Source organism: Oncorhynchus gorbuscha, linkage group LG13 (genome assembly GCF_021184085.1).
Source record: "Oncorhynchus gorbuscha isolate QuinsamMale2020 ecotype Even-year linkage group LG13, OgorEven_v1.0, whole genome shotgun sequence".
Taxonomy (NCBI): domain Eukaryota; kingdom Metazoa; phylum Chordata; class Actinopteri; order Salmoniformes; family Salmonidae; genus Oncorhynchus; species Oncorhynchus gorbuscha.
Window position 1 is genome coordinate 37,677,893 of NC_060185.1, and position 70,938 is coordinate 37,748,830.

The 70,938-nt window shown below is 44.3% G+C and overlaps 4 protein-coding genes and 1 non-coding gene across 8 annotated transcripts; 3 read left to right on the forward strand and 2 right to left on the reverse strand.

The window, feature by feature from the left end:
* Positions 1-5,157: 5,157 nt before the first annotated feature.
* LOC123992834 (PHD finger protein 13-like) lies at positions 5,158-12,804 on the forward strand. Its single transcript, XM_046294385.1, has 4 exons — positions 5,158-5,801; positions 8,916-9,002; positions 10,056-10,965; positions 11,232-12,804. Exons 1-4 carry the CDS (start codon positions 5,790-5,792, stop codon positions 11,459-11,461), a joined length of 1,239 nt encoding a protein of 412 aa, XP_046150341.1. The 5' UTR covers positions 5,158-5,789; the 3' UTR covers positions 11,462-12,804.
* Positions 12,805-14,340: 1,536 nt separating this feature from the next.
* On the reverse strand, positions 14,341-24,494 carry LOC123992835. Of its 2 annotated transcripts, none has more exons than XM_046294386.1 (4): positions 24,245-24,494; positions 15,758-16,649; positions 15,380-15,647; positions 14,341-15,132 (listed from the first exon to the last, which is right to left on the reverse strand). In XM_046294386.1, the coding sequence occupies exons 2-4, from the start codon at positions 16,618-16,620 to the stop codon at positions 14,896-14,898; spliced, it is 1,368 nt and encodes a 455-aa protein (XP_046150342.1). In that variant the 5' UTR covers positions 16,621-16,649; positions 24,245-24,494; the 3' UTR covers positions 14,341-14,895. The 2 variants fall into 2 exon arrangements, with proteins under 2 accessions (XP_046150342.1, XP_046150343.1); XM_046294387.1 differs by having other exon boundaries at positions 15,758-16,075; positions 24,245-24,464.
* A 350-nt stretch (positions 24,495-24,844) lies between these two features.
* polr2d (RNA polymerase II subunit D) lies at positions 24,845-27,385 on the forward strand. Its single transcript, XM_046294388.1, has 4 exons — positions 24,845-25,155; positions 25,636-25,816; positions 25,953-26,048; positions 26,976-27,385. Exons 1-4 carry the CDS (start codon positions 25,080-25,082, stop codon positions 27,052-27,054), a joined length of 432 nt encoding a protein of 143 aa, XP_046150344.1. The 5' UTR covers positions 24,845-25,079; the 3' UTR covers positions 27,055-27,385.
* Positions 27,386-36,672: 9,287 nt separating this feature from the next.
* LOC123993950 (integrin-linked kinase-associated serine/threonine phosphatase) lies at positions 36,673-41,045 on the forward strand. Of its 3 annotated transcripts, XM_046296427.1 has the most exons (11): positions 36,673-36,796; positions 37,163-37,271; positions 37,761-37,889; positions 38,064-38,181; positions 38,428-38,534; positions 38,983-39,076; positions 39,365-39,452; positions 39,695-39,828; positions 40,008-40,127; positions 40,365-40,446; positions 40,543-41,045. In XM_046296427.1, the coding sequence occupies exons 2-11, from the start codon at positions 37,229-37,231 to the stop codon at positions 40,681-40,683; spliced, it is 1,056 nt and encodes a 351-aa protein (XP_046152383.1). In that variant the 5' UTR covers positions 36,673-36,796; positions 37,163-37,228; the 3' UTR covers positions 40,684-41,045. The 3 variants fall into 3 exon arrangements, with proteins under 3 accessions (XP_046152383.1, XP_046152384.1, XP_046152385.1); XM_046296428.1 differs by having other exon boundaries at positions 36,703-37,271; positions 38,986-39,076; XM_046296429.1 differs by having other exon boundaries at positions 36,703-37,271; positions 37,761-37,883.
* On the reverse strand, positions 36,866-36,937 carry trnag-ucc. Its single transcript has one exon. It is a non-coding gene; the product is annotated as a tRNA-Gly (tRNA).
* Positions 41,046-70,938: the final 29,893 nt, after the last annotated feature.

Here is a 70,938-nt window from a genome sequence, read left to right on the forward strand (position 1 = left end):
CATAGAGAGTCAAAGGATGCAGAAAGGGAGGAGAGGAGGGTTGAGGAGGCAGAATCAGGAGATAGGTTGGAGAAGGTTTGAGCAGAGGGAAGAGATGATACGATGGAAGAGGAGAGAGTAGCGGGGGAGAGAGAGCGAAGGTTGGGACGGCGCGATACCATCCGAGTAGGGGCAGTGTGGGAGGTGTTGGATGAGAGCGAGAGGGAAAAGGATACAAGGTAGTGGTCGGAGACTTGGAGGGGAGTTAATATAATAATAATATATGCCATTTAGCAGACGCTTTTATCCAAAGCGACTTACAGTCATGTGTGGTATGGGTGGTCCCGGAGACTTGCTCTACCAACTGAGCTACAGGGTAGTTGCAATGAGGTTAGTGGAAGAACAGCATCTAGTAAAGATGAGGTCGAGCGTATTGCCTGCCTTGTGAGTAGTGGGGGAAGGTGAGAGGGTGAGGTCAAAAGAGGAGAGGAGTGGAAAGAAGGAGGCAGAGAGGAATGAGTCAAAGGTAGACGTGGGGAGTTTAAAGTCGCCCAGAACTGTGAGAGGTGAGCCGTCCTCAGGAAAGGAGCTTATCAAGGAATCAAGCTCATTGATGAACTCTCCGAGGGAACCTGGAGGGCGATAAATGATAAGGATGTTAAGCTTGAAAGGGCTGGTAACTGTGACAGCATGGAATTCAAAGGAGGCGATAGACAGATGGGTAAGGGGAGAAAGAGAGAATGACCACTTGGGAGAGATGAGGATCCCGGTGCCACCGCCCGCTGACCAGAAGCTCTCGGGGTGTGCGAGAACACGTGGGCGGACGAAGAGAGAGCAGTAGGAGTAGCAGTGTTGTCTGTGGTGATCCATGTTTCCGTCAGTGCCAAGAAGTCGAGGGACTGGAGGGAGGCATAGGCTGAGATGAACTCTGCCTTGTTGGCCGCATATCGGCAGTTCCAGAAGCTACCGGAGACCTGGAACTCCACGTGGGTCGTGCGCGCTGGGACCACCAGATTAGGGTGGCCGCGGTTGCATAATATACAACCTTAGAATATAAAAGTGATAATAACAGAGCTGTGTGTGTCAGAGGCTCACAGCCAGCAGTTACTGGGCATGCTCAGATCGTTCAGAGAGAGAGGCCTGCTGTTTGACTTCACTGTAACAGTCCAGGAACAGACCTTCCCCTGTGTCCTGGCAGCCTGCAGCAACATCTTCAGGTTGGTGTGTGTGTGCGTTTGTGTGTGCGTGCATGTGTGTGTTTGCTCTAACGGTTCTCTGTCTGCAGGGTCATGTTTGAGTTGAAAATGCGTGAGTGTGGGGATGGGATGGTACCCTGGGTAACCAGCCGTACGATACTACCTGGACTTATTTCACTCTGGAGAGATAGTCGTCACCAATGAAAACATAGACATGCTGTTCCAGCTCATCTCTTTCCTACATGTACGGGTAGTGGGTTCGATTCCCGGGACCACCCATACGTAGAATGTATGCACACATGACTGTAAGTCGCTTTGGATAAAAGCATCTGCTAAATGGCATATATTATTATTATTATTACACTACATCAGGGGTAACCCATCAGGGGTAACCCAAATTACACCCTACCCTATGCCCTACTTTTGACCAAAGCCCTATGGGCCATGGTCAAAAGTATTGCACTATCAAGGGAATATGGTGCCATTTGGAATAAACCCTAGATCTAGATCTAGATCTAGATCAGATACATATTGTATGTAAAATCCATTCAGAAACTTCAGAGGTGATGTTGATATATTGACCAGTGTTCTGTTTCCCAGGTGTCTGTGCTCCTGATTGAAACCCTGGAGCTCTCGAACTGCCTGATGCTATTGGCCCTCCCAGAGGGATACGGTTCCACCTCCCTCCTCCAGCGAGCCAATGAGTTTGTAGTTCAGAACTTTCACGCCCACTCAATGACTCCAGACATCCTGGATATGCCGGTGAGGTTCCCATTGTAATTTATTGAGACTCATTGAATTAAAAGGGCCCTAGCACTAGCACACCTGAATCAACATATAAACTCATCATCAAGTTGCATCAGGTGTGTTAGTGCTAGAACAAATACACCCCTCTGGGTCCCCAGGACCAGCACTGGGAAATACTGAAGTAGATAGTTACTCCTTTTAGCTTTGAGAAAGTCACTACATGTGAGTCATGGAAAAATTGTGCATGGGTCCACTCCCCCTGAAGGATTTAAAAGCATTGGATTGCTTTTAAATACTAATGGTGGGAAATACTGATCTACTTCCTGTCCTCCCAGGTGGGTGTGCTGGAGGTATGTATGGGGTCGGACAGTCTGAGAGTGCCCAGTGAGGAGATGGCAGTGAGGTCATCACCTGGACCTCCGTCATTCCTTTGCCACAGCTATATACTACCCAACTACCCAGGTAAAGAACACACACACAAATACACACAGACACACGCACACAAATACAGAAACCACTACACACCTCATATTACCCAGAAACCAGTGCGTGCGGCTGTATCATCTACACATCATCAGTGGCGATATCGGACTCCTTCAACCCGTCGCTGGACTGTTTCCTGCGCTATGATGTCGTCTCTGACCAGTAGAGCCACCTGGTGGCAGAGTTTGGTCAGTTTTTCCATGGCACCTTGGTCAAGGCTGTGTCCGTCAACACTACTCCTATGTGACTTATCTATGTATAAGGTGACTGACTTGTTGGTTGATTGACTGATTGAATGAGTATTTGATTGATGGATGTCTCCATCTATAAGTCTTTGTATTTATTTATCCTTCATTTAATCAGGCAGTTCCTATTGGCATAGATACAGGACATAAGGACTTTGTCATTAAAACAAACTTAACAATTCTACGAAACACCAACTTGCCACACCTGACCAGTCTGATTCCTGTGTTCTGTCTAGGTGTACAATTTATGTCCCGGAGACGTGTGTGGCAGGTGGAGGGTGGGGTCATTTGAGTATACCGGGTTCAACGCAGGTGCCGTGGGCGTGGCCAACCGACTCTACATCCTGGGAGGAGACTACTCGCTTGATGAGATCACTGATGAAGTACCACAATGGTTGGGGAAGTGACACCAATGTGTCACTCCCTCTGTTTCACTGTCCGGTCATAAGCTTCAGCAGATACAGAGACCCCTGGGGAGGGACACGTAACACACACACACGAGTGCATACGCGATGTGGCCTCATATACACATACACACACACACTGGGACTAAAGGTTGCACTCCACATCAATGAAATAAATTGTTTAGTCATCTCAACTATTTATTAGTTGATCACATTTTATGTTTATATACACTGCTCAAAAAATAAATAAAGGGAACACTAAAATAACACATCCTATATCTGAATGAATTAAATATTCTTATTAAATACTTTTTTCTTTACATAGTTGAATGTGCTGACAACAAAATCACACAAAAACAATCAATGGAAACCACATTTATCAACCCATGGAGGTCTGGATTTGGAGTCACACTCAAAATTAAAGTGGAAAACCACACTACTGACTGATCCAACTTTGATGTAATGTCCTTAAAACAAGTCAAAATGAGGCTCAGTAGTGTCTGTGGCCTCCACGTGCCTGTATGAACTCCCTACAACACCTGGGCATGCTCCTGATGAGGTGGTGGATGGTCTCCTGAGGGGTCTCCTCCCAGACCTGGACTAAAGCATCCGCCAACACCTGGACAGTCTGTGGTGCAACGTGGCGTTGGTGGATGGAGCGAGACATGATGTCCCAGATGTGCTCAATTGGATTCAGGTCTGGGGAACGGGCGGGCCAGTCCATAGCATCAATGCCTTCCTCTTGCAGGAACTGCTGACACACTCCAGCCACATGAGGTCTAGCATTGTCTTGCAGTAGGAGGAACCCAGGGCCAACCGCACCAGCATATGGTCTCACAATGGTTCTGAGGATCTCATCTCGGTACCTAATGGCAGTCAGGCTACCTCTGGCGAGCACATGGAGGGCTGTGCGGCCCCCCAAAGAAATGCCGCCCAACACCATGACTGACCCACCACCAAACCGGTCATGCTGGAGGATGTTGCAGGCAGCAGAACGTTCTCCACGGAGTGTCCAGACTCTGTCACGTCTGTCACATGTGCTCAGTGTGAACCTGCTTTCATCTGTGAAGAGCACAGGGCGCCAGTGGCGAATTTGCCAATCTTGGTGTTCCTGGCAAATGCCAAACATCCTGCACGGTGTTGGGCTGTAAGCACAACCCCCACCTGTGGACATCGGGCCCTCATACCACCCTCATGGAGTCTGTTTCTTACCGTTTGAGCAGACACATGCACATTTGTGGCCTGCTGGAGGTCATTTTGCAGGGCTCTGGCAGTGTTCCTCCTTCCTCCTAGAAATGTGTAAATAAGCTTCACACAGAAATGCATTTTTAGTAGTAGTTAGTTATTCTTGGAGAGGGAGATATAAAAACAACATTTGGGACCACACAAAGGCGGAGGTAGCGGTCCTGCTGCTGGGTTGTTGCCCTCCTACGGCCTCCTCCACGTCTCCTGATGTACTGGCCTGTCTCCTGGTAGTGCCTCCATGCTCTGGACACAGACACAGCAAACCTTCTTTTTTGAGCAGTGTATTTATTTAAAACATGTTCTATTCTCAAGAATGCTATTTGAGTTCAAAGTAACAGTAGAGGTTTCTGAGTCTTCTGACCCACAGACTTGCCTTGGTTGTTTCTGGACATGTCTGATCACCTGACCAAGGCAGTTGACATGTCATCTATTGCGGGCAGGATCTATTAAATAACTGTAGAATGGTATCTATTAAATAACTTTATTTTCAGTGTAAGTGGGCTGGGCCTGCCTTCACTATTTAAAAGTGAGACAGTGAGAGCCTGCTGTCCCAGGTAACAAGTGTTATAACACCCTCTACTGGTAGACTATGGAATGTTTTTGTGCCAGAGTAGGCTTGTATAGCCAAACACCATGTTGTAATTTTGAAATATTTGTAAATACTTGCGCAGAAGGCTAACCATTTTACATGGCTCACATATTGACTTTCTCAAAGTTCAAAACATGCAACTTCAAATCAGGTCAAATTGAATGAGGGCACCTGTGCTCCATGAACAGTTGCCGACTTTTCGCGGGAGATATGATAATATATCCTCCTGTTCAGCGTCTTACTCGATGACCGACGGACTCAACTATCTGACTGGAAAGGGGTGTTCCACAAATGATACGCTATATGTAGCTATAAGTTTTGTTTTTAGTTGCGTTATGCAAATGTGTTATAATATTGTGCTACAATTTATAACGCATATTTCGTATACTCCAATAGTTATTTTAGATAGTATTCGTTCAACCATCTACGAAACGGGAGTTACCCTCCTCTTTTTGAGTTAAAGCGTTCCTGTCCTGCTCCGTGGACTGATGTCACTAATAGAATGTGATCGTTTCGCGGATCTCCCACTGTCAGGAGTCCGTGTACGTTTCGTTGCTTTTTATTTCATAGGACAGCTTGCGCGGCAGCGACAAAGACAATTGTTTGTAGAGCGACTACCAAATAACAGTACATTTTCGCTCTTAGTCTTCATTCTAGGACAGCTGTTCCATGGTTTATCATTAAACATTGTGAATAAAACATCGTTGCTGACAATGCTAGAATGTCTAGTAGCTGAATGTTGTCTGTTGTAACGAACGTGTTGCTGTAAGTAAAACATCGATTTGTTTTCCTAAAATACGCAATTTCGTCGATTGAAGATCATCAGGACAAGGCTACATCAGAGCAAAGAGGACAAGACCTCACCCTCAACATTGTGTTTGCATTTGATTTAGAGACAACAATGTTAACCCAGGTATGTATGGTTTATTAGCCTACATTGTTGGTAAATGTTTTCCAAAGTGGTAAGAACAAACACGTTTCCGTGTAGGTTGCAAGCTTGTTGTGGCGTGTCCAGGGCGCGCGACTTGGATACGACAACGTTCTTTCCGCGTAGCCTAATGAATCAAACACCTTTAAATGATGGTCAGTGAAAAAAGCATCGACGATGCTGGATGCTCTTTTATTTGCATTTCGTGTGAAACGTGACCTAGTTTATTTGGTGTCCAGAAAACGTTGACAACTTTTTTTTCCCTGCGCAGCATCGAGTGTGTTTAGCCTAGGCTAGACTACAGAAGCCATGTCAGGAGGAATTCTATTGTGTCGCTGAAATATTTGGCACTCCGCTCATTGATTTGCAATCGCAACTTTAAGTTAATAAAAAATGTATTCTTGAGTAGACTAGGATGCCATCTGATCAAGCTCTCTAATTTAGAGTAACTATTTGGAGAAGCGAAGGTTACAAGCTTACTTCAACAGTCAAACCCACTGTCATGTTTCTCTGGTGACCGCCCAGCAATCATGTTACGATGAAATTACATCTTCGTCGCCATCTTTAGATACAATTACTTAAGGACAGTAGATGATTATTTGATTGATTTTGGGAACAGTGTCTCGTTATGCGTCGATCACCTCCTATGCAGGCGACCCCGGTGTAGAGACAGACATGAAGTTGATTTTTTTCTTCCTGACTGTCAAATCCCGGATGGGATGATAATGACAATACGGCTAGCCAGCCTATACACGAACAGTTGTCTTGTTGAAATGACGACTAGTCTACAGTTGGCGCGCCGAGAAACTATAGAGACCGGCTTCGTTGTCAGTGTTTCTGTTCTAGGTGCACCTACAGTCTGTTTCAGCCCTCGTTTCCTCCCCTCCCCCATTATCCCCGGCTTTACACACTCGATACAATGTTGCTATTCAGTTATACATGATGTCCAATCGAGTCGCAAGTTGCGACAGTGTTGCAATAGCCTATGTTTATCAACACAGGTCTATGCAATATTCGCGAGACTTTCTTGGGCTAGGCTACCTTTTTTTCATGCGTTGTAGGCTATTTGGCTTCACGTTTTTGAAGGGCTGTCCATTTTGTCCTTCCGGTGCCAGGCCTTTTGAAAGTTTATTTTGACAATCTTAGCCTAAAGTTGTGGGTTGTTTCGAAGCACAACTCTAGGTGTCTTACATAATCATATTGTTATTATTATTCCACTCGCTCTAGCGCTTAAACTGCTAAGGGGCGGAAGGTAGCCTGGTGGTAAACCGAAAGGTTGCGAGATCGAATCTCCAAGTTGACGAGGTAAAAAAAAAAAAAAAAAGCTGTCGTTCTGCCCCTGAACAAAGGCAGTTAACCCTAGGCCGTCTTTGAAAATAAGATTTTGTTCTTAACTGACTTGCCTAGTAAAATAAAAATATTAACAGTCAGCGCTCAGGAAATCAATAACTACTAGAATGGTTTCGAGTCAGTTGTTTCAATTGTGTAAATATTCCATAATAAACAATACATTGCTAAATGAATGCATTTATTTTGTTAAAATGGGTCATAAGAAACCTCAGGACACCAAATGTAAATTGTAATTAGACAAATGTATTGATTGATCCAAAAGTGCATAGACTGTAAATACTAAAATAAGATTATAGTGTATTTTCTGACTAAGACAATAGTTGACTGCCCATCTAGCCTGTCCAAACTACACCTAAACTATATTGAAACTAATTTGAATTATAATAATAAATATTAAATTGCCAATAGTCTGATGGGTGACAATGTTGTCATCAGCCTCTTCATGATCAATTGATAAGTGCACCAGCGCATTGGAAAAGAAGGGACCGGGGCGTACGAAATAACACTTCCATTTCAGTCTACAGAGGTCCATGCAGGTCAGTCATTTTGATTGCTTCTACCCTGTTGGAAAGAGCAGATTTCAAGGTTTTTAATGAACCTATTTTTGCCAAACAACTCTACAAATTGTGCAGATTGAAACAGACAAAGTATGACTTTTTCCTAGACTGAGGCTCCATACCATTGCGTTCCTCATGTGAGTACTGGCGACAATCAGCTATAAATATCCTTTCTTGTTTCCATTACATTTTTACTGTAAAATATGTGTTGACTGTGGTAGGGCAAGGGAATATAAAAAGTTGATTTCATAGCCTCTGCTATGAAGCACAGCTAAATACAACTCAAAACATGCTATTCTGTTCTTTTGAAATAAATGCATCATGTTTTGTATGACATTCCTAAACATATTATTTTTTTAGTTTCATATAGATACTTTTTCACCTATAACCATTTTAAGATTTGCATGAATTAACATGGGTTTGAATGAGAACCACAGGACTGCAGAGGTAGCTATTCAAAATGGTCCTGCTCCTTTGCCACTTAAGCTATAAGACCAACTTTAAAATGTTCAGGCTATCCTAATTTAAAATTCTTTAAAATCTTTATCAACTATAGCTACATAAATGTCTAAATTAGCATAAAATAACTCACCAACAGCAACTCTTGATCATTTCAAGCTAGACATGGCAAACCAACTTTATAATGTTCAGGCCATCCTCATTTAATGTAACAAAATCTTGATTAGCTATAAACATTTGCATAAATTAGCGTAAACTATCCCACAAACAGTAGTTCTTTAACCGATCAAGCTAAGAGCCCACCATCTATCCAGGTAATTAACGTTTACATTTCAAAAGGCGTGGGCCCTGATGTTCTAAATCAGTTGGCAATCGTTGTATCATTACTATGATGCCTGCTTTCACACAGCGGGTTTGTCTGTTACTTAACTGTCTTGATGTTGTCGACCAAACCAAGTGTAGGCTAGCCTACAACTGGTTGGTTGGTCGGTGTGACCGCCTCCCGCGCTTTGGCTCACGCAGTTTACTATTGCACTTAGGTGCGTTTGTTTCAGCTCGCTGGGTGCACCGAGTAGACAGTTTGCTTTCAATGGAATGGTCCCAATGGAATGGTCTCAAATGTGCACACTCTGCCTACCTGGCGCTACGGGCCAGTTGCATGGATTGGAGGGACTCTGCACATGTTATGTGGTTATTAATGGTCTATAATAACAAGGTTGTTTTTTTTTCGCAGAGAAAGAGAAAACGCACTGTGGAAGACTTCAACCAGTTTTGCACCTTTGTGTTGGCATATGCTGGATACATCCCCTATCAAACAGAGGTCGGTTGATAAAACACAGTTTTCTCCTGTTTAAGTAAGACAGATGAGCAATTTGGTGTTAATAAGCTACTTGTAATTAATTGATGTCTTATTGTTTCTACATTGAAAACAATATATAAACGCAACATGTAAAGTGTTGGTGCCATGTTTCATAGCTGAAATAAAAGATCCCCAAAATGTTGTACGCAAATGTGTTTACATCCTTGTTAGTGAGCATGTCTCCTTTGCCAAGATAATCCAATCCACCTGACCGGTGTGGCATATCAAGAAGATGATTAAACAGCATGATCATTACACAGGTGCACTTTGTGCTGGAGACAATGAAAGGCCACTCTAAAATTAGCAGTTTTGTCATACAACACAATGCCACACATCAAGTTGAGGGAGCATGCTGACTGCAGGAATGTCCACCAGAGCTGTTACAGAATTCAATGTTCATTTCTCTACCATAAGCCGCCTCCAACGTTGTTTTGGGGAATTTGGCAGTAAGTCCAACCGGCGTCATCGCCTCCTGTTTCAGCATGATAATGCACAGCCCCATGTCGCAGGGATCTGTACACAATTACTGGAAGCTGAAAATGTTCCAGTTCTTCTGGGGCTAGCATTCTCACCCATTGATCACGTTTTGGATGATCTGGGTTGACGTGTATGACAGTGTGTTCCAGTTCCCACCAATATCCAGCAACTTCGCACAGACATTGAAAAACAGTGGGGCAACATTCCATGGGCCACAATCAACAGCCTGATCAACTGTGAAGGAGATGTGTTGCGCTGCATGAGGCAAATGGTGCTCACACCAAATACTGACTGGATTTCTGATCCACACCCTTACATTTTTTTAAGATATCTGTGACCAATGCCCAGTCATGTGAAATCCATAGATTAGGGCCTAATGAATTTATTTCAATTGACTGATTTCCTTATATGAACTGTAACTCAGTAAACTCGTTTAAATTGTTGCATGTTCCGTTTTTATATTTTTGTTCAGTATATTTCTGTTGAATGATGTCTCTAGTTCTGCTGTTGTTTTCATGGTGATGTATCCCCCTGTAGGAGTGGTGGTGTAGTGAGAGCAAGCCCAGGGACAGCAACCTCTGCAGCACCAGCCAGAGTACCAGTCCATGGGCCTACCAGTCCTCTCCTACCTCAGACTGTGGCTCCTCTGCTCGGGGCCAGAAGGAGGAAGGGAAGGAGGTGAAGAGGAGGTCAGACAAGAAGCCAGTCGGGCCTGGTCAGGGGGAGAAGAAGCCTAGAGGAGAAAGTGCCAAGTCTCCCAATACGGAACAGGCTGCCACTAGATCAACGGTCAGCAAAACGCCAGAGATCCATGAGCAGCACCTGCCCCAGTCTGGATGGACCAACCACAACAGCTGTCCTACTGACAACAAAACACATCCTCTGATGGTTTCCAAACGTGACCATGACTGTAAACTTCCCCAATCTTTCCTGACTCAACTCTTCCCTGAAGCCACCCTCAGCAGCTCTCTGTCTGACCACAGGAACAAGACCAACAACGGTCAGACAGACACACCAGACCCCAACGGGTCGGCTGGGAAGACGAGCGACGCTTTCCCTCAGAAGAAAGGAAGTGAAGAACTGGAACAGGAAGTGACGGAGCAGCCAGTTGACATGACAATGACAAGCTGTGAGACTGAAAGGAGCAGTCCTCACAGGCTGGGAGACAGAGAAAAAAAGAGAAGAAAGGAAGAGAAGGGGTCACGGGAGAGCTGGGAGGGGTCTGGGAGTGAAGGAGGCATAGACAGGGGTCAGAGGTCAGATATCCTAAGGATGGTGATGGACAGGAGGTTCAGAGGTCAGCTAGCTGAAGACCAAGAGACAGGCTACCACACAGAGGAGGGAAGCAGCCCTGACCAGGACCGGGACAATGGAGGGAGCAACTACCAGACAGACCAGGGAGGGAGCGATGGAGAGGACACATCTGCAGACAACCGCAAGATGGAGGGTGAGTAGAGGAACCCCACCTGAGACTAAAGAAGCATCCCAAATGGCACACTCTCCTCTTGTATACATTTTGACCAGGGCCCATTTTCCCTATATAGTGAACTACTTTTGACCAGGACCCTAGTAGGGCTCTGGTCAAAAGTAATAGGGAACAGGGTGCAGTTTTGGACACTCACTCATTACCTCATCACTATCTACAACCATCATTGATAGTTTAAAACAGAGACTGTGTTTAATATAACGTCTCCTATTTCTCTCTTTTCTCAGATGAGGACGACTCGTGGGACCTGATCACTTGTTTCTGCCTGAAGCCATTTGCGGGTCGGCCCATGATCGAGTGTAGTGAGTGTGGCACCTGGGTGCACCTGTCCTGCGCTAAGATCCGCCGCACCCATGTTCCTGAAGTCTTCATCTGCCAGCCCTGCCGAGATACCAAGACCAACATCAGACGCTCCAACCGGGCGCGGATTGCCCCCCGCAAACGCTTCAGCGACTAGACTAGATAGCACCAGCTGGTTCATTGGCTGCATCCCAATTGGCAGTAGGTAGCCTAGTGGTTAAGAGCATTGTGCCAGTAACCGAAAGGTTTGAATCCCAAAGGTGGAAAAATTTGCTGTTCTGCCCTTGAGCTATGTAGCAACCCCAAACAACAACTGCTCCCCGGGCGCTGTTGATGTCGATTAAGGCAGCCCCCTGCACCTCTCTGATTCAGGGGTTGGGTTAAATGCTGAAGACACATTTCGGTTGAATGTATTAAGTTGTGCAACTGACTTGGGTATCCTATATAGTGAACTACTTTTGATGTAGGGAATAGGGTGCCATTTGGGACGTTGACCACTAGTGAGCATCAAGTTCTATGCTGGCCCATTTTTGTCGCTCTGCAAAAACCGCCACCAGGGTTGTGTTCAGTAAGACACAGAAAAAGTAAATTAACTTCTGTTATTGGACAAGTCCAGGTAGTCCTCCCTGTTTCGGTCCTTTTTCTTCCATTTTGTGCCTAATGAACACGACCCAGTACACTGCCATCAGCAACCAACCCATGAGTCTATGGTTGTGTTCCCCTGCTCAGATGTTACATTCATCAACCAATGGTTGCGTGCCACCGGGCACCAGATTGTTATAACATGATGTGGCTAGCTGATACTTAATACCTATCCAGGCATTGTAAGATCCTATCACTCTCCCGAGAACAGTACAATGTCCATGCATTCACAGACAATCTACTCAGGAAGGAATGAGGGGCTACAGGAGAGCGAGAGAGTGATTTGGGGGGGGGGGGTGAAAGAGGAATGTGTTTGGTAACGGTCAGCTGTTACTGTTGTGGTGAGAACAACATCTTCTCACATGCTAATCTCATTAACCCTCCACCCCTCCATTCTGCCACCCACCTATACCTTCCTCCCTCCTTCTACCCATCTCTTCATTTGTGCATCACTGAACCTAAGGGCTTGCCTTGGCTCATCTACACTAATATGTTGAATTCACTACTTAGTACAATACTATGTAGGGAATATGGTGCCATTTGAGACCCATGGACATGTTTCTGGGGACTACTTTCTCAAAATATGCATTTTCAGTTATTTACACAGTTGTTGCCATTTGATGTATAAGATTGTCACGCCTTCAATTTTCTGACTCTGTATTATTATTATACATTGCCAGTGGATGCCTGCCTCTCTTCCAAACATGTTATATATGTACACTGAGTGTGCAAAGCATTAGGAACACCTTCCTAATACTGAGTTGCACCCTCTCACCCTTTTGCCCTCAGAACCTTCGAGTCAGGACATGGACTCTACAAGGTGTTGAAAGCATTCCACAGGGATGCTGGCCCACGTTGACTCCAATGTTTCCCACAGTTGTGTGAAGTTGGCTGGATGTCCTTTGGGTGGTGGGCCATTCTTGATACACACTGAAAAACCCAGCAGCTTGCAGTTCTTGACACAAACCGGTGCGCCTGGCACCTACGACCATACCCTGTTCAAAGGCACTTCGATATTTTCTTTCCCATTTACCCTCTGAATGGCACACATACACAATCCATGTTTGAATTGTCTCGAGGCTTTCAAAATCCTTCTTTAACCTGTCTCCTCCCCTTCATCTACACTGATTGAAGTGAATTTGACATACATAAGGAATCATAGCTTTCACCTGGTCAGTCTGTCATGGAAATAAGCAGGTGTTCATAATGTTTTGTACACTCAGTGTATATCAGATGGTAAACCTTTAATACGATGTAAATAGTTTGCTTTTTAGAGTTGTTTATTATATCTTATATGTGACACATGCAGTAATAAAGGTAAAGGAGTAGCTCATTAGTCTCATCAGTGTTCTGTACTGTTTACATATTATTAAGTGCATTGTACACATCAGTCACCAGACCAGATATGGTTTTGTCTGGTTTTAATGGAGCACGGCTCCCGAGTGGCGCAGCAGTCTAAGGCACTGCATATCACTGCAGTCCCTGGTTCGAATCCAGGCTGCATCACATCCAGCTGTGATTGGGAGTCCCATAGGGTGGCACAATTGGCCCAGTGTCGTCCGGGGTAGGCTGTTATTGTAAATTAAGAATTTGTTCTTAACTGACTTGCCTAGTTGAATAAAGGTTAAATAAATGTAAAAAGCATCACCATTATTAAGCAAGTATTCTTTGTGCCTATTTAAACAACTGATCTCCAGCACAACTTCCTGTCAGCTGCCACACTACTGTTGATCATATATACTGAACAAAAATATAAATGCAACATGTAAAGTGTTTTCATGAGATTCAATAAAATATCCCAGAAGCTTTCCATACGCACAAAAAGCTTATTTCTCTTGAATTTGTTCATATCCCTGTTGGTGAGCATTTCTCCTTTGCCAAGATAATCCATCCACCTGAAAGGTGTGGCATATCAAGAAACTGATTAAACAGCATTATCATTACACAGGTGCACTAGGTGCTGGGGACAATAAAAGACCACTCTCTAAAATGTGAGGTTTGTCACACAACACAATGTCATGGATGTCTCAAGTTTTGAGGAAGCGTGCAGTTGGCATGCTGACTGCAGGAATGTCCACCAGAGCTGTTGCCAGAGAAATTAATGTTAATTTATCTACCATAAGCTGCCTCAAGTCATTTTAGATAATTTGGCAGTATGCCAGCCCAGTGGGTAGACCTGGCTCCCAAGTGGGTGGGTCTATGCCCATCCATAGCAGTGCCCCTGCCCAGTCATGTTAAATCCATAGATTTGGCCCTAAACATTTATTTAAATTGACAGATTTCATTCTTTGAAATCAGTAAAATATTTTAAATTGTTGCATGTTGTGTTTATATTTTTGTTCAGTAATAGGTTGATCTCTGCTCACATGAAATCAGCTCCAGGTATCTGAGATGTCGTAAGGCAGGCATGGTTTATTTACATTCAAATATTTGACAGTAAAGTAATAGGTTAAAATCTCTAAACCTGCAGTCGCCATAGCCTTTTACCACAGACACAACCCAGACTAGTCCTTTACCACAGACACAACCCAGACCAGTCTTTTACCACGGACACAACCCAGACCAGTCCTTTACCACAGACACAACCCAGACCAGTCCTTTACCACGGACACAACCCAGACCAGTCCTTTACCACAGACACAACCCAGACCAGTCCTTTACCACAGACACAACCCAGACCAGTCCTTTACCACGGACACAACCCAGACCAGTCCTTTACCACGGACACAACCCAGACCAGTCCTTTACCACAGACACAACCCAGACCAGTCCTTTACCACAGACACAACCCAGACCAGTCCTTTACCACAGACACAACCCAGACCAGTCCTTTACCACAGACACAACTACAGTTTGTCTCGGGACTTCCATATCTGACATCCTGAAAAAGCTAGTCTCATCCTGAACAAGCTAGCCACATGGTACTACCACAGTGTCCAGGCATGCTAGCTACTCCTCCGGCCTCATATCTAGTACGTCTCTGATGTAGGGCAGGACAGCATCGGTGTAGAACATCTCCAGCTTGGCCAGGGTTTCGTCCCAGAACACAGGGTCAAAGGTCACAGGGACGATGGCTGTTTCCTTCAGGGTGAACACCACTAGGTCAGCCTGGGTTAACCCTGTCACTGCCAGCTGGCACTGGATCTGGGTGAAATAGCTGTGGTCTGGCTTCAGATGGTACCTCACCTGTAGAGAAAAGAAGAATAGGGAAGTGCTGCTAGAATACACTAGTAGGTAGATCTTTACAGATTGAAGGTGCTCTTTGGTTAAGGGGTTAACTGGTCATCAAAAACAAGGGGGACCAAGTCGAGGCACTCTTCATATAATTAAAATGCCTTTATGATGATAGTATGCTTGATTTTTTTTAAATAAAGCTTGGTATAGCCCAAGTCAGGGGGTACAATGATACAACAAACAACATGTCTTAACTAACCTGTCTCCTCTCCTCCCCCTGGTCCTGTACCTGGTCCTGTATTGTCAGGCAGAAGGCTGGGTCCTCTCTACAGGCCTGGGCTACAGTGTTCTGACGGTGCTTGTAGGGACACTTGACCTCTAGGCAGAGCAGCCATTGGCCGGTCCTTTGGTCCTCTACGATGCCATCAGGACTGCCTGCTAGCCAGGGGCGCTGGGCGTCGATGAACAAGCCACACTCCTGCACCCTCACCGCCCGGCCCAGGGCCTTGCTCTTCAGGCTCTGATATCTGAGATAAAATGAGATGAGATTGTACTTTATTACAGACACAGAATACAACATTCAATACAACATTTAAAAACAATCGCAGAACAATTAAAGTAAATGCATAGATGGTACCTCCGCACAGCCTCGGCTTCCCGCTCAATGCCCCAGGTCATGGCGCGGGTCTTGACGTTGGTGCCGCGGCCTGTGATGGCGGCCAGGTAGGAAGCTGGTGGGGTCGTGCTCTGGCCAGTAACGAAGCGGCTATGGGCGATTCGGTGAGCGACCGACGCTGTGATTCGGTTCTGACGCCAGGAGAACCAGCTGGGGTTCTCTCTCTGGCCCCGGGTCTGGAGCTCCACCGCCTCCACCTCTTCTTTCTGACATAACCCCAGGGGCAGTGCTTTGGGCCTGAGGGGAGAGACCATGGAGCTCCCCCCAATTTGGTTGGTCCTGGGGGGAGAGACCACAGGCTTACCCCTGACCTGGCTGCTCGTGTCAGGGCTATGACTATGCTGATGGGCCTCAGCTCTCTTCTCTGCGATGTCAGGATGATATCTGACAGTAGGGATGTTCCTTTTGGCGTAACGTGTGTGTGTGGTCTTTTCTCCTGCTCCCCTGGCCTGGCTAGCTGTGGCTCTGCTGATTTTACTAGATTTTATTTGATCCTGATTGGTCCTGGGGGGAGAGACCACAGGCTTACCCCTGACCTGACTGCTCTTGTCAGGGCTATGACTATGCTGATGGGCCTCAGGTCTCTTCTGTGCGATGTCAGGATGATATCTGACAGTAGGGATGTTCTTCATGGCATAACGTATGTCTGTGTTTGCTCCTGCTTCCCTGGCCTGGCTGGCCGTCGCTCTGCTGGTTCCTGAGTCCCCTGAGCCATTAGAGGGATTTAGGGTGGAACCTTTGTTGATATGCCTTTGTTTTGGTGGGCTCTTTAAGGCTGAGCTGTCAGTGTGAGAGCCATTTTTGTTTGTCTTTCTGGGACTCATGGTTCTGTGAGTTTCAAGAAGTTAGTATTCTGTAAATTCAATACAAAAAAAGAGGAGGTAAGATACTGTGGCATGTAAACCATTCCTATGTCCTATTCCTAAATCTGGACCTGCTGTGTGTGGCATGGTTTACTGTTTACATTTACATTTAAGTCATTTAGCAGACGCTCTTATCCAGAGCGACTTACAAATTGGTGCATTCACCTTATGACATCCAGTGGAACAGTCACTTATAATAGTGCATCTAAATCTTAAAGGGGGGGGGGGGAAGAGGGAATACTTATCCTATCCTAGGTATTCCTTAAAGAGGTGGGGTTTCAGGTGTCTCCGGAAGGTGGTGATTGACTCCGCTGTCCTGGCGTCGTGAGGGAGTTTGTTCCACCATTGGGGGGGCCAGAGCAGCGAACAGTTTTGACTGGGCTGAGCGGGAGCTGTACTTCCTCAGTGGTAGGGAGGCGAGCAGGCCAGAGGTGGATGAACGCAGTGCCCTTGTTTGGGTGTAGGGCCTGATCAGAGCCTGGAGGTACTGAGGTGCCGTTCCCCTCACAGCTCCGTAGGCAAGCACCATGGTCTTGTAGCGGATGCGAGCTTCAACTGGAAGCCAGTGGAGAGAACGGAGGAGCGGGGTGACGTGAGAGAACTTGGGAAGGTTGAACACCAGACGGGCTGCGGCGTTCTGGATGAGTTGAAGGGGTTTAATGGCACAGGCAGGGAGCCCAGCCAACAGCGAGTTGCAGTAATCCAGACGGGAGATGACAAATGCCTGGATTAGGACCTGCGCCGCTTCCTGTGTGAGGCAGGGTCGTACTCTGCGGATGTTGTAGAGCATGAACCTACAGGAACGGGCCACCGCCTTGATGTTGGTTGAGAACGACAGGGTGTTGTCCAGGATCACACCAAGGTTCTTAGCGCTCTGGGAGGAGGACACAATGGAGTTGTCAACCGTGATGGCGAGATCATGGAACGGGCAGTCCTTCCCCGGGAGGAAGAGCAGCTCCGTCTTGCCGAGGTTCAGCTTGAGGTGGTGATCCGTCATCCACACTGATATGTCTGCCAGACATGCAGAGATGCGATTCGCCACCTGGTCGTCAGAAGGGGGAAAGGAGAAGATTAGTTGTGTGTCGTCTGCATAGCAATGATAGGAGAGACCATGTGAGGTTATGACAGAGCCAAGTGACTTGGTGTATAGCGAGAATAGGAGAGGGCCTAGAACAGAGCCCTGGGGACACCAGTGGTGAGAGCGCGTGGTGAGGAGACAGATTCTCGCCACGCCACCTGGTAGGAGCGACCTGTCAGGTAGGACGCAATCCAAGCGTGAGCCGCGCCGGAGATGCCCAACTCGGAGAGGGTGGAGAGGAGGATCTGATGGTTCACAGTATCGAAGGCAGCCGATAGATCTAGAAGGATGAGAGCAGAGGAGAGAGAGTTAGCTTTAGCAGTGCGGAGCGCCTCCGTGATACAGAGGAGAGCAGTCTCAGTTGAATGACTGGTCTTGAAACCTGACTGATTTGGATCAAGAAGGTCATTCAGAGAGAGATAGCGGGAGAGCTGGCCAAGGACGGCACGTTCAAGAGTTTTGGAGAGAAAAGAAAGAAGGGATACTGGTCTGTAATTGTTGACATCGGAGGGATCGAGTGTAGGTTTTTTCAGAAGGGGTGCAACTCTCGCTCTCTTGAAGACGGAAGGGACGTAGCCAGCGGTCAGTGATGAGTTGATGAGCGAGGTGAGGTAAGGGAGGAGGTCTCCGGAAATGGTCTGGAGAAGAGGGGAGGGGATAGGGTCAAGCGGGCAGGTTGTTGGGCGGCCGGCCGTCACAAGACGCGAGATTTCATCTGGAGAGAGAGGGGAGAAAGAGGTCAGAGCACAGGGTAGGGCAGTGTGAGCAGAACCAGCGGTGTCGTTTGACTTAGCAAACGAGGATCGGATGTCGTCGACCTTCTTTTCAAAATGGTTGACGAAGTCGTCTGCAGAGAGGGAGGGGGGGGGGAGGATTCAGGAGGGAGGAGAAGGTGGCAAAGAGCTTCCTAGGGTTAGAGGCAGATGCTTGGAATTTAGCGTGGTAGAAAGTGGCTTTAGCAGCAGAGACAGAGGAGGAAAATGTAGAGAGGAGGGAGTGAAAGGATGCCAGGTCCGCAGGGAGGCGAGTTTTCCTCCATTTCCGCTCGGCTGCCCGGAGCCCTGTTCTGTGAGCTCGCAATGAGTCATCGAGCCACGGAGCGGGAGGGGAGGACCGAGCCGGCCTGGAGGATAGGGGACATAGAGAGTCAAAGGATGCAGAGAGGGAGGAGAGGAGGGTTGAGGAGGCAGAATCAGGAGATAGGTTGGAGAAGGTTTGAGCGGAGGGAAGAGATGATAGGATGGAAGAGGAGAGAGTAGCGGGGGAGAGAGAGCGAAGGTTGGGACGGCGCGATACCATCCGAGTAGGGGCAGTGTGGGAGGTGTTGGATGAGAGCGAGAGGGAAAAGGATACAAGGTAGTGGTCGGAGACTTGGAGGGGAGTTGCAATGAGGTTAGTGGAAGAACAGCATCTAGTAAAGATGAGACTGTTCGTAGTAAATTGCCATGTTTGTTGCAATTTTCAGTGGTGTATGAAGTCTGAGTTCAGCATGTGGGAAAGATCAGGGTCCAGAGATCATACCCATGTTTCCTAGTAGGTGGATCGCATTTAAGAGTTCCCGACATGATGTGAACGCGGCATTAGGCTGGCTGCCACACACACAACCGTGTGAGCTGTTGGTCAGCTCAACTCTCTCTTTCTCCAGACTAGCTCAGCTCAGCCATCCACTCAAGATCTTACATCAAATGCCCACTGCATTACCTCCCAAGAGAAATCTCTTCGGTTATTGTCCTGTATATTCCCCCCCCAAGCCCGACATTGTGATGGCTCTCAAGGAACCACACTGGACTTTGTGCAAACTAGAAACAGCATATACGAGAACACATTTATTGTAGCTGGGGACGTTAATAAAGAAAATCGGAGGAAAATCTTCTGTGCTACACGCAGGGAGAACATGCTTGACCATTGTTACTATCCCTTCCGGGGCGGCTACAAGGCCCTCCCCCGCCCTCCCTTTGGCAAATCAGATCACACCTCCATGCTGCTCCTCCCCGCATAAAGGCAGAGACTTAAGCAGGAAGCTTCAAGACTTTTTGATCACTCAAACAGGGAAATGTTCTGTTCCTACTGTGACGATTAGAACTTATCCAAACCAAAAATCATGGGAAAATGGCAGCATTCGTGCAAAACCGAAATCACAAACCTCCGTATTTAACCACGGAAAGGTGACTGGGGACATGGACATGTACAAACAAACAGGCTATGACCTCCGTAAGGCAATCAATGAGGCAAAACGACAGTACATGGAAAAAGTGGAGTCGCAATTCAAAGGCTCGGACAAGAGACGCATGTGTTAGGGAAAGCCAGCCAAGTCGGGGACAGTGACGCTTCACTCTCGGACAAGTTAAACATTTTCATCGCCCACTTCAACGAAAACAACACTGAGCCGCCGATGTGAGCCCCCACCGCTCACAAGGACTGTGTGCTGCATCATCATAGCATGGGCAGACCAGCTGGCTGGAATGTTTACAAACATATTAAATCTCTCCTTATCCCAGTATGTTGTCCCAGCTTGCTTCAAGATGTCCACCATTGTGCCTGTACCCAAGAAAGCCAAGGTAACTGAACTAAATTACTATCGCTCCTTAGAACTCACTTCTGTCATCATGAAGTGCTTTAAGAGAATGGTTAAGGATCACCTCCACCTTATCCGACACCCTAGACCCACTACAATTTGCATACCGCCCCAACAGATCTACAGATTATGCAATCACCATTGCACAGCACACGGCCCTATCCCACCTGGACAAGAGGAATATCTATGTAAGAATGCTGTTCATCGACTACAGCTCAGCCTTCAAGCTCATCACTAAGCTCATGACCCTGGGTCTGAAACCCTCCCTGTCCAACTGTGTCCTAGAGTTCCTGACAGTTCGACCCCAGGTGGTGAAGGTAGGCAACAACACCTCTGCCATGCTGATCCTCAACCGGGGGCCCCACAGGGGTGGATGCTCCTCCTCCTGTACTCCCTGTTCACCCATGACTGCGTGGCCACGCACGTCTCCAAATCAATCATCAAGTTTGCTGATGACACAACAGGGAGGAGGTGAGGGTCCTGGCGGAGTGATGCCAGGAAACTAACCTCTGCCTCAACGTCAACAAAACTAAGGAGCTGATGGTGGACTCCAGCAGACAGAAGAGAGAGCACGCCCCCATCCACATCGACAGGGCCACAGTGGAGAAGATCAAAAGCTTCAATCCCTCGGTGTGCACATCACTGAGGACATGAAACGGTCCCTTCACACCGATAGTGTGGTGAAGATGGCGCAACAATGCGTCTTCAACCTCAGGAGGCTGAAGATTTTTCCTTGGCCCCTAAGACCCTCACAAACTTCTACAGATGAACCATTGAGAGGATTCTGTTGGAAATATCACAGCGAGGGTACTTAAAATGCACTGCACGGTACCGCATGTCTCTCCAGACGGTGGTGCGGTCAGCCCAATGCATCCTCGGGAGCACACCGTCAGCCCTCCAGGACATCTACAGCACCCGGTGTCACAGGAAGGCTGAGAAGATTATCAAGTACCTCAGCCACCCGAGCCACGGATGATCGGGTTCAAGTCCGGGCTCTGGCTCTGCCACCCAAGGACATTCAGAGACTTGTCTCACCATGCTTCACCGTAGGGATGGTGCCAGGATTCCTCCAAACGTGGCGCTTGGCATTCAGGCCAAAGAGTTCGATCTTGGTTTCATCAGACCAGAGACTCTTGTTTCTCATGGTCTGAGAGTCTTTAGGTGCCTTTTGGCAAACTCCAAGCAGGCTATCATTTGCCCTTTACTGAGGAGTGGCTTACGTCTGACACCTCCATCATAAAGGCCTGATTGGGGGAGTGCTGCAGAGATGGTTGTCCTTCTGGAAGGTTTTCCCATCTCCACAGAGGAACTCTTTAGCTCTGTCAGAGTGACCATCGGGTTCTTGGTCACTTCCGTGAACAAGGCGCTTCTCCCCTGATTGCTCAGTTTAGCCGGGGGCAGCCTCTTCCATTTAAGAATGATGGAAGCCACTGTGTTCTTAGGGACCTTCAATGCTTTGGTATCCTTCCACAGATCTGTGCCTCGACACAATCCTGTCTCTGAGCTCTATGGACAATTCCTTCGACCTCATAGTTCGGTTTTTGCTCTGACATGCATTGTCAACTGTGGGACCTTATATAGACAGGTGTGTGCCTTTCCAAATCATGTCCAATCGATTGAATTTACCACAGGTGAACGCCAATGAAGTTGTATAATGATGATCGATGCACCTGAGCTCAATTTCGAGTCTCATAGCAAAGGGTCTGAATACATATGTAAATAAGGTATTTCTGTTTTTTTATTTTTAATACATTTGCTAAAATTTCTTTACCTGTTTTTGTTTTGCTTTTGCTTTGGGTATTGTGTGTAGATTGCTGAGGAAATTGATTTATTTAATCCATTTTAGAAAACGGCTATAACAAAATGTGGAAAAAGTCAAGGGGCCTGAATACTTTCCGAATGACACTGTAAGTATATACAGTTGAAGTTGGAAGTTGGTTTTTCAACCACTCCACAAGTTTCTTGTTAACAAACTAAAGTTTTGGCAAGTCGGGTAGGACATCTACTTTGTGGATGACAAGTAGTTTTTCAAACAATTGTTTACAGACAGTTTATTTCACTTATAATTCACTGTATCACAATTCCAGTGGGTCAGACGTTTACATACACCAAGTTGACAGTGCCTTTAAACAGCTTGGAAAATTCCAGAAAATGATGTCATGGCTTTAAAAGCTTATGATAGGCTATTGACATAATTTGAGTCAATTAGAAGTGTACCTATGGATGTATTTCAAGGCCTACCTTAAAACTCACTGCCTCTTTGCTTGACAACGTGGGAAAATCAAAATAACTCAGCCAAAACCTCAGAAAAAAATTGTAGACCTCCACAAGTCTGATTCATCCTTGGTTGAAATTTCCAAACACCTGAAGGTACCACGTTCAGCTGTACAAACAATGGTATGCAAGTATAAACACCATGGGACCACGCAGCCATCATACCGCTCAGGAAGGAGACGTGTTCTGTCTCCTAGAGATGAACACACTTTGGTGTAAAAAGTACAAATCAATCCCAGAACAACAGCAAAGGACCTTGTGAAGATGCTGGAGGAAACAGGTACAAAATAATCCATATTTACAGTAAAACGAGTCCTATATCGACATAACCTGAAAGGCCGCTCAGCAAGGAAGAAGCCACTGCTCCAAACCGCCATAAAAAAAGCCAGACTATGGTTTGCAACTGCACATGGAGACAAAGATTGTACTTTTTGGAGAAATGTCCTCTGGTCTGATGAAATAAAAATAGATCTGTTTGGCCATAATGACCATCGTTATGTTTGGAGGAAAAAAGCGGAGGCTTGCAAGCCGAAGAACACCATCCCAACCGTGAAGCACGGGGGTGGCAGCATCATGTTGTGGGGGTGCTTTGCTGCAGGAGGGACTGGTGCACTTCACAAAACAGATGGCATCATGAGGATGGAAAATTACGTGGATATATTGAAGCAACATCTCAAGACATCAGTCAGGAAGTTAAAGCTTGGTCGCAAATGGGTCTTCCAAATGGACAATGACCCCAAACATACTTCCAAAGTTGTGGCAAAATGGCTTAACTAAGGACAACAAAGTCAAGGTATTGAAGTGGCCATCACAAAGCCCTGACCTCAACCCTATAGAACATTTGTGGGCAGAACTGAAAAAGCGTGTGTGAGTAAGGAGGCCTTACAAACCTGACTGGGCCAAAATTCACCTAACGTATTTACCCAAGTTAACCAATTTAAAGGCAATGCTATCAAATACTAATTGAGTGTATGTAAACTTCTGACCCACTGGTAATGTGATGAAAGAATAAAAGCTGAAATAAATCACTCTCTACTATTATTCTGACATTTCACATTCTTAAAATAGTGGTGATCCCAACTGACCTAAAAAAAAGGTAATATTTTACTGCGTGAAAAACGGAGTTTCAATGTATTTGGCTAAGGTGTATGTAAACTTCCGACTTCAACTGTAATGTATTCTATGGCTCATCCTATACAACTACTGCTGTACACACATTTTCTATTCACATACTGTCCATCCACACCCTTCACATACTTGTATATTTATATTCCTGACTCTGGTCCAGAAGCTAATTTTCTGCAATCCTACACTATTAGAAAAAACAATGGTTCCAAGAGGGTTATTCCTGCTGTCCCCAACCCTTTTTGGTTTCAGGTAGAACTCTTTTGGGTTCCATGTAGAACCCTCTGTGGAAAGGGTTCTACATACAACCCAAAAGGGTTGTAACTGGAACCAAACATTTTCTCATATGGGGACAAGCCGAAGAATCCTTTTAGGGTTTTGGCCGTTTCAAACTAATAGTTTTAGAAAGAATACAGCAGACCTATGTCAATAGGCTATACGGCCGTATAAACTGAGGACATCATTGTCCTACTCTACTTTTCAATTAAATTTCAGGCAATAATGGTATTGCGCAAAATATTTGTTTCGCTTACCCGATGAAGTTCTGTCTAGTCTCGAGCTGTGTATGAAAGTGAAACTGGTTCTATGTGACTCACTGTCTCATGACAAGCAAGTCAGATTCATCCTGCTGGCTTCCTGCTGCTGTGTGTGTCTGTGTTTTTGTGTATCGGACATGTCCTGAACATGTCTAGTGTCAGTTGCCGCCTTAAAGACAACTGGGAACTCGGAAAAAACGAGCTCCGACTACGTGACTCACTATCTCATGGCAAGCACGTCAGATTCATCCTGCTGGGTTGCTGCTGCTGTGAGATAAAATAGCCTATACATTCTACAGACCGTACAGAGTATTCGCTGCAATACTTTGTGTGGCACCCAGAATATGTTTTAATATATAAACCAATATGTAATATATGTACGTTGATTCGCATTGGGGTCATTTATTTGACATTTGAACATGTTTTAAAACCCAAATGTCACTTAAATATGAACAAATATTGATCATTGTTATTGTTTAGACAATTATTTGTTATATATCATGAACAAATACAGTTTTTTGACATCTTTCGACTGTTACGTTGGGGGACTTTTATTTTGAAAATCTCTGAAATTCCGTGACCCAGAAGTACTATTTTTGTGTTTCTGACGAGTCGCTGATTGGTACGCAGCTTCCTTCCTTGATGAATTTGGAGATTCGTCGTGCTAGTGTTTTTGTTATGCCGAAACAATTCTGCAAACGATTATAAGGCGCCGATATACGCCATTTTTGGTTCAGAGCAAGCAACTGGATATCAGTTGTTTCTTTTTTGATTCATTTTTCTAACTGTACCAGCAGCTAGGAAGGCTCATTCATTCAGTGTGACAAGAAGCATGGCGTCCAGTGGCGGTTCAACAACAACTGTCGGAGATATTGAGGAGGACGCGTCTCAGCTACTTTTCCCCAAAGGTTCGTATCAAAATGTATTTATGTTAACTAGATTGAATATAACGATTCACTTAAGGTACCTATCTAACTATATTCCACATTATAAACTTGATGGTTTGAGCCCTGAATTCAGGAATATCAGATCGAATACCACTGGTATATTTACTGCTCTAATTACCTTGGTAACCAGTTTTTACAATAGCAGTAAGGCTCCTCGAGAGGTTGGTGATTAACGGCCAATATACCACGGCTAAAGGCTGTTCTTAAGTCCGACGCAACGCGGAGTGCCTGTACACAGCCCTTAGCCTTGGTATATTGGCCATAAATCACCAGCCCAGAGGATCCTTATTGCTATTATAAACTGGTTATCAACGTAATTAGATCAGTAAAAATACCCATAAGGGCATTTTTACTGCCCTTAGCCGTGGTATATTGGCCATATTCCACACCCCCTCAGGCATTATTGCTTAATTAAAACCCACCCTCCCCTGCGTTCTTCAGAGTTCGAGAACGCGGAGACACTTCTAAACTCTGAGGTACACATGCTTCTGGAGCATCGCAAGCAGCAGAACGAGAGTGCAGAGGACGAACAAGAGCTATCTGAGGTCTTCATGAAAACTCTGAATTATACTGCACGTTTCAGCCGTTTCAAAAACAGAGAAACTATCGCCAGTGTTCGCAGGTCAGTGTAATTGTTGTCACTATCACAACTAAAAACAAATATCAATACCTTATAAAAGTCCATGTACATTTATTTGGTGGTGAATGTTTTCATTAACTTTTCATGTTGACTGAAATTATTGTCCTGTATCCCACAGCTTGCTCTTGCAGAAGAAGCTGCATAAGTTTGAGTTAGCCAGTTTGGCCAACCTTTGTCCCGAAGCAGCGGAGGAGGCCAAAGCCCTCATCCCTAGGTAAGACCTGCTGTTACTGTCTCCTCACTTATCGCCATACTCAGCCCTCTTAAACCAGTGGTTCCCAAACTGCCTGGGGGGGTCAGTCCGGCTTTCAACTTACTCTAGAAAGTGCACAAGGTGCCATTTTGAAGTTGGGTAGTGCATCGTCAGTTCCTCTTGTCGGTCATTGCATACCTTAGAGAGCCATTTATAACTTGTCAAGAATGTCCAGATCAACTATCCCATGTCAGTTAACTTTTTAAAGCTAGTTTTATTTGCCTAAATATCATGTAATGTTTGTCACTCAAATCACATGAACACACATTAGACAGGGCAAAATGTAAAGAATTTGAAAAAGATTAACTTTAAAACAGCAACATTCTCTGCGCCCCATGACAAAATGTGTACAATTGCTGGAATTAAGCTTTAAACCTTCAACATGTTCTCTCTGCCAACAAGCGGGTTGTGAACCGTTTGTGTCATGAACAGAGCTTGTGCCCATAGAAATAGATGTGGTGCTTACGCAGGGGGGTGCGGGATGTTCCACAATGCTGGAAGGAGGGCCTGAGTGAGAAACTTTAGAAACCCCTGCTCTAACCTGGACTCTTTAGCCTCGTCTCTGATTGGGTAGCAGTCGGCTCTTGACCAGGAAATCGGGCTAAAACGTTTGGTATAACCAAACTGTGTGGCAGGTAGCCTCGTGGTTAGAACATTTGGCCAGGAATTGAAAGGTGGCTTGATAAAATCCAAGAGCTGACAAGGTAAAAATCTGTCGTTCTACCCCTGAACAAGGCAGTTAACCCAGTGCTCCCCGGTAGGCCGTCATTGTAAATAAGAATTTGTTCTTAACTGACTTGCCTAGTTAAATAAATGTTACATTTAATTATACATTTAGTGACAGGAGTTGTGCTGTTTCGTTCTGAAACCTGCTTGTTCTCTCTGCAGTGTGGAGGGGCGGTTTGAGGATGAGGAGCTGCAGCAAATCCTTGATGACATTCAGACCAAGAGAAGTTTCCAGTACTGAGGACAATTCCTCCTCATCTGGCCTATTCTAACCCTAAACCCATTATGTCAGAATATACTGGTCGCCGCTACTCACCCAGAAGGACATTGAGTCCCAAATGACACCCTATTCACTATATAGTGCACTGCTTTTGACCGTTCTCCCCAGGATGGGTACCTCCAGCTCAGACTTTTTATTTTATTTTTATGTGTGTGTGTGTGGGGGGTTGATAGATGTGCATCAGGCACCACAGATGTACATTCATTATATCCATTTTGAAGGCCATACCAAGCTAGGATGAATATATAAATTCCTAGATGTAAATACTTTTCAAATAAACATCTGAAATACTTTTCATAGCAATTTGTTTTATTTTCATTTAGCTCCTATACAAAGTGGTTGTTCACTTCATCTTGTCAAATGCAATCGTTGGGTCGGATGTGAGGTCTGTATTTCAGGACCTACACCTCATTGGTAAGACATGATCAGGGTAGGAGTACTGCTCCAGCCTGCAGTGTACTAGACCAGTGTACTACCTGACTGGTTATGGATACACTCTGGGACAACGGTGAAGTGTCAGGCCAAAAGGGCGTGAGGCTGGTCCACAATCGGTACCTGGAGACCCCCCCCCCTGTACAGAAGCCAGGGTGCTCTGCTGTGGTGCTGACTATCAGAGTTATGTTCCTCCTGGAGAGACTGGTGGGCTTGAAGACTGCATCCACACCACTCAGACACAAAGACGGGGTGATCTAGGAGACTGACATGGGGAATGGACATTGACAGCTTCCTGGCTGGCTCACTGCAACAGAGAAAACAGATTAAATTGTAAAAAGATGCAGACACAAGTCTTTAGTTCAGTACAGCACAAACGTGAATATCTTTACGTAATTGCGATTTGACTTAGACTTACCAGAAATGAAGAGCCATTGTACAGTTGAAGTTGGACGTTTACATACACTTAAATTGGCGTCATTAAAACTTGTTTTTCAACCACTCCACAAATTTCTTGTGAACAAATAGTTTTGGCAAGTCGTTTAGGAGATCTACTTGATCTACTTTGTGCATGACAAGTAATTTTTCAAACAATTGTTTACAGACATTATTTCACTTATAATTCACTGTATCACAATTGCAGTGGGTCAGAAGTTTACATACACTAAGTTGACTCTGCCTTTAATCAGCTTGGAAAATTCCAGGAAATTATGTCATGGCTTAAGAAGCTTCTGATAGGCTCATTGACATCTGAGTGCACCTGTGGATATATTTCAAGGCCTACCTTTAAACTCAGTGCCTTTTTGCTTGACATCATGGGAAAATCAAAATAAATCAGCCAAGACCTCAAAAATAAAGACCACAAGTCTGGTTCCTCCTTGGGAGCAATTTTCAAATGCCTGAAGGAACCACGTTCATCTGTACAAACGATAGTATGCAAGTATAAACACCATGGGACCACGCAGCCATCATACCGCTCAGGAAGGAGACGCGTTCCTTCTAGAGATGAACGTACTTTGGTGCAAAAAGTGCAAATCAATCCCAGAACAACAGCAAACGACCTTGTGAAGATGCTGGAGGAAACCGGTACAAAAGTATCTATATCCACAGTAAAAGGAGAGCTATATCAACATAACCTGAAAGACCACTCAGCAAGGAAGAAGCCACTGCTCCAAAACCGCCATAAAAAAGCCAGACTACGGTTTGCAACTGCACATGGGGACAAAGATTGTACTTTTTGGAGAAATGTCCTCTGGTCTGATGAAACAAAAATAGAACTGTTTGGCCATAATGACCATTGTTATGTTTGGAGGGAAAAGGGGGAGGCTTGCAAGCCGAAAGAACACCATCCCAACCGTGGAGCACGGGGGTGACTGCGTCATGTTGTGAGGGTGCTTTGCTGCAGGAGGAACTGGTGCACTTCACAAAACAGATGGCATCATGAGGATGGAAAATTATGTGAATATATTGAAGCAACATCTCATGACATCAGTCAGGAAGTTTAGGCTTGGTTGGAAATGGGTCTTCCAAATGGACAATGACCTCAAGCATACTTCCAAAGTGGCAAAATGGCTTAAGGACAATAAAGTCAAGGTATTGGAGTGGCCATCACAAAGACCTGATCTCAATCCTATAGAAAATGTGTGGGCAGAACTGAAAAAGCGTGTGTGAGCAAGGAGGCCTGCAAACCTGACTCGGTTACACCAGCTCTGTCAGGAGGAATGGGCCAAAATTCACCCAACCTATTGTGGGAAGCTTGTGGAAGTTAAACAATTAAACAATTTAAAAGCAATGCTATCAAATACTAATTGAGTGTATGTAAACTTCTGACCCACTGGGAATGTGATGAAAGAAATAAAAGCTGAAGACATAGATCATTCTCTCTACTATTATTCTGACATTTCACATTCTTAAAATCAAGTGGTGTTCCTAACTGACCTAAGACAGGGAATTTTTACCAGGATTAAATGTCAGGAATTGTGAAACTGAGTTTAAATGTATTTGGCTAAGGTGTATATAAACTTCTGACTTCAACTGTATATTAATATGGGCTATTTTCAGCTCTTTCCTGGGTAGCTTATCAAAGATAGACATCATATGGAAAAGAGCAAACAAAGTAAGATAAAACATATACATTCTGGAGTCCATTAATCAGTTGGTGTGTGTGCTGCGGTGTTGAAGCTACGAACCCATAGGCTTGGCTCTCTCATCACTTCCAGGCTTTTGGGAAGGAGGGTGGACAATGAGCCTGTCATAACAGATGTAAGCAATGTCCCCACACACTCGGGCAGCTTTCATGGCTGGGATAAGTTATTTCCTCTTCTGGCGCACAGCTTCAGGATAGTCCTTGTTGAGGAAGACGTACATTCCTCTCAAGTTCTTGGCTCTTTCCAGAACAGCTACCTAGTCCTTGAACCTCAGGAACTTGACCACTATCTGCCTGGGCCTGTCATCTGGGCTTGTGGTGGGTTTTCCAGTCCTGTGGTCTTTGTCATGGTAACAACGTAGGTTACACTGTTACTTCTCGCAGTTCAAGACATGACATGTGACACGGAATCCTGGAAACAACAACAAACAGCGGAGATCTGGACAGCCACAAGCCTGGGACAATCCGCGGTCCTAGCCACAATGGCTAACTGTGTCGTGGGCTGCTTTCAAGCCCTCAAGAAAACTCAGCTAGCTTGTGTGATAGGAAAGTTACCTATTTACCTGCTTAGTTTGGTATTAATAGTTAGCAATTAATACTTAACAAATAGAACATTTCTGTTCTGTTTCATTCGGTATTGCTGTAAAGAGATGGTTTCCACTCTAGCTTCCTGCAGTTAGTCTGCTAGAGATAGCTTGAGCTGTCAACGACTTGGTGATAAAAACCTAAAAGCTGGCATTCTGTAGACAAGATGTGGTGTGTGACCCGAGATAGAGATAGCCTGGAAGAGTTTAAAACAATGCCTCATTGTCTCACCTACCTGGCATCTGGGAAACTAAACCGGGTTGGGAGTGAATCACCATCCTGTGAAGACAACCAAGGTGGCTTATGGGAGTTGAAACCAGTCTGACTTAGCATTTTTAAGTCCTATATAAGGTCTCTGTTTTATCATTATCAGTAAGGCTCTCGGCCCAAATGTCAAGACTGTTGGGTCGATGGTTTCATTATTGCAATAATTACTCGATATTGAATAAAGATGATTGTTTGAGGAAATGACAACGTCTCTCTCACTTGAATAGAATATTTCACCAGACTTGATAGGCATCTAGCTAGCTAGCAGCTACACCAAACAACTCCTCATACCCAGCCTTGGTCGGCAGGATCACTGGACAGATAGTAGCGGTTCCATCAACTGATGCCAACCGCATCGCCGGATCCAAACTCAAAAACAAACTTTCCAAAACAGCAAACTTTGTCACAAACTTTTCAAAACAACAAACTCTCCCTTGTTGCATGTTCAACCGGAAGTGATATATAGAGGGGGGAATAAGAAATGTAGCTAGGCCCATAAACTACATGGATGAACTGTAGTTGTACGTTCTTGAACAGACTTTGAGGTACATTTGCTCCCTTTTGGTGGGTGTGACGAGGTGTGGCTTGAAGAAATTAATTCTGTATTTTAAAGGTCATTGGAAAGCTAATGGCATTCCCCAACTCGCAACCTATGGGCACATTTGAGTGGTAAGGCCAAAGCAACCGACAGTGGACAAAGGTGGAGGAGTGAAGTCGAGGGAAGTGCATCTGTGACAGTCGGACACTAATGTGGATTTCCAACAGCAAGGCTCATATCAACATGGCAATGTTCCCAAGAGATAAATATGTAGGCATATCTAACCCCCATATCACACACTCACAAACTGAAATCATAATAGAATAATATGTGTGTATGTAGGCTACAGTGTACAATCAATTACTGAGAGTCTCAAATATCACATTTATCAGTATACTGTATATCCACTGTACACATGAATCACAACAAATTGGTTCATGTTTTGGTCATGTTCGTGTGGATCAAACTAAAACATCCTGATTGTTGACAATAGCCTCCCACAATGCAGCAGGATGATGTTGGTGAAAAGCAACTACAGAAACTTGCAGTTGACCTCAGTCAAAACTTCATGAACTTTGATCACATGATTTTTGTAAAGTTCAAGCAGTTGACATGTAGGCAAGCTGGAAAAATGTTATCCCCAGAATGCAACACACTTTGAAAGGCGGTGACCATTGACTTGACAAAAGTGATCTGCCCACAACCAAATCCCTCCAACTGGTTGTTCAGTATAGCAACGTTTATGTTCAATTGAACATTCTAGACCCTCTCTTTCTAAAATTATCCGCCACAATTGTTGCAAGCCCTATTACTAGCCTGTTCAACCTCTCCTTTCATATTGTTTCAGATCCCTAATGATTGGAAACCTGCTGCGGTCATTCCCCTCTTCAAAGGGGAGACACTCTAGACCTAAACTGTTAAAAACCTATATCTATCCTACCCTGTCTTTCTAAAGTATTCGAAAGCCAAGTTAACAAACAGATCACCGGCCATTTCGAATCCCATCGTACATTCTCCGCTATGCAATCTGGTTTCCGAGCTGGTCATGGGTGCACCTCAGCCACGTTCAAGGTCCTAAACAATATCATAACCGCCATCAATAAAAGACAATACTGTGCAGCCGTATTCATCGACCTGGCCAAGGCTTTCGACTCTGTCAATCATCGCATTCTTATCGGCAGACTCAACAGCCTTGGTTATTCAAATGACTGCCTCGCCTGGTTCACCAACTACATCTCAGATAGAGTCCTGTGTGTCAAATCGGAGGGACTGTTGTCCGGACCTCTGGCAGTCTCTATGGGTGTGCCGCAGGGTTCAATTCTCGGGCCGACTCTTTTCTCTGTATACATCAATGATCTTGCTCTTGTTGCTGGTGATTCTCTGGTACACCTCTATGTAGACAACACCATTCTGTATACTTCTGGCCCTTCTTTGGACACTTTGTAACAAACCTCCAGACGAGCTTCAATGCCATACAACACTTCTTCCGTGGCCTCCAACTGCTCTTAAATGCTAGTAAAACTAAAGGCATACTTTTAAACCGATCGCTGCCTGCAGCCGCCCGCCCAACTAGCATTACTGCTCTGGACAGTTCTGACTTAGAATATGTGGACAACTACCAATACCTAGGTGTCTGGTTAGACTGTAAACTCTCCTTCCAGACTCACAATAAGCATCTCCAATCCAAAATGAAATCTAGTATCGGCTTGCTATTTCGCAGCAAAGCATCCTTCACTCATGCTTCCAAACATACCCTCGTAAAACTGACTATCCTACCGATCCTTGACTTCGGCGATGTCATTTACAAAACAGCCTCCAACACTCTACTCAACAAATTGGATGTAGTCTTATCACAGTGTCATCCATTTGTCACCAAAGCCCCATATACTACCCACCACTGCAACCTGTATGCTCTCGTTGGCTGGCCCTCGCTTCATATTTGTCGCCAAACCTACTGGCTCCAGGTCATCTATAATTTTTTGCTAGGTAAAGCCCCGCCTTATCTCAGCTCACTGGTCACCATAGCAGCACCCACCCGTAGCACGCACTCCAGCAGGTATATTTCACTGGTCACCCCCAAAGCCAACTCCTCGTTTGGCCACCTTTCCTTCCAGTTCTCTGCTGCCAATGAGTGGAACGAATTGCAAAGATCACTGAAGCTGGAGTCTTATATCTCCCTCACTAACTTTAAGCATCAGCTGTCAGTGTAGCTTACCGTACATTGCACCTGTACACAGCACATCTGTAAATATCCCACCCCATTCCCTCACATAGCCCACCTATAATTTATCCCAAACAACTACCTCTTTCCCAACTGTATTTAATTTATTTATTTATTTTGCTCCTTTGCATGCCATTATTTTTTATTTCTACTTTGCACATTCTTCCATTGCAAAACTACCATTCCAGTGTTTTACTTGCTATATTGTATTTACTTGCCACCATGGCCTTTTTTGCCTTTACCTCCCTTCTCACCTCATTTGCTCACATTGTATATAAACTTGTTTATACTGTATTATTGACTGTATGTTTGTTTTACTCCATGTGTAACTCTGTGTCGTTGTATCTGTCAAACTGCTTTGCTTTATCTTGGCCAGGTCGCAATTGTAAATGAGAACTTGTTCTCAACTTGCCTACCTGGTTAAATAAAGGTGTTCTCAACTGGCCTACCTGGTTAAATAAAGGTGTTCTCAACTGGCCTACCTGGTTAAATAAAGATGTTCTCAACTGGCCTACCTGGTTAAATAAAGATGTTCTCAACTGGCCTACCTGGTTAAATAAAGGTGAGGGGAAAAAATACGGTGTCATTTCATGGGGCTCTGAATAGTACGGAGTGTTGTGGCCAAACAGCTTAAAATGGGGTGCCTGGACACTATATGGTACAATTTGGAAAATGTACCCAAAAATGTACCAAGTTTCCATACCAGGAATAATTCCTATTTATCCAGAGAGTCCCTGGAAATATGTCAGGGTTCTCCCAAAATAAGATTGTCGCTAGGCCACATTGAGGCTGCACCATCATGTCAAGATTTCACGGAAAGTGACAATGATATTAAGTAATAATAGAGTAGTCCTAACTTTGATCGCTTATGACATTGTTGTGAATTGCAAAACAGGCCATTCATAAATTCAGAGCGATATCATGTTCCTTAATTAATTCAGCACATTTCAGCAGTAGCGTAGGCCTAGGCTATCTCGTCACAGCGTGGCACCTAAAGACTCTCTATTGTAAAGTGACCGTTCCACTGGATGTCATAAGGTGAATGCACCAATTTGTAAGTCGCTCTGGATAAGAGCGTCTGCTAAATGACTTAAATGTAAATGTAAACAAGATTTTCTGGTCTGATGTAGCCAAGAATGAGCTCTTTGGCCTGAAAGCCAAGAGTCATGTCTGGAAGAAACATGGCACCATCCTTATGGTGAAGCATTGTGGTGGCAGCATCATGCTGTGGAGAAGTTTTTCAGCTGCAGGGACTGGGAGACTAGTCAGGATTGAGGCAAAGATGAACAAAGCAAAGTACAGAGAGCTCTTTAATGAAAACCTGCTCCAGAGTACTCAGGACCTCAGACTGGGGTGAAGGTTTCCCTTCCAACAGGACCCTAAGCACGCAGCCAAGACAATGCAGGAATGGCTTTGGGACAAGTCTCTCAATGCCCTTGAGTGGCCCAGCCAGAGCCTGAACTTGAACCCGATCGAACATCTCTGGAGAGAAATGAAAATAGCTGTGCAGTGATGCTCCCCATCCAACCTGACAGAGCTTGAGAGGAATGGCAGAGAAGAATGGGAGAAACTCCCCAAATACAGGTGTGCCAAACCTTTCTAAAAACCTGTTTTTGCTTTATCATTATGGGGTATTTTGTGTAGATTGATGAGGGGGAAAAAACAATTTAATAATTTTTAGAATAAGGCTGTAACCTAACAAAAATGTAGAAAAAGTCAAGGGGCCTGAATACTTTCTTAAGGCACTGTATGAACTGATACGAAAAACAACACTTGATTCAACACTTCCAGTTTTTCTATTTAAATTATTATACAACATTCTTGCCACCAACAGAATGCTATATATATGTTCAACATAATCTCACACTCAATTCCTGCAAATATGTAGAAAAAAAAGTATTTCAGCACATTTCATGTGTTTTTGTGTGGCATAATTTGTGTGAAAAAACAAACTAAATCCATAGGAAAACATAAAAAGATTTGTGGACTTCATTCATAGGAAAATACGTTTTTTGGGGAGCAAACTTCAGAACAATCTTTTGAAAGTTATTGGAGCAATACATTTTGGGCAATGGTGTTCTACACTGCCTTTTTTGTGTCCCACAATTATTTATATAACAAAACAAACATTTTAACAAACCAATATTGTTAATCAACCAGGTTGTCACCAACTATTGTAATTATACTATTATACTATTATAATAATATAACAGTAGCCTTACGTTAAAAAAAGAAGTATTAATGCCATTGCTGTTTTCTATGCTTGTTCTGTAGCTCAGTTGGTAGAGCATGGCGTTTGTAACGCCAGGATAGTGGGTTCGATCCCCGGGACCACCCATACATAGAATGTATGCACACATGACTGTAAGTCGCTTTGGATAAAAGCGTCTGCTAAATGGCATATATTATTATTATTATTTTCACTTTTTTTGTGGTATTGATAAACATATTTGATTGGGGAATGGGGATGCATTTTCATGATGGGAAATTAATTCATCAATAAATGTGAGGAAACAGAAGACCTGAAAAAAAATTGTTGGCTTATACTTCCAAAGTCGTCTCGTGATGATTATTATGGTTGTGTTAATCATGTTATATACTTAGGCTATTGTAACAAGGCATATGCCAGGATTTTAGGCCTACTGCCTCTGCCCAGAGGTCTACTAGGCTTTCATGGCAACATCAGTTAGAGCTCACTTTGCCAAGTATACGCCCTGGTTAGAGTCCCTGTTACAGCTTTCACTTTCTTCCGCTACGTTGGTGGCAGCTTTGGGATCACGTACAGATCACGTCTAGTTATGTGATCAAGTGGTGGGAAGCATTCTGTTTAAACCCAACATTGTGTTGTGTTTAATTACGTTGATATATCGAGTGAACTATGGATAAGCAACAATGGGTGTGACAGATAGAAGTAGTCACTACAGGTGTGATCATGCCTTACATTAAAGTTGCCTGAAGCTGAATGGAAAGTTCTATGCTCTGACCAGTTATTCAGCAGAAAATCCTCTGTGACTGTCTAATTTACATAAGTTAACTTACGAGTGTGGACTCCAGATAAACATATTGTACACAAAAAGTACCTGTTTAAAGTCTTGTTACAACCATGGTGTTATTTTGTTACTGAAGCTTATACATCATATAACTTAACAATGATCTACATCGTATGGGTAGACAAATAATGTGTGTTTTGCAGCAAAACACAACTAGTCTTTTTTTAGGATGCAAGTAATATGAATCATTGTTGATCCACCCTGTTCTGATCTATTGAGATGGATGTAGGTTTTTATTTATTTTGAAGGCATAATACGAAAACCGGATGTCTTAACCTTGCTGCGGTGATGCTATTAAAGCAAAGCTTGACATAGCTTCCGAGTTCGACTAGAGACCAAAATCGTCGGGCGTCGCCAGGTGGTTGAAGGCTATATCACAACCCTTTTTGAACATCTTCATTCAATGTTGCATTGTTGGCACTTTCGTGTCGGTCATTGTTTGGGGAAAAAATATGTAGAAAATGGTTTGTATATAGCTTATAGCCAAATGTTTTCACATAGCATGCGAGATCAGACAGTATTAAAAAACAACTTGCGTTGGCCGGGAATCGAACCCGGGTCAACTGCTTGGAAGGCAGCTATGCTCACCACTATACCACCAACGCTGACATAGAGCATGTATGAAACATATTCATATTTGAAGTAATAGCTGGTGTTTTCCGTAACTCGAAAAGTTTCATTTATATATTTTTTATTAGACCATATACATATCGGACTAGCTAATTAGCTAAATGTTCATAGAAAATAGGCAAACTTTTTGAGAATACGTCACGATGAAATAATACAGCTGTGCTAATGTTCATTTGCCACATTTGCTACATTTTCATCAGCTACTATTTGCGAGCGCCCCTGAATGAAGCCAGAAGCAGCAAACCAGCGAAAGCACCTTCTTCAATATGGATTTATTTGACGATCTTCCAGAACCAACCCAAACCGCAGGTAGATAACTTGATATGTCACTTTAAACATGTTTCACGAATTACACATTTAACATGTTTCAAGGTGTTGTAATCAAATAACGTTAGCTTGCTAATGCTAACCCAGCCTCTGCTATAACGTGTTTGCTAACATTACATTAGCCAATTATGTGACGTTAGCGAGCCTTGTTTGAGTTAGCAAGTCAACTGCTATGTAGCACACAGAGAGCAACCAAATCTAGCTATCGAGCTAACGTTACTTGAACAAATATCATCTAACAGTTTATTTTTTATAAGAATAGCTAGTCATTAATTTGATAGGCCCAGTGCAGTAGGTTTCCCGACTAGCTATCAAACGTTACTTGTTAGCTAAACTGGAACTGCTAAGCTGGAACTGCTAAACTAGAACTGCTAAGCTGGAACTGCTAAGCTGGGTAGTTGACAGTTAGCAGTGGATGACTGAATAGCTATCTTTTCCCTTCATTGTCTGTCCCGGTTCGTCCTGCATCAGGTGAAGCCTCGGTACAGAAGACATGTCCATCACCCCTGGAGGACAGGGGGTCCAAGAGGAAAAGAGACGCACCTGATGATGATGAGGTGGTGGAAGAACAAAAACTAGAAGAAAAGAAAGTTTGTAAAGGTTTTCGACATTTCCACATGAATGTGCAGTATGTCACTTATTTTATGTTTGTCTGTCTTGTCTGTCTGTGTCTGTCTGTGTCTGGCTGTACAGTTACTACTAGCTATGAGAGATCACTATGTGTCCCCAGATGATCAATCTCTGAGTGAAAGTGATCACTCTCTGTGTCCCCAGGTGTGCCTATACTGAAGGGGTATGTAGCCGCTCGGAGGGGAGAGAGAGAGGAGATGCAGGACGCTCACATTCTCCTATCTGACATGAAAACCTGCCTGTCCACCCTTCCAACTACAGTGTAAGTCCCCTCTGATGCATGGCAGTGTCAGGATGAGTCCCAAAGTGCACCCTATTGCCAGTCATATGTAGTTTCCTACTTTTGAACAGACCCTCCAAAAGTAGTACACTATATAGGTAAGAATGTCTTTTGGGAGACATCCTAAGCCCCCTTCTCTCTAACATAGGGGAGTGTCAGTCTGTTAGGACCTGGAAGGTGTGATGGTGTGCTCCAGTGAAGTGACGTACACTACTGTCTGTGTTGAAGGTCTCGTCTGGCCTACTTCGCTGTGTTCGACGGCCATGGAGGAGCTAGAGCCTCTCGCTTCGCTGCAGAACATCTTCACCACACTCTGGCCCTGAAGTTCCCTAAAGGTGAATGGAAAGACTCAGATCTCCTCTTCACTGTAAAATACTGGGCTGGATTTATTTGTTGTGTTATCTCTTCACATATTCAATATACATCAGTTAATTCTTGAGATTTGGCTCCTGAGTGGCGCAGCACTGCATCTCAGTGGTAGAGGCGTCACTACAGACCCTGGTTCGATTCCAGGCTGTATCACAACCAGCCGTGTTTAGGAGTCCCATAGGGCGGTGCGCAATTGGCTCTGCATTATCTGGGTTTGGCCGGGATAGGCTGTCATGGTAAATAAGAGTGTGTTCTTAACAGACTTGCCTGGTTAAATAATTTTAAAAAATGACTCAGATCACATGCCTATTCATCCTCAATAAACATGGCTTTCATGTCTAGTGGTATTATCTCTTCACAATATTCTAGAAGATTCATCAATATCTAATGCATATTGTGTGTCTCCTCCCACAGTAGAAACTGAGAACCTGGACAAACTCGTGAAGAAGTGCCTACTAGACACCTTCCGACAAACAGACGAAGACTTCCTGAAAAAAGCCTCCAGCCAGTAAGTGCTTAGTCTTGTAAACCTGACCTTAGGCAACAGCAGTGACTAGGTTCTGGTAGATATGACGCACTCTCTTGGTAACTACGATAAGGGAAGACGGACAACTCCCAACAATTCCTTATATAGCTTTGTTTCCCAAATCGGCCCTGATCAAAAGTAGTACACTATGTAGGGGATAGGGTGCCATTTGGGAGTATTTTAGAAGCCTTATAAATTGATGAGCTAATCTGTCCTACATGAATGAAAGTATGAAGTGATGTGTACAGTGTGTTTGGTCTGGTCCCACAGGAAGCCTGCCTGGAAGGATGGCTCTACAGCCACCTGTATGTTAGTGGTGGATGACATGGTGTATGTAGCCAACCTGGGAGACAGCAGGGTAAGGTGCTCCTCTGCACACACATTCCGTATATAGTGCACCACTTTTGACCAGTGCCCTATTGACCCTTGGCTAAAGTAATGCACTAGGGAATAGGGTGCAATTTTATACATAACCTTAGTTTTAACCTGTTTATTTAGCCATCATCAATGATGATATTGCCATAGGAAGCGTCTTTTTTTATTCTGTTGCGTTGTAGTACATTTCCTCACCTGTAACATTGTGTCTCTGTCTTTCTGTAGGCGGTTCTCTGTCGGATGGAACAGGAAATGCAGGGCGGAGAAAGGAAGTGTGTCACTCTGGCGCTCAGTAAGGAACACAACCCCACCATCTACGAGGAGCGCATGAGGATCCAGCGAGCGGGGGGCACCGTGAGGTACTGGGCTTTCACTGGGCTTTCATATATTTTCTCTGTAAATCTGTGCCTGGAAAAAACCATCAACAACAAAAATAATCTTTGATAAGTACTAGTGATGTCCTTGACCTGCTCTGTGAGGAGGAATAACTATTTAATCAACTCTTTATCCATGGTTGCTGCTGTGTATGTTGCTGCAGGGATGGGAGAGTCCTTGGGGTGCTGGAAGTGTCCAGGTCTATAGGAGATGGACAGTACAAACGCATTGGAGTCATATCCACACCTGACCTCAGACGCTGTCAGCTTACACCCAATGACAGGTAAGACACTGACTCTTTCAACCAATGATCAGTAAGACATGTACGGTTTTAACCAATGACAGGTAACACTATGCCAGGTACTCCCAGCCGAGCCCCGTTCCAATACCTTGTAAATGCATTTTCTTTTACTCCCTTCCTTGAAGTAGTCACTGAACTGACATGATGTGGGCTTGGAAAAGCTAATTGAATTTGTTGGCGGACTGATGGATGAACTCTCTTTCTTTTTCTCTCTCTCAGGTTCATTATCCTGGGCTGTGATGGTCTGTTTAAAGTGTTTTCTGCAGAGGATGCTGTTAAATATGTTCTCAACGTCTTGCAGGTATACATCATGCTCACAATGTGTGTTTATGGATAAAAGAGGTCTCATGATGTGTGTTTGCTGCGGTGTGTGAGACTGTTTTGCGGTTATTTTCAGAATGGGAGTGTTGAGAGGAAGGAGGGACAGACTGAGGAAGAAGGCCACTATGAAGCAGCATGTCAGAGACTGGCCAACGAGGCAGTGAGAAGAGGATGTGCCGACAATGTTACCGTCATACTGGTGTCTGTTAGCTTCTGAACAACAGACACCTGATCTGGCCCATCATTGATGTGTCTCATTGCGTGCCTCAGTGCCTCTGAGTGCTATGTCCACTGTGGCTCCAGACCTAAAAACACATGAACAGATCCCACCGCTGCCACCAACAGACGAACATCAGAAACATGTTGGTCAACCGTTCATTATAAAGGAGGTGTTCTAATCTCTAACTCAATGTGAACTGTATACCCTACGCATGCACACAATGCAAGAACGCACATTTCTAATGGCTTGTGTTGTGTACTTGCGTAGGGTGTAAATTAGGCCTACTGCCCTGTACTGCCCTGTACTTCTTATCCTGATGACTACTGATCATTTAAATGGTCTTTATGGTTTCTGATCAATACCTTGTCTTATCTCATTTGTGCACATGTTGTTTTATTGCCCTCAATGTTACATTTTATTTGGTGTACTTTTAAGAAACTATTTCAGAACATAATTTCAGAGATTATCCCCCCCAATTTTTTTTTTTTTTAATACAACCCTGTATGATCCAATCTGAAGCTGGTCTAGATTTAACGGACTTATGTCTTCCTCCAAGCCGACTCCCCCCTGGATAATACCGATGTACAGTACCAGTCAAGTTTGGACACACATACTCATTCAAGGGTTTATCTTTATTTTTGCTATGTTCTACATTGTAGAATAATAGGGAAGACATCAACACTATGAAATAACACATATGGAATCATGTAGTAACCAACAAAGTGTTAAATATGTCTGAGATTCTTCAAAGTACCTGCCTTTTTTCAACTTAACCTTTATTTAACTAGGCAAGTCAGTTAAGAACAAATTCTTATTTACAATGACAGGCATACCTGTTAATTGAAATGCATTCCAGGTGACAACCTCATGAAGCTGGTTGAGAATGCCAAGAGTGTTCAAAGGTGTCATAAAGGCAAAGGGTGGCTAATTTGAAGAATCTCAAATATAAAATAGATTTGGATTTGCTTAACACCTTTGGTTACTACATGACTATATGTGTTATTGTATAGTTTTGATGTATTCACTATTCTACAGAAAATTTTGAAAATATAAAAAGTAAAGAAAAACTATTGAATTTTTATGTAATTTATTTCACCTTTATTTAACCAGGTAAGCCAGTTGAGAACAAGTTCTCATTTACAACTGCGACCTGGCCAAGATAAAGCAAGGCAGTGTGACAACAACAACAGAGAGTTACACATAAACAAACGTACAGTCAATAACACAATAGAAAAATCTGTGTGCAAATGTAGAAGAGTAGGGAGATGGCCAATAAATAGGCCATTAGAGGTGAAATAATTACAATTTAGCATTAACACTAGTGATATGCAGACGATATGCAAGTAGAGATACTGGGGTGCAAAAGCGAAAGAGGGTAAGTAATAATATGGGGATGAGGTGGTTGGGTGCGCTATTTACAGATGGGCTGTGTACAGGTACAGTGATCGGTAAACTGCTCTGACAGCTGATGCTTGAAGTTAGAGAGGGAGATATAAGACTCCAGCTTCAGGGGTTTTTGCAATTCGTGTTGGAGGCTATTTTGTAAATGACATCGCCGAAGTCAAGGATCGGTAGGGTAGTTAGTTTTACGAGGGTATGTTTGGCAGCATGAGTGAAGGATGCTTTGTTGAAAACCGATTCTAGATTTCATTTAGGATTGGAGATGCTTAATGTGAGTCTGGAAGGAGAGTTTACGGTCTAACCAGACACCTAGGTATTTGTAGTTTTCCACATATTCGAGGTCAGAACTGTCCAGAGTAGTGATGCTAGTCGGACGGGAGGGTGCAGGCAGCAATCAGTTGAAGAACATGCACTTAGTTTTACTAGCATTTAAAAGCAGTTGGAGGCAATGGAAGGAGTGTTGTATGGCGTTGAAGCTCGTTTGGAGGTTTGTAAACACAGTGTCCAAAGAATGAGTACGTGTGTCCAAACCTCTTACTGGTGCTGTATGTCTGTCCCTTCCCTTTCTGTTTCCTACAAGTTCATATCATAAACATTAGGTTTAGGATTTGCTTTATTGTATTCTATCAGAAAGCTGAGAAGGAATCGTGTTGACTCATTGCATTTCTGTCTGCAGAAAATGACGGGCAATGCCTACTCATAACTGGTTAAAATCACATGATGCACACCAGATGATGTCCCTATTCGTCCCAGACAAAGTTCCCCTTTGGGGTTAATACATTAAATTAGATCAATTTGTAGGTCACCTGGGATACACTTGGGAACCCCATCTCTAACAATAGCCTTTATTTCTCTCCCACATTAACGAATGGGTTTGGCCATTAGATGGTGCTATCAAACCGTTTCTCAACCTTACTCATGATGACGGCCTGTAATGGGCGAGACAGACATGCTATCAGACAGAGTTACACATCTACAGCTTCTCTTGGTAGGTATGCCTCAGGAGATTTACACAACAAAAAAAATATAAACGCAACATGTAAAGTGTTGGTCCCATGTTTCACGAGCTGAAATAAAGGATCCCAGAAATTTTCCATACGCACAAAAAGCTTATTTATAATAATAATAATAATATTTCTCTCAAATTCTGTGCACAAATTGGTTTACATTCCTTTTTAGTGAGCATTTCTCATTTACCAAGATAATCCATCCACTTGAGAGGTATGGCACAAAAAGAAGCTGATTAAACAGCACGATCATTACACAGCCTTGTGCTGGGGACAATAAAAGGCCACTCTAAAATGTGCAGTTTTGTCACAACGCAATGCCATAGATATGTCAGATTTTGAGGGAGCGTGCAGTTGGCATGCAGACTGCAGGAATGTCCACTGGAGCTGTTGCCAGTGAATTTAATGTTAATTTCTCTACCATAAGCTGCCTCCAATGTCGTTTTAGAAAAATTGGCAGTATGTTCAACAAGTCTCACAACAGCAGACCACGTGTATGGGTTGTGTGGGTGAGCGTTTTGCTGTCAACGTTGTGAACAGAGTGCCCTATGGTGGCGGTGGGGTTATGGTATGGGCAGGCATAAGCTTTGGAAAACTTAATAAAATTGCATTTTACCAATGGCAATTGGAATGCACAGAGATGCCGTGAAGAGATCCTGAGGCCCATTGTCATGCCACTCATCCGCTGCCATCACCTCATGTTTCAGCATAATGCACGACCCCGTATCGCAAGGATCTGTAAACAACTCCTGGAAGCTGAAAATGTCACAGTTCTTCCATGGCCTGCATACTCACCAGACATGTCACCCATTGAGCATGTTTGAGATGCTCCGGATCGACGTGTACGACAGCGTATTCCAGTTTCCGCCAATATCCAGTAAATTTGCACAACCATTGAATAGGAGAGGGACAACATTCCACAGGCCACAATCAACAGCCTGACCAACTCTATGCAAAGGAGATGTGTCTCGCTGATACTGACTGGTTTTCTTATCCATCCGTCCGCTGTTTTTTTAAGGTATCTGTGAATAACAGATGCATATCTGTATTCCCACTCATGTGAAATCTATAGATTAGGGCATAATTAATTTGTTTCAATTGAATGATTTCCTTATATGAACTGTAGCTCAGTAAAATCTTAGAAATTGTTGCATGTTGCGTCTATATTTTTGTTCAGTATATATGTAGGCTTACTACTTTTTCTCCACATTGAGTTCATAATATTTATTTGGTATGGAACGAATGACCGGTCATTCTAATAATGATATATTTAATTTGTATATCACTTTTCATTATAGCAAGAATCTCAGAGTTGCTCTTAAAACAACAAAACAAAATATTTCAGTTAGCCTATTGACAATTCTTCCATGGTCATCCACAGAGGCAAGTGCAAGACCAACAGGTCACATCCTGTGTCCGATCCACTCTCCATGAGCACCTTCCTCACCTGTCCATCCACGTCTCTTCCGACTGAGGCCGAAATGAAGAGTTGAGTCCCAGATGAAGTTTGAGTCCCAGATGAAGGTTTGAGGCCCAGATGAAGGTTTGAGTCCCAGATGAAGGTTTGAGGCCCAGATGAAGAGTTGAGGACCAGATGAAGGTTTGAGTCCCAGATGAAGGTTTGAGTCCCAGATGGTTTGAGGCCCAGATGAAGGTTTGAGTCCCAGATGAAGGTTTGAGTCCCAGATGAAGGTTTGAGGCCCAGATGAAGGGTTGAGGACCAGATGAAGTGTTGAGCAGGGGGAAACAATGTTCAGATCCAGGGGGGAAACAAGTCAGCAGTCAGGTCACTTCTTGCCACCCCCAGTCGTATTATAGGCCTATAGCCTGTTATATATAATAATAATATATGCCATTTAGCAGACACTTTTATCCAAAGCGACTTACAGTCATGTGTGCATACATTCTACGTATGGGTGGTCCCGGGGATTGAACCCACTACCCTGGCGTTACAAGCGCCATGCTCTACCAACTGAGCTACAGTTAGCCCATTGGCAATTATTCCATGTTTTAGAGTATTTGCGAATATGTGTAGGTTTGCAGACAGGTTATCCATGGTGCGTACCCTGACAGAATGTTCTGTGCTATCTGGGATCTTTGGGACGTCCCTACCCTAACTGTTCTGTGCACAGACCCTGACAGAACAGTTGTTTTTTCTGTTATCTGTGTTCCTCCTGAATCAGTGTTGTGTTTATGGAAGACGCTGAATGTTCTAATAGCTTGCCTCAGGCTGTTGAATTAAATAACCATATCATTCTTCAGATAACTCTGCTCTTATATCATCACCAGCCAGCCAGACTGACTGAGAGCTGCATCTGTTAGAGCAGGATTCCCCTTTCTCTATCTCAACCCCCCCCCCCCCCCATGCCTGGTTATATGAAAAGTTTCGACTCCTGCTGTGTTGACTAACTAACACTGAGCTCTCTGACTGATCCAAGAATATAGAATCCTTCAGAATGTGCAGCATCACACAACCAATAGGAGTCACACACCATTGGGACCAACCTGACAAAGACAATCTGACTGATATAGCAGACAGAGAGATATATAATCTCACCACCACAAAGTACTGTATGTACAGAGATGCTTGTTCTAGGTCCCAAGAAACAAAGAGATCTTCTGTTGAATCTGACAATTAATCTTAATGGTTGTACAGTCGTCTCAAATAAAACTGTGGAGGACCCTGGCGTTACTCTGGATCCTGATCTCTCTTTTGAAGAACATATCAAGACTGTTTCAAGGACAGCTTTTTTCCATCTACGTAACAATGCAAAAATCAGAAACTTTCTGTCCCAAAAAAATGCAGAAAAATGAATCCATGCTTTTGTCACTTCTAGGTTAGACTACTGCAATGCTCTACTTTCCGGATACCCAGATAAAGCACTAAATAAACTTCAGTTAGTGCTAGATACGGCTGCTAGAATCCTGACTAGAACCAAATAATTTGATCATTATTACTCCAGTGCTTGCCTCCCTACACTGGCTTCCTGTCAAGGCAAGGGCTGATTTCAAGGTTTACCTGCTTACCTACAAAGCATTACATGGGCTTGGTCCTACCTATCTCTCTGATTTGGTCCTGCCGTACATACCTACACGTACGCTACGGTCACAAGACGCAGGCTTCCTAATTATCCCTATAATTTTTAAGCAAACAGCTGGAGGCAGGGCTTTCTCCTATAGAGATCCATTTTTATGGAATGGTCTGTCTACCCATGTGAGAGACGCAAACTCGGTCTCAACCTTTAAGTCTTTACTGAAGACTCATCTCTTCAGTGGGTCATATGATTGAGTGTAGTCTGGCCCAGGAGTGTGAAGGTGAACGGAAAGGCTCTGGAGCAACGAACCGCCCTTGCTGTCTCTGCCTGGCCGGTTCCCCTCTTTCCACTGGGATTCTCTGCCTCTAACCCTATTACAGGGGCTGAGTCACTGGCTTACTAGGGCTCTTTCATACCGTCCCTAGGAGGGGTGCGTCACTTGAGTGGGTTGAGTCACTGATGTGATCTTACTGTCTGGGTTGGCGCCCCCCCTTGGGTTGTGCCGTGGCGGAGATCTTTGTGGGCTATACTCGGCCTTGTCTCAGGATGGTAAGTTGGTGGTTGAAGATATCCCTCTCGTGGTGTGGGGGCTGTGCTTTGGCAAAGTGGGTGGGGTTATATCCTTCCTGTTTGGCCCTGTCCGGGGGTGTCCTCGGATGGGGCCACAGTGTTTCCTGACCCCTCATGTCTCAGCCTCCAGTATTTAAGCTGCAGTAGTTTATGTGTCGGGGGGCTAGGGTCAGTTTGTTATATCTGGAGTACTTCTCCTGTCCTATCCGGTGTCCTGTGTGAATTTAAGTATGCTTTCTCTAATTCTCTCTTTCTTTCTTTCTCTCTTTCTTTCTCTCTCTCGGAGAATCTGAGCCCTAGGACCATGCCTCAGGACTACCTGTCATGATGACTCCTTGCTGTCCCCAGTCCACCTGGCCGTGTTGCTGCTCCAGTTTCAACTGTTCTGCCTGTGATTATTATTATTTGACCATGCTGGTCATTTATGAACATTTGAACATCTTGGCCATGTTCTGTTATAATCTCTACCCGGCACAGCCAGAAGAGGACTGGCCACCCCACATAGCCTGATTCCTCTCTAGGTTTCTTCCTAGGTTTTGGCCTTTCTAGTGAGTTTTTCCTAGCCACCGTGCTTCTACACCTGCATTGCTTGCTGTTTGGGGTTTTAGGCTGGGTTTCTGTACAGCACTTTGAGATATCAGCTAATGTACGAAGGGCTATATAAATACATTTGATTTGATTTGAGTTAAGAACAAATTCTTATTGTCAATGACGGCCTAGGAGTGAACGATGAGAACGATGGGAGGATGAGTGGAGGGCAGGGGGGAGGTAGAGAGGGAGGGAGGGGAGGAGATGAGGGAGGGAGAGGAAGAGTTTAGGGAGTGGAGGGCTTGAGGAAGGGAGTGGATGGAGGGAGAGAGAGAGAGGGAGGGAGAGAGGGAGAGGAGAGCTGGAGGGAGGGACAGGAGGGCTGGAGGGGGAGAACTGGAGAGAGGGAGAGGAGAGCTGCAGGGAAGGAGAGAAGAGCTGGAGGGAGAGGCGGACTGGATAGAGGGAGAGGAGAGCTGGAGAGAGGGAAAGGAGAGCTGGAGGGAGGGAGAGGAGAGCTGGAGGGAGGGAAAGGAGGGCTGGAGGGAGGGAGAGTAGGGCTGGAGGGAGGGAGAGGAGGGATGGAGGGAGGGAGAGGAGGGCTGGAGGGAGGGAAAGTAGGGCTGGAGTGAGGGAGCGAGGACTGGAGAGGGGTAGAGGAGAGCTGGAGGGAGGGAGAGGAGGGCTGGAGGGATGGAGAGTAGGGCTGGAGTGAGGGAGCGGAGGGCTAGGGGCCCCTGTAAGTGCATGTAAATGAGATGAAGCTGTCAGTCATTCAGTTCTTTCTTTCTTCGGACCCCTCTTTTCATTTCCTTCCCTCTTCCCCCTCTCCGTCTCTATCACTCTCTTTCCAGATTCTTCTGTATATTTTAAATCAGTTGGAAGAACCACATTTGGACTGTGCTGCAGTTGGAATAGTTAATGTGATGTAATTAGCTCACCACTGGAGCTTCCTCAACCCCCTGTCCCCGTCCTCTCCTACACCCCTCCCTTTAAGCTGGTGTGTATGTGTATATATGTGTGTGTGTGTGCATGCGCGCGTGCACGTGCGTGTGCTTATACGTGTGTCTGATTGAAGGGGGATGGTCGCTTTTGTCACCAGCTGACAGGACAGTGACAGCGTTTCATACAGATTTCACACTGCAGTCGTACCAACAGGACAGGACATTCACTGCCCACTGTCCTCCTCAAACACACTGCACACTGACGGAGGAGATTGGGATGGGTAAGTAACCATGATGAGTTATTATACTTGGCTAATTTTACAGCTCTTATTTGCTGAAAAGTTCAATAAATATTTTAATAAATGTTTTAATCTGATGATTTCAACCAAATTAGTTGTTCAGTCTACTGTTGTCACAGTGAGTACTTTAGGTAATTCTGTCTCTCCACCTATCTGTCTACATGTCTGTCTTTGGGTTGTTGGAAGACGACTGCTAGGTCAAGGTCACTGGCTGTCTGGTTTACTGTGGGCCACAAGGCTGTACTTAAAGCCTGGTATTAAGGGGTTAAATACAGTAGGTGTATGTGTGCAGGTATGTCTGTGTGTGTGCATGTCAGACAGATTATTATGCCTACGCCTGCTGTGGGAGACCGGTGCTCTGGGAAGAGGAGGAGAAAAGAGGGGAGTGGAGGAGAGAGGAGGAGAGAGGAGTAAGGAGGAGAGAGAGCTGCATTGGTCTCAGGTGCAGCAGAGTGATAGTCTCATTATACAGAGAGCTGATTAGACAGAATCGATGGCAGAGTTCAGTTCAGGGCTTCATTGAGCAATTCAATTACTGCAGGCCTGTAGGACACAGGGCTTTTAACCTGATCAAGATAACCTCACTATTGATTAATCACATCAGCTTATTGACACAAGCCTATGGCTGTGTCCCAAATGGCACCCTATAGGATGCATGGCTGTGGGCAAGGGGCGGCAGGGTAGCCTAGTTCAAATCCCCGAGCTGACAAGGTACAAATCTGTCGTTCTGCCCCTGAACAGGCAGTTAACCCACTGTTCCTAGGCTGTCATTGAAAATAAGAATTTGTTCTTAACTGACTTGCCTGGTTAAATAAAGGTAAAAAAAAGGTTAAAAAAAATATATTAATGGACTATATGGTGTCACAGTGAAACAGGAAGGTCTATTGGCACCAACATGTACAGTAGGATGAGTGTGTGTGTGTGTGTGTGTGTGTGTGTGTGTGTGTGTGTGTGTGTGTGTGTGTGTGTGTGTGTGTGTGTGTGTGTGTGTGTGTGTGTGTGTGTGTGTGTGTGTGTGTGTGTGTGTGTGTGTGTGTGTGTGTGTGTGTGTATTAACAGAGACAATGGGAGAGACAGGCGTTGAGACAACTGCTCAGCAGCTTGGCATGGTTTCCTTAATCCCATAAATGACACACACATACATACACACACACTGAACAACAACGTCTCTCCCACTGTGAGGCTACAGAGCTGTCTGGCAAGCCCACACTACAGCATGTCAGCATCCCAAATGGCACCCTTTTTCCTATACAGGACACAACCAGGGGATTCCGGTCAAAAGTAGTGCACTACGTAGGAAATAGGGTGCCATTTGGGATGCACCCTATGACTCACTGTATTGTTCTACAAAACCCTCTGGTCTAGTGATGTGCGGATAAGCTATTTATTCACCTGCACCCACTCGCAATTGCCATTATAAACTGGGCGGTTCAAGTCCTGAATGCTGATTGGCTGAAAGTCGTGCCATATCAGACCGTATACCACGGATATGACAAAACATGTATTTTTACTCTTCTAATGAAGTAGGTAAACAGTTTATAGTAGCAATAAGGCACCACAGGAGTTTGTTGTATATGGCCAATATACCACAGCTAAGGGCTGTATCCAGGCACTCCGTGTTGCGTCGTACATAATAACAGCTCTTAGCTGTGGTATATTGGCCATATACCACACCTCCTCGGGCCTTATTGCTTAAATAACCCATTCGCAGCTGCGAAATATCTTCACATTTTCAAACAGTCCATTTTTATTTTCCAACGGGGCTATACATTTGGGTGAGTTGTTTTTGTTGCCTGAGTAGCATCGTTTCACTGCCAAAAGTACAGTTAAACCATCTAGTGTTCAGCGAAATAACAACACAATGTCAAATACAGGTAGCCTAGTCAAATAATGAACATCCAATCACATTACGTCACGGTCGTCCTCCTCTTCATCTGAAGAGGAGAGGCGAGAAGGATCGGAGGACTTCAACTGTACACCTTAGCCAAATACATTTAAACTCAGTTTTTTACAATTCCTGACTTTTACACCTAGTAAAAAACAATAAGTCAGAAAGGTACTTTTAGTGTTCTAGTCAGACTGGTGACATGGAACATTGGCGTTTGTGTGCAAATTAAGCGCTCCTGAGTATTTTCATGTCTGAAGAGGCTGAATACTAATATCGTATTGTTTCAAGAAACGCACCTACGTGTTAACGACCATACTAGAATGCGAAAAGGGTTGGACAGGTTTTTCATTCTAATTTTAATGGCAAAGCCATGGGAACAGCAATAGTGATTCACAAACGAGTACAGTTTTCACCCTCACAGATCATTTCAGATCCTGGAGGATGTTATACAGCAAACCCCTGTGGTACTTGCGAATGTTTACGCCCCTAACTGGGATGACACTAGATTTATGACATCTCTTTTAGACTCTCTAATCTTGACACCCACCACCTCATCTTCAGCGGGGACCTTAACTGTGTTACTGAACCAAGACTTGACCGGTCTAATTCCAGAACACTTACTCCTTCCGGGATGGTAAAAGCTCTTTCTACATTCATGACCCAAATGGGTTGTGTTGATCCATGGCGCTTCCTCCAGCCGGTCACAAAATACTTCTCCTGCTTTTCTCATGTTCACCAAGCCTACTCGCTACTCATAGACTACTTTTATTGTTAGATAGAGCCCTTCTCCCCTCTGTTAAAACTACATAATATTCTGCGATACTGATTTCGGACCATTCCCCCCCATATTCTGGACTTATCACTTACTCCGAATGCAAACAAACAATCGAATTTTAACACTATTGTCTAACAAAGAATTCTGTGACTTTATTTTGATCAACATTGATGTATTCAATCAAACAAATAAAAATGAGGACACCTCCCCTTCTCTTCTTTGGGAGACTTTCAAAGTTGTATTACAGGGAAAGATACTTTTTTTTACAATGCTCATTATGTCAAACAAAGAAAGCTGAAACGTCAGGAACTGGTGGACTCAATCCTGGCAATACACCGGTAATATTCAACTTCACCATCCCCTGAATTATACACAGGCTGAAACTTCAAATTTAATTTAATTTAATCTGCTTTCTACTGATAAAGCACAGTCTCTGTTGCAAAAAACAAAGGGGACGTACTACAAATATGGTGACAAGGCCAGCCGCCTTTTGGCACACCAACTTAAACGCCAGTCAGCTTCTCATATTATCTCTCAGGTAGAACCCAAGCCTCCATCTCACTTATACTTATCCGTCGGAATGTGGTGGATATCGGCCCATTTCACTTTTGACCGCTGATGTAAAATTATTAGCTAAGGTTCTAGCTTGCCGATTGGAACCCTGCCTTCAGGATGTCATATCTGATGATCGTACAGGTTTCATCAAAGGGCGACAACTGTTTTCCAATGTGCGATGGCTTTTGAACATTATACTCTCTCCTTCTATCTCTCCAGACCCCAAAATTGCTGTTTCTCTTGATGCGGAGAAGGCTTTCAACCGGGTGGAGTGGGATTATTTATTTAAGATTTTGGGAAGATTTGGTTTTGTGTCCAATTTCATCTCATGGATAAGTCTGCTCTATTCTGCTCCTATGGATAGCGAACACACCAATTCTCCATATTCAAAACACTTCCCCCTCTCCAGAGGGACCCGTCAAGGGTGCCCTATGTCCCCGCTTCTTTTTGCCATGGAAAGCGATAGAACCGCTTTCCATGGCCTTAAAATGATTACCATCATTTACTGAAATCAACCAAGATGGCGAAGAGCACAAAGTGTCACTGTATGCAGATGATCTGCTATTATATATCACTAACCCAGTGAACGCTGTCTATAACATAATGCATATTTTAAACACGTTTGACTCATTTTCAGGTTACAAATGGAACATTCATAAAAGTTAATGTTTTCCGATCAACCCTGCTGCCAAGCATATTCCCCTTGGAGTCCTGCCTTTCCGTCGCCCTCTGGTTTTCCCTATTTTGGTGTGAATATAACACACTCTCTGGCTACCCTCCATAAAAATAACTTTGCAAGTCACCCGAGTTAAAGCAAGCTTACAACGATGGGATAGTCTGCCTCTCTCATTAGCTGGCAGAATCCAATCTGTTTCTATACCTTTTTCAATGTCTTCCGATCTTTCTGCCGAAATATTTTTTTTACCAAGTTCGATAGGCTCATCAGTCATTTTATCTGGGCAGGCAAATGACCAAGGATACATAGAGCAATACTTCAAAGAAGGAGACAATATGGAGGATTGGTTCTTCCAAATCCACTGCTTTACTATTGGGCAGCCAATATTCAAAAGATTATGGTCTGGTGTAATGCTCCACGTACCAACTGGCGCTCATTACAGGTTCACTCCTGCCAATCATCCTCCCTTCTGCTCTTGCTTGTGCCCCACTGTCCTTGTGTCCTTCAAAGTATACGGGAAACCCCATTGTGCTCTCTACTTTAAAGATCTGCAGACAATTTCGTCAACATTTTAGACTCTCATAACTGACTTGCCTAGTTAAATAAAGGTTCAACAAAAAAATGATGTGTTTATGTGCATTTTTTATTATTATACCTTTATTTAACTAGACAAGTCAGTTAAGAACAAATGATTATTTACAATGACGGCCTAGGAACAGTGGGTTAACTGCCTTGTTCAGTGGCAGAACGACAGATTTTTACCTTGTCAACTCGGGGATTCGATTTTGCAACATTTCGGTTACAAGTCCAACACTCTTACCACTGCCGCCCCGCATATTTATATATTATTTTCAATCGTAAATGTATTTTATTTTTGTGTGTATGCTGCTTTTGCTGTTAAAGGGAGGGAGGTGGTTCAATAAGTATAGGGGGTAAAGGATGTATCTGTTCAATTTGTATTTTGTATTTCTTTATATGTCCAATAAATACAAAAATAGACATACAAATATATATTCAATGTGCGGGACAAAATTGAGGCCATGATTAAGAAGTTAATCAAGTTAAAGACATAGTTATTCTCTGTCTACATTAACAAGGACAACACACAGGTCTTTCCACCATTGTTTGATTTTTTGTGTGCAAATCACCTCAAGCTTACGGACAATGGCAAATGTGAAATAGTGAGTTGGGTGTGAAATTACGCAGGTACTTTCCCGAAACGGATGACACAAACAACTGGATTCGTTATCCCTTTCATGCCATGCCTCCAGTCCACTTAACGATATCTGAACAAGTGAGTCTCATCGGAATTGCAGCAAGCGGTTCTGTGAAAATTGAATTTAATCAGAAGCCACTGCCAGATTTCTGGATTGGGCTTCGCTCAGAGTATCCTGCCTTTGCAAATCGCGCTGTTAAGACATTGATGCCCTTTGCAACCACGTACCTATGTGAGAGTGGATTCTCGGCCCTCACGAGCATGAAAACTAAATACAGGCACAGACTGTGTGTGGAAAATGATTTAAAACAGATTCTCTCCAATACAACCTAACATTGCAGAGTTATGTGCATCCTTTCAAGCACACCCTTCTCATGAACCTGTTGGGAGTTATTCACAATGTACAATGAACAAATAAGGTTTTATATGTAAGACGGTTAAATAAAGAGCAAAATGATTGGTTGTTATTATATTATTATTTGTGCCCTGTTCCTATAAGAACTCTTTGTCACTTCCCACGAGCCGGGTTGTGACAAAAACTCAAACTCATTCTAATGTTTAATACATTTATTGTATAGTGTGAGTGTGGCAGGCTTACAATGATGGCAAAAAACACCCGGAACCGACGTCACCAACAACAACAACAACAAAACATCCCTGATGCTTTGAATATTGGTGTCAGCATTCTGTGAGGACAGACACTTGAGACGAAAAGCAAGTACAGGGAGTGAACATTTCATGAAACATGGACAGGAACAGAATACGGACAGCGTCTGAACAGGGGAAAACAAAAACGACAATAATGCTGACACGGGGGATGAAACAGAGGAAACAGACAGATATAGGGAAGGCAATCAAAACGTGAAGGAGTCCAGGTGAGTCCAATGAGTGCAGATGTGCGTAATGAAGGTGACAGGTGTGCGCAATGAAGGGCAGCCTGGCGCCCTCGAGCACCAGAGAGGTGAGGTGGGAGCAGGTGTGACAATAGCAAAGAGTAATGTCAACAGCTCCTGCAGACAGACTGTGTGTGTGTGTGTGTGTGTGTCAGTATGTGCCTGTGCGTGTGCCTGTGCCTGTCCACAGACAGACTATTCAGCCAGTGTTTGAGTTCGATAAGTCTACACACAGACATCATATAACTGCAAAATGAATGTTATCAGGATTTACAGTATGTTTAACACCACAAGCCTGAGATAACTACACTGTGTAGATAGTAACAGTTGTCTGGGTGAATAGGGAGTGCATCCGAAATAGCACCCTATTGCCTATAGTACACTACTTTTGACTAGAAATAGCGTGCCATTTGGGATGCAACCTCAAATGTTTGTTGTCTGACCTGTACCGTAGAGGGGTGGGAAGGTGGGATATGACATCACGCTGAGCATTCAAACATACCTGTTCATGGCACAGCCGTTATAACATCGATCCCCCCTTCTCCTAACCACCTCTCCCTCCCCTGTTCCCCCTCCCATCTCTCCTCCTCTCCCCCTCTCTCTCTGTCCCACCTCTCACCTCGGAAGAAAGGAATTTTCCATCTGATTGCAAAGCAGGCAGAGCATGTTGCAGCAGGTGGGACGGAGCTTGTTGTTCAGGTGAATACAGTGCCTTCAGAAAATATTCACAACTCTTGACTTTTTTTCACATTTTGTTGTGTTACAGCCTGAATTTGGATTAAATTGGGATTGTGTGTTACTGGCCTACACATAATACCCCATAATGTCAAAGTGGAATTATGTTTTTAGATATGTTCACAAATGAATTAGAAATTAAAAGATGAAATGTCTTGAGTCAATAAGTATTCAACACCTTTGTTAGGGCAAGCCTAAATAAGTTCAGGAGTAAGAATTTGCTGAACAAGTCACATAATAAGTTGCATGGACTCACTCTGTATGCAATAATAGTGTTTAACATGCTTTTGGAATGACTACCTCATTTCTGTACCCCACACATACAATGATCTGTAATTTCAAACAGAGATTCAACCACAAAGACCAGGGAGGTTTTCCAATGCCTCGCACAAAGAAGGGCACTTATTAGTAGATGGATAAAACATTTAAAAAGCAGACAATGAATATCCCTTTGAGCATGGCAAAGTTATTTATTACACTTTGGATGGTGTATCAATGCACCCAGTCACAACAAAGATACAGGCGTCCTTCCTAACTCAGTTGCAGGAGAGAAAGGAATCTGCTCAGGGATTTAACCATGAGGCCAATAGTGACTTTAAAACAGTTACAGAGTTTAATGTGTGTGATAGGAGAAAACTGAGGATGGATCAACAACATTGTAGTTACTCCACAATACTAACCTAAATGACAAGTAAAAAGAAGGAAGCATGTACAGAATTAAAAATATTCCAAAACATGCGTCCTGTTTCCAATAAGGTACGAAAGTAAAACTGGCAAAAAATGTGTCAATTTTGTTTTATTTTATGTCCTGAATAACAAAGCATTATGTTTGGGCCAAATCCAACACAACGCATCAATGAGTTCACTCTTCATATTTGAAAGCATGGTGTTGGCTGCATCATGTTATGGGTATGCTTGTCATCAGCAAGGACTAAGGTGTTTTTTAGGATAAAAATAAACGCAATAGAGCTAATCACAGACAAAATCCTAGAGGAAAACCGTGCTTCTACACCTGCATTGCTTGCTGTTTGGGGTTTTAGGCTGAGTTTCTGTACAGCACTTTGAGATATCAGCTGATGTACGAAGGGCTATATAAATACATTTGATTTGATAATTTGATTTGGTTCAGTCTGATTTCCAACAGACACTGGGAGACAAATTCACCTATCCGCAGGACAATACCCTAAAACAAAAGGCAAAATATACACTGAAGTTGCTTACCAAGACGACATTGAATGTTCCTGAGTGGCCTAGTTACAGTTTTGACTTAAATTGTCTTGAAACTCTATGGCAAGACTTGAAAATGGCTGTTTAGCAATGATCAACAACCAACTTGACAGAAATTTAATCATTTTTAAATAATAATGTGCAAATATTGTACAATCCAGGTGTGCAAAGCTCTTAGAGACTTACCCATGAAGACTCACAGCTGTAATTGCTGCCAAAGGTGATTCAACATGTATTGACTCAGGGGTGTGAATACTTAGAAATGAGATAGTGGCAAAAAAAGTTTGTGAACCATTTGGAATTACATGCATTTCTGCATAAATTGGTCATAACTTTTTTATCTGATCTTCATCTAAGTCACAACAATAGACAAACACAGTCTGCTTAAACTAATAACACAAACAATTATATGTTTTCATGTCTTTATTGAACACACCATGTAAACTTACACAGTGTAGAGTAGAAAAAGTATGTGAACCCTTGCATTTAATAACTGGTTGACCCTCCATTGTCAGCAATAAACTCATTTTGTTATGCAGGTGAATGAGGACCCAAAAGCGACTTGGCGAAAACAGAGTCTTTAATCCAGTTAAAGGAAATAGCAATACTCCTAGACAAAACGGAGCGGTAAATAAAGCAAAAGAAACAATTTCACTCGTAATCACGAGAACTGTCTGGAGACTCGATAATGAACTGCAGGTTGCCTCGGGAAGGCACTTGACCGTAGCAGACTCAGACACCTGCTCACCACGCAGCATCTGAGGGAAACACGACACGACAGGGCGATACAAAGACACAGCACGGTGAACAGTATACAAGGATCCGACAGGGCAGAAACGGAAAACAAGGGGAGAAATAGGGACTCTAATCAGGGGAAAAGATAGGGAACAGGTGTGGGAAGACTAAATGATTGATTAGGGGAATAGGAACAGCTGGGAGCAGGAACGGAACGATAGAGAGAAGAGAGAGAGAGAGGGAGAGAGAAAAAGGGGAACGAACCTAAAAAGACCAGCAGGGGGGAAACGAACAGAAGGAAAAGCAAAATGACAAGACAATATAAGACAAAACATGACAGTACCCCCCCACTCACCGAGCGCCTCCTGGCGCACTCGAGGAGGAATCCTGGCGGCAACGGAGGAAATCATCAATCAGTGAACGGTCCAGGACGTCCCGAGACGGAACCCAACTCCTCTCCTCAGGACCGTAACCCTCCCAATCCACTAAGTATTGGTGACCCCGTCCCCGAGAACGCATGTCCATGATCTTACGTACCTTGTAAATAGGTGCGCTCTCGACAAGGACGGGAGGGGGGGAGGGAAGACGAACGGGAGTGCGAAGAAAGGGCTTGACACAGGAGACATGGAAGACAGGATGGACGCGACGAAGATGTCGCGGAAGAAGCAATCGCACAGCGACAGGATTGACGACCTGGGAGACACGGAACGGACCAATGAACCGCGGAGTCAACTTACGAGAAGCTGTCGTAAGAGGAAGGTTGCGAGTGGAAAGCCACACTCTCTGGCCGCAACAATACCTTGGACTCTTAATCCTACGTTTATTGGCGGCTCTCACAGTCTGTGCCCTGTAACGGCAAAGTGCAGACCTCACCCTCCTCCAGGTGCGCTCACAACGTTGGACAAACGCTTGAGCAGAGGGAACGCTGGACTCGGCAAGCTGGGATGAGAACAGAGGAGGCTGGTAACCCAGACTACTCTGAAACGGAGATAACCCGGTAGCAGACGAAGGAAGCGAGTTGTGAGCGTATTCTGCCCAGGGGAGCTGTTCTGCCCAAGACGCAGGGTTTCTGAAAGAAAGGCTGCGTAGTATGCGACCAATCGTCTGATTGGCCCTCTCTGCTTGACCGTTAGACTGGGGATGAAACCCGGAAGAGAGACTGACGGACGCACCAATCAAACGACAGAACTCCCTCCAAAACTGTGACGTGAATTGCGGACCTCTGTCTGAAACGGCGTCTAACGGGAGGCCATGAATTCTGAACACATTCTCGATGATGATTTGTGCCGTCTCCTTAGCGGAAGGAAGTTTAGCGAGAGGAATGAAATGTGCCGCCTTAGAGAACCTATCGACAACCGTAAGAATCACAGTCTTCCCCGCAGACAAAGGCAGACCGGTAATGAAGTCTAGGGCGATGTGAGACCATGGTCGAGAAGGAATGGGGAGCGGTCTGAGACGACCGGCAGGAGGAGAGTTACCTGACTTAGTCTGCGCGCAGTCCGAACAAGCAGCCACGAAACGGCGCGTGTCACGCTCCTGAGTCGGCCACCAAAAGCGCTGGCGAATAGAAGCAAGAGTGCCTCGAACACCGGGATGACCAGCTAACTTGGCAGAGTGAGCCCACTGAAGAACAGCCAGACGAGTGGAAACAGGAACGAAAAGAAGGTTACTAGGACAAGCGCGCGGCGACGCAGTGTGCGTGAGTGCTTGCTTAACCTGTCTTTCAATTCCCCAGACTGTCAACCCGACAACACGCCCATAAGGAAGAATCCCCTCGGGATCAGTAGAAGCCACAGAAGAACTAAAAAGACGGGATAAGGCATCAGGCTTGGTGTTCTTGCTACCCGGACGGTAAGAAATCACAAACTCGAAACGAGCGAAAAATAACGCCCAACGAGCTTGACGAGCATTAAGTCGTTTGGCAGAACGGATGTACTCAAGGTTCTTATGGTCTGTCCAAACGACAAAAGGAACGGTCGCCCCTTCCAACCACTGTCGCCATTCGCCTAGGGCTAAGCGGATGGCGAGCAGTTCGCGGTTACCCACATCATAGTTGCGTTCAGATGGCGACAGGCGATGAGAAAAATAAGCGCAAGGATGAACCTTATCGTCAGACTGGAAGCGCTGGGATAGAATGGCTCCCACGCCTACCTCTGAAGCGTCAACTTCGACAATGAATTGTCTAGTGACGTCAGGAGTAACGAGGATAGGAGCGGACGTAAAACGTTCTTTTAGAAGATCAAAAGCTCCCTGGGCGGAACCGGACCACTTAAAACACGTCTTGACAGAAGTAAGAGCTGTGAGAGGGGCAGCAACTTGACCGAAATTACGAATGAAACGCCGATAGAAATTAGTGAAACCTAGAAAGCGCTGCAACTCGACACGTGACCTTGGAACGGGCCACTCACTGACAGCTTGGACCTTAGCGGAATCCATCTGAATGCCTTCAGCGGAAATAACGGAACCGAGAAAAGTAACGGAGGAGACATGAAAAGAGCACTTCTCAGCCTTCACGTAGAGACAATTCTCTAAAAGGCGCTGGAGAACACGTCGAACGTGCTGAACATGAATCTCGAGTGACGGTGAAAAAATCAGGATATCGTCAAGGTAGACAAAAACAAAGATGTTCAGCATGTCTCTCAGAACATCATTAACTAATGCCTGAAAAACAGCTGGCGCATTGGCGAGACCAAACGGCAGAACCCGGTACTCAAAATGCCCTAACGGAGTGTTAAACGCCGTTTTCCACTCGTCCCCCTCTCTGATGCGCACGAGATGGTAAGCGTTACGAAGGTCCAACTTAGTAAAGCACCTGGCTCCCTGCAGAATCTCGAAGGCTGATGACATAAGGGGAAGCGGATAACGATTCTTAACCGTTATGTCATTCAGCCCTCGATAATCCACGCAGGGGCGCAGAGTACCGTCCTTTTTCTTAACAAAAAAAAACCCCGCCCCGGCCGGAGAGGAAGAAGGCACTATGGTACCGGCGTCAAGAGACACAGACAAATAATCCTCGAGAGCCTTACGTTCGGGAGCCGACAGAGAGTATAATCTACCCCGAGGACGAGTGGTCCCCGGAAGGAGATCAATACTACAATCATACGACCGGTGAGGAGGAAGGGAGTTGGCTCGGGACCGACTGAAGACCGTACGCAGATCATGATATTCCTCCGGCACTCCTGTCAAATCGCCAGGTTCCTCCTGAGAAGTGGGGACAGAAGAAATGGGAGGGATGGCAGACATTAAACACTTCACATGACAAGAAACGTTCCAGGATAGGATAGAATTACTAGACCAATTAATAGAAGGATTATGACATACTAGCCAGGGATGACCCAAAACAACAGGTGTAAAAGGTGAACGAAAAATCAAAAAAGAAATAGTCTCACTGTGGTTACCAGATACTGTGAGGGTTAAAGGTAGTGTCTCAAATCTGATACTGGGAAGATGACTACCATCTAAGGCGAACATGGGCGTAGGCTTGTCTAACTGTCTGAAAGGAATGTCATGTTTCCGAGCCCATGCTTCGTCCATGAAACAACCCTCAGCCCCAGAGTCTATCAAGGCACTGCATGTAGCACCCGAACCGGTCCAGCGTAGATGGACCGACATAGTAGTACAGGATCTAGATGGAGAGACCTGAGTAGTAGCGCTCACCAGTAGCCCTCCGCTTACTGATGAGCTCTGGCTTTTACTGGACATGAATTGACAAAATGTCCATCAAATCCGCAATAGAGGCACAGGCGGTTGGTGATCCTCCGTTCCCTCTCCTTAGTCGAGATGCGAATACCTCCCAGCTGCATGGGCTCAGTCTCTGAGCCAGAGGAGGGAGATGGTTGCGATGCGGAGCAGGGAAACACCGTTGACGCGAGCTCTCTTCCACGAGCTTGGTGACGAAGATCTACCCGTCGTTCTATGCGGATGGCGAGAGCAATCAAAGAGTCCACACTGGAAGGAACCTCCCGGGAGAGAATCTCATCTTTAACCACTGCGTGGAGTCCCTCCAGAAAACGAGCGAGCAGCGCCGGCTCGTTCCAGTCACTAGAGGCAGCAAGAGTGCGAAACTCTATAGAGTAATCCGTTATGGATCGATCACCTTGGCATAGGGAAGCCAGGGCCCTAGAAGCCTCCCTACCAAAAACTGAACGGTCAAAAACCCGAATCATCTCCTCTTTAAAGTTCTGGTAATTGTTTGAACAATCAGCCCTTGCCTCCCAGATAGCTGTGCCCCACTCTCGAGCCCGGCCAGTAAGGAGTGAAATGACGTAAGCAACCCGAGCTCTCTCTCTAGAGTATGTGTTGGGTTGGAGAGAGAACACAATATCACACTGGGTGAGAAAGGAGCGGCACTCAGTGGGCTGCCCGGAGTAGCAAGGTGGGTTATTAACCCTAGGTTCCGGAGACTCGGCAGACCAGGAAGTAACAGGTGGCACGAGACGAAGACTCTGGAACTGTCCAGAGAGGTCGGAAACCTGAGCGGCCAGGTTCTCCATGGCATGACGAGCAGCAGACAATTCCTGCTCGTGTCTGCCGAGCATGGCTCCTTGGATCTCGACAGCAGTGTTACGAGCGTCTGTAGTCGCTGGGTCCATTCTGGTCGGATCCTTCTGTTATGCAGGTGAATGAGGACCCAAAAGCGACTTGGCGAAAACAGAGTCTTTAATCCAGTTAAAGGAAATAGCAATACTCCTAGACAAAACGGAGCGGTAAATAAAGCAAAAGAAACAATTTCACTCGTAATCACGAGAACTGACTGGAGACTCGATAATGAACTGCAGGTTGCCTCGGGAAGGCACTTGACCGTAGCAGACTCAGACACCTGCTCACCACGCAGCATCTGAGGGAAACACGACACGACAGGGCGATACAAAGACACAGCACGGTGAACAGTATACAAGGATCCGACAGGGCAGAAACGGAAAACAAGGGGAGAAATAGGGACTCTAATCAGGGGAAAAGATAGGGAACAGTTGTGGGAAGACTAAATGATTGATTAGGGGAATAGGAACAGCTGGGAGCAGGAACGGAACGATAGAGAGAAGAGAGAGAGAGAGGGAGAGAGAAAAAGGGGAACGAACCTAAAAAGACCAGCAGGGGGAAAACGAACAGAAGGAAAAGCAAAATGACAAGACAATATAAGACAAAACATGACACATTTACCAAATGTTTTCTCTAGTTGCGGATAAGACCTTCACAATGGTCAGGAGGTATTTTGGAACATTCATCTTTACAAAACTGTTTCAGTTCAACAATATTCTTAGGATGTCTGGTGTGAACCACTCTCGAGGTCATGCCACAGCATTTTAATCAGGATTTATTTATTTATTTATTTATTTCACCTTTATTTAACCAGGTAGGCAAGTTGAGAACAAGTTCTCATTTACAATTGCGACCTGGCCAAGATAAAGCAAAGCAGTTCGACAGATACAACGACACAGAGTTACACATGGAGTAAAACAAACATACAGTCAATAATACAGTATAAACAAGTCTATATACAATGTGAGCAAATGAGGTGAGAAGGGAAAGGCAAAAAAGGCCATGGTGGCAAAGTAAATACAATATAGCAAGTAAAACACTGGAATGGTAGTTTTGCAATGGAAGAATGTGCAAAGTAGACATAAAAATAATGGGGTGCAAAGGAGCAAAATAAATAAATAAATTAAATACAGTTGGGAAAGAGGTAGTTGTTTGGGCTAAATTATAGGTGGGCTATGTACAGGTGCAGTAATATGTAAGATGCTCTGACAGTTGGTGCTTAAAGCTAGTGAGGGAGATAAGTGTTTCCAGTTTCAGAGATTTTTGCAGTTCCTTCCAGTCACTGGCAGCAGAGAACTGGAAGGAGAGGCGGCCAAAGAAAGAATTGGTTTTGGGGGTGACCAGAGAGATATACCTGCTGGAGCGTGTGCTACAGGTGGGAGATGCTATGGTGACCAGCGAGCTGAGATAAGGGGGGACTTTACCTAGCAGGGTCTTGTAGATGACATGGAGCCAGTGGGTTTGGCGACGAGTATGAAGCGAGGGCCAGCCAACGAGAGCGTACAGGTCGCAATGGTGGGTAGTATATGGGGCATTGGTGACAAGGATGAGGTCAGGACTCTGACTGTGCCACTCCAGAAGGAACATTTTCTTCTGTTGAAGCCATTCTGTTGTTCATTTACTTCTATGTTTTGGATCGTTGTCCTGTTGCATCACCCAACTTCTGTTGAGGTTCAATTGGCTAGCTAGCTGCGATGAACCAGGTGAAAAGGTTCAGAGCTTGCGGTAGGAATCCGGGGATATGGAGAGAAAATAGGCCCGGTATGCTCTGGTTTGAGTTGTGTTGTACAAACTGGCGAGCACTTTCGGAGCTGAAGGTTAGCTGATGACCGCTAGCAGTGGTTAGTTGACTACTAGCTAGTAGCTAATGAGCTGGCTAGCTTCTGTTGGGGGATTCTGGTTCAGAAGTAAAGAAAGATACTTTAGAAAAACAGATCCACACCACATTGGGTGAGGCGGGTTGCAGGAGAGTATTTTGAAGTTGAGGTTTAGAAAAACATAAAAAAAGATATGTGAATAAAAAAATATAAAAAGATATACATGGGACACGACAAGACGAAGGACAAAGACGTCTGACTGATACACCATCTTGTGTATGATCTCGTATCATTGATTGGACTCCAGGTTAGCTGACTCCTGACTCCAATTAGCTTTTGGAAAAGTCATTTGCCTAGGGGTCACATACTTTTTCCAACCTACACTGTGAATGTTTAAATGATGTATTCAATATAGACAAGAAAAATACAATAATTTGTGTGTTATTAGTTTAAGCAGACTGTGTTCATCTATTGTTGTGACTAAAATGAAGATCAGATTAAAAAAAACATTATGACTAATTTATGCAGAAATCCAGGTAATTCCAAAGGGTTCACTTACTTTTTCTTGCCACTGTATTTCTGTATTTCATTTTCAATAAATGTGAAGATTTTTATTGAAACACGTTTTCAATATGTCATTATGAGGTTTTGTGTTAAAATTTGAATTCCGACTGTAACAGAACAGAATGTGGAATAAATCAAGGCGTATAAATATTTTCTGAAAGCACAGTACATTTCCAGTGTATAGTGCCTGTGCATGTGTGTGTGTGTGTGTGCATGTGCACGTCTATGTGCCTATGCGTGTGTGTGGGCAGCCAGCTGCTCACCCACTTGCCTGACTCTACCTCACCGTAATCACAGAGCAGCAGCATGGAAATGACATGCTTGATAATGGGACAGACAGACAGTGGTCTAATATAGCAGTATTCCAGGTCATGGTCAACCCCTCTTTTTCCATTGTCATTTCAACTAGTGCCTTGATCATCTCCACTCACACAAAGTTCTGGATGTTTGAGAAGTTGTTTAGGTTGTGATTTCAGGGATGGAGGTGTCCTGTTGTTATGGTGTATTAACTATTTTCCTATACACCCCAAATGGTACCCTATTCCCTATGTAGTGCACTACTTTTGACCAGAGCCAATGTGGTGCACTATATAGGGAATAGAGTGCTATTTGGGATGCAAACTATGTTTAATCTTTGTTCCTTCTCTCCTGACCGGGATAAAGAGTCTGACATTACATTAGATTGTTGGGAAGACCCCAATGTCTGTAATTATTGGTTCATGTCAGCACTAGTTTATGCACCAGTTTATATGCAAAACGATCTCTTATCACAGTGTAATATCTAACACAACACACTACAACATGTGTGAGTTCTTTCAAGGCCTAGCCTGTTCTCAAAGATAAGGGTGACACATTGCAATAAAGCATAATGAGATTCAATTCTATTTTTCCATCTAAAGATTAAAAGCTAGTCTTCAGTAGTAATCTCTGTTTTAGGTGTGATGCTACCAGCTGCTGATTGCCACAGATAAACCAAATGAGATGCAGATCGAGTCTCCTGGGTATCCAAAGGATACCAGTTAACTAATCTCTGAAGATTAGAACAATTAATTCACTATGGCTCAATCCCAATAGGCCTGGTCAAAGTAGTGCACTAAATGGGGAATATGGTGCCATCTAAGGACACACCTGTATTGATAATCTGTGGTCCCTAGGGGAGAAGGAGGAGGGTCTAGCCAAGCCTCTCCTCCATTGTCTTCTGGGGCCCTCCCAAATGGTACCCTACTCCCTATATACATTTTTGACCAGAGTCCTATAGGTTGGTTAAAAGTAGTGCACTAAATACGAAATAGGGTGCCATTTGAGACAGCCTGGTTCTTCTGAATCACATTCACATCCCTCAAAGACTTTTCTCTCTCTCTCTCTCTCTCTCTCTCTCTCTCTCTCTCTCTCTCTCTCTCTCTCTCTCTCTCTCTCTCTCTCTCTCTCTCTCTCTCTCTCTCTCTCTCTCTCTCAGAGGTAAATCAAACGTTTCAGTAAACCATCTGTAGCACTGTAGGCTACAATGTAAAGGGGGCCGTGAATTTGACAGTAATTTATAGGCAGTTAATTAGTAAGTACATTTCTGTATTTCATATTGCAGTATATCTACTGTGATCTAAATACAGTATCAAAGCAAGCACTGTGTAATGACACACACTACAATACTGTAAATGTACTGTAATCGACTGTAAAAAAGTAAATGCTACTGTAATCATAATGGATGGTTGAATGAATGAAATTTGTTGAGGGGAGATGGGGTTTGTTTTTCACAGTATTTTGCTGTAATTACATGGTATTGCTGCAAGCAGGCTGTTTGATAGTACTATGTTTACACATTACAGCATTACAGCACATTACAGTGAATATTTGGTGTTTTATATCACTTGTACTTCTAAAGACTTAACAAAGGCTTCCAAACAGGGCGACCACAAAAATACCAAAAGGACATAGCAAAATTCTCAACCCCACTGTCACTCCAATCTGTCCCCTATACCATTGAAGTTGATGGAGCACTATAACCACACAAGTTAAATTGGTACAGCCTTCTCATTAAAGGATGCAACAAATACAGCCAATTACAAGGCACACCTCAAAATATGTTAATGAGCCAGAAACAACAATACCATGCACCTACTAGTGGTCAAATGGTTTTTGGTGAGAGAGAGAGAGAGAGAGAGAGAGAGAGAGAGAGAGAGAGAGAGAGAGAGAGAGAGAGAGAGAGAGAGAGAGAGAGAGAGAGAGAGAGAGAGAGAGAGAGAGAGAGAGAGAGAGAGAGAGAGGGCACGTGAAAGAGAGAGACAGAAAGAGGAGAGAGAGAGGCCACGTGAAAGAGAGAGAGAGATGCAGAGATGGGGCAGTGGTGGAAAAAGTACAAAATGTTCATACTTGAGTAAAAGTAAAGATAACTTAAAAGAAAATGACTCAAGTAAAAGTGAAAGTCATCCAGTAAAATACTACTTGAGTAAAAGTCTAAAAGTATTTGATTTGAAATGTACTTAAGAATCAAAAGTAAAAGTAAAAATATCTACAGGTCGCCAGGGGCACACTGCAACCCTAAGATGTCATTTACAAATGAAGCATGTGTGTTTAGTGAGTCCTCCAGATCAGACCCAGTAGGGGTGACCAGGGATGTTCTCTTGATAAGTGTGTGAATTGGGCAATTTTCCTGTCCTGCTAAGCATTCAAAATGTAACGAGTACTTTTGGTTGTCAGGGATAATGTAAGGATGTAATGTAATTATTTTCTTTAGGAATGTAGTGGAGTAAAAGTAAAAGTTGTTAAAATATAAATAGTGAAATAAAGTACAGATACCTCCACAAATGTAGTACTTTCAAGTACTTTACTTAAGTACTTTACACCACTGGATGGGGTGGGAGGTGGGGGGGGGGTGTAGCAGGGAGGAGAGAGAAACAGACTTTAGAATTGTATTTTTAGTTATTGTGACTACTAATTTATTTTCATAACACCACAAAATCCTCCTCTGAGCCCCCCCCCCCTCCGAAGATAGAAAGAGAGAGAGATTGTTGGGAGGAGGCAAAACACAGAACATCTGTCCATGCTCTCTGGAATGCTGGGAATCTGCAGGAGAATATAAAAGGAATGGGAATGGAATCACAATATTGAGTCAAGGACAGAGGTATTGCTGCAATGTTCTACAAAAGAGCGTTGTCTCATTGTGGTATTTTATTCATTGTCCTTGGGTGGTGTAAATATTGTGACTGTTGCGTAAGAGTATCATTTGAAATGTAATGTCTGACATCCAGGTTGCGTCCCAAATGGCACCCTATTTTGTATATAGTGCACTAATTTTAACCAGAGCTCTATGGATGCAGCCCCAGATATGCTTATTGTCTTGTTTGGGTAGGTGATCTTAGAGGTTTTACACAAGTTTGAAGTTAAGTGAAGAGAAGTCTGAGCACAACAATAACATGTTTGGTTGTTGGCAGGCAGCAGGCCCTCAACCATACAGCCACATGTTGCAGCTGGCTGTATGGTTGAACCCCCCCCCCCCCTCTGCCCCCCCCCTGTCCCTCTGTTCTATAGGAACCACAGTCTTTTGACATTCCTCTCCTGTCCTGACAGTCAGTCTGGTTCATTCCACTGATTAGAGAGAATATAGAGGAAAGGCAATGCTCTTGACAGATGAAAATATGCTGTGCAGCCTTGTGGTAATAGCAGTATTTAGCTGGTGGTTAGCATGCAGTGTTAGGAGTGGTGTGCCAGTTTACTGAGAGATTTATTACTGAACGAGCCCTCATCTCAGACCCTAAAAGCGTCTGCATGCTTCCCATCCGAAACAGTTCAGAACAGTTTGTGCACATATTACGACAACATTTTGTGACGTTTTTGTTTGTTTCGGCAAGGTTTTATTCTGCTGTTTGGCCACACATTTTTTCTCAAGGCAAGCCGGTGTCAGTAGCCGAAGTCTATGCCCCTTCGTCTGTGATTGGTCAACAGTAGAGATTGTTCAAGGAAATGTTTGCTGTCATTCCACAAGAGACGAATAGTAAAAAACACATCTTAAAGGAAAATGAAATAGAAATACCCAGTAGAAACATTGTAATCAACTATAGAGAAACAGCAGTCTCCTGTTTCTGGCCCTGGCAGGCTTGCATCTGTAGCTGTTGGTTGTCTTTGGCAGCCTCTCCTAGGCCCTCCGACCATTGCCTTCACATAGCTGTCATAGCAGCCTGCGGGTTGGGGAAACGGCTCTACATTGCTCACCGCTCACCAGCAGAGCAATATCCCATCAACTCTGCCTCCTGAATCACACACACACTGACACACACAGAGACACACAAACACACATGCATAAGTACACGCACACACATACACAGTTGTTGTAAGATTTTAGTTCACGGCTACAAAGTAGGTACTGTCATTACATTAGCCAGTTAGGATTGAGACAATTACATAAGCTCTTGTGTTTGATGTATTTAGTCCCTAGTGCTCAGTGTGACTGTGTCTTTATGTCAGGTCATGTTCAGTTCTCTGACTGACCCTGCAGATTCTATGGCTTCTATGGCAATGTCCCAAATGGCAACCTATTCCCTATTTTGACTGTAGCCCAATAGTGTGCAATACGGGACGCAGACAGAGTCTAAACCAAGCTCCGCATAGCACGGCTCGACTCAACTGCTTTTCAGCCCAGGTTCCCTCTTTTCTGTCATTTAGTCTTTGAAACAAACACGTCTGTTTTCCAGCAGGGCAGCGAGAGCCTCCTTTCGAAACATCCAGATATGTTTGACTAGAGCTGTTCCCACTCCTAACCTCCTAACCCTAACCCAGCTGTGTCTCAAAGTGCACCCTATTCCCTACGTCCTATGTTTGACCAGGGCCTCTGGTCAAATGTAGTGCACTATATAAGGGATAGGGTGCCATTTTGGACGCAACCAGGACCTCTTCACCTCAGCAGCTGAGCCAGATGAGACCAGATGAAGATAAAGGCAGCCTTTCATTAAAGCAGGCAATTGTTCAACGTGTTCCTCCAACTGTTGTGCCAATGTTGTTCATAAGAGCTGGCAAAGGGAAGAATGAGTTCCCCCCTCTTCTTCTACACTTAACAAAAATATAAACGCAACATCTAAAGTGTTGGTCCCATGTTTCATGAGCTGAAATAAAAGATCACAGAAATGTTCCATACGCACAAATAGGTTATTTCTCTCAAATGTTGTGCACAAATGTGTTTACATCCCTGTTAGTAAGCATTTCTCCTTTGCCAAGATAATCCAATCACCTGACAGGTGTGGCATATCAAGAACCCGATTAAACAGCATGATCATTACACAGGTGCACCTTGTGCTGGGGACAATAAATGGCCACTCTAAAATGTGCAGTATAGTCACACAACACTATGCCACAGATGTTTCATGTTTTGAGGGAGTATGCAATTGGCATGCTGACAGCAGGAATGCCCACCAGAGCAGTTGCCAGAGAACTTAATGTTAATTTCTCTACCGTAAGCCGCCTACAACATTGTTTTAGAGAACTTGGCAGTACGTCCAACCTGCCTCACAACCATGATGTGTGGGCGAGTGGTTTGCTGATGTCAACATTGTGAACAAAGTGCCCCATGGTGGCGGTGGGGTTATGGTATGGGCAGGCATAAACTATGGACAACCAACACAATTGCATTTTATCGATGGCAATTTGAATGCACAGAGATGCCTTGACGAGATCCTGAGGCCCATTGTTGTTCCATTCATCCGCTACCATCACCTCATGTTTCAGCATGATAATACACAGACCCATGTCGCAAGGATCACTACACAATTCCTGGAAGCTGAAAATGTCCCAGTTCGTCCATGGCCTGCATACTCAGCAGACATGTCACCCATTGAGCATATTCGGAATGCTCTGATCGATGTGTACAACAGCCAGTTTCCAGTTCCTGCCAATATCCAGCAACTTCGCACAGCCATTGAATAGGAGTGGGACAACATTCCACGGGCCACAATCAACAGCCTGACCAACTCTATGGAAAGGAGATGTGTCACGCTCCATGAGGCAAATGGTGGTCACACCAGAAACGGACTGGTTTTCTGATCCACACCCCTACTTTTTTTAAAGTATCTGTGACCAACAGATGCATATCTGTATTCCCAGTCATGTGAAATCCATAGATTAGGGCCTAATGAATTCATATCTATTGACTGATTTTCTTATGTGAACTGAAACTCGATAAATTCTTAGAAATGTCCTTATATGAACTGTAACTCAGTAAATTCTTTGAAATTGTTGCATTTTACATTTATATTTTTGTTCAGTATAGTTCAGGGAGAGTAGCTCCATTTATTTAGTAGCAAGCTACTGAACTGGTTGGAGTTTTCCTGCTTTTTGTCTCGTTCCAAAGTCATGCCCTTCTGCACACAGAGGTCAGAACTCAGACTACAGTCTATCATAGCAGACCGTATAAGACACTGTAGTAAACAAAAGCAATGTATTATGCATTCTGTGAGCTTTTTATCTGCTTGTTCAGACAACAACAAAGCCAACGCAAACACAGATAGGACCACCAAGGCCACTAAGGAATGTCATTCAACCTAGCAGCACGCAACAGAACCAAAAGGGGACCATTCTATCTAATGTACACTCGCTCCATATCTCTCTAGTTACACTGTATATTTACCAGATGCTCTTATCAAGACCGACATACTGTAGTGAGTGAATACATTTTCACACTGGTCCCCCGTGGAAATCAAACCCACAACCCCCCATGGCATTGCAAGCACCGTGCTCTACCAACTGAGCCACACAGGACTTCTGACTCTTTTCAGTTTCAATTCGCCATTGAACACTATTGTATGTGAAACAACCCAGGACAATCGCCTTTGGAAAGTATTCAGAACCCTTGACTTTTTCCACAT

What these genes read in the sequence shown, in the direction of transcription:
- LOC123992834 (XM_046294385.1), top strand. An exon ending in ACATCCCCTATCAAACAGAG is followed by an intron (nt 9,003 to 10,055) that starts GTCGGTTGATAA and finishes ATCCCCCTGTAG; the next exon opens with GAGTGGTGGTGTAGTGAGAG. An exon ending in AGACAACCGCAAGATGGAGG is followed by an intron (nt 10,966 to 11,231) that starts GTGAGTAGAGGA and finishes CTCTTTTCTCAG; the next exon opens with ATGAGGACGACTCGTGGGAC.
- LOC123992835 (XM_046294386.1), bottom strand. Translation starts at nt 16,620, where the DNA reads ATGAGTCCCAGAAAGACAAACAAAAATGGCTCTCACACTGACAGCTCA. An exon ending in GAAGCCGAGGCTGTGCGGAG is followed by an intron (nt 15,648 to 15,757) that starts GTACCATCTATG and finishes ATTTTATCTCAG; the next exon opens with ATATCAGAGCCTGAAGAGCA. An exon ending in AGGGGGAGGAGAGGAGACAG is followed by an intron (nt 15,133 to 15,379) that starts GTTAGTTAAGAC and finishes TTTTCTCTACAG; the next exon opens with GTGAGGTACCATCTGAAGCC.
- polr2d (XM_046294388.1), top strand. Translation starts at nt 25,080, where the DNA reads ATGGCGTCCAGTGGCGGTTCAACAACAACTGTCGGAGATATTGAGGAG. An exon ending in ACTATCGCCAGTGTTCGCAG is followed by an intron (nt 25,817 to 25,952) that starts GTCAGTGTAATT and finishes TGTATCCCACAG; the next exon opens with CTTGCTCTTGCAGAAGAAGC. An exon ending in GCCAAAGCCCTCATCCCTAG is followed by an intron (nt 26,049 to 26,975) that starts GTAAGACCTGCT and finishes TTCTCTCTGCAG; the next exon opens with TGTGGAGGGGCGGTTTGAGG.
- LOC123993950 (XM_046296427.1), top strand. Translation starts at nt 37,229, where the DNA reads ATGGATTTATTTGACGATCTTCCAGAACCAACCCAAACCGCAG. An exon ending in GGCCCTGAAGTTCCCTAAAG is followed by an intron (nt 38,535 to 38,982) that starts GTGAATGGAAAG and finishes CTCCTCCCACAG; the next exon opens with TAGAAACTGAGAACCTGGAC. An exon ending in CGAGCGGGGGGCACCGTGAG is followed by an intron (nt 39,829 to 40,007) that starts GTACTGGGCTTT and finishes ATGTTGCTGCAG; the next exon opens with GGATGGGAGAGTCCTTGGGG.